The sequence below is a fragment of the Agelaius tricolor genome, unplaced genomic scaffold (genome assembly GCF_023055355.1).
Source record: "Agelaius tricolor isolate 1412-34295 unplaced genomic scaffold, bAgeTri1.0.p SCAF_2, whole genome shotgun sequence".
Classification (NCBI taxonomy): Eukaryota; Metazoa; Chordata; class Aves; order Passeriformes; family Icteridae; genus Agelaius; species Agelaius tricolor.
In genome coordinates this window covers 55,969,963-56,042,051 of record NW_027269262.1, presented here as the reverse complement: position 1 = coordinate 56,042,051, position 72,089 = coordinate 55,969,963, and the positions used below count along the sequence as shown (strand labels likewise).

At 38.2% G+C, this 72,089-nt stretch overlaps 1 protein-coding gene across 2 annotated transcripts; it reads left to right on the top strand.

The window, feature by feature from the left end:
* The first annotated feature begins 13,246 nt into the window (after positions 1 to 13,246).
* OPRK1 (opioid receptor kappa 1) lies at positions 13,247 to 45,107 on the top strand. 2 transcript variants are annotated; one of them, XM_071419444.1, is made up of 4 exons: positions 13,247 to 13,541; positions 14,040 to 14,350; positions 27,466 to 27,818; positions 32,471 to 45,107. In XM_071419444.1, exons 2-4 carry the CDS (start codon positions 14,091 to 14,093, stop codon positions 32,896 to 32,898), a joined length of 1,041 nt encoding a protein of 346 aa, XP_071275545.1. In that variant the 5' UTR covers positions 13,247 to 13,541; positions 14,040 to 14,090; the 3' UTR covers positions 32,899 to 45,107. The 2 variants fall into 2 exon arrangements, with proteins under 2 accessions (XP_071275545.1, XP_071275538.1); XM_071419437.1 differs by having other exon boundaries at positions 13,248 to 13,541; positions 32,366 to 45,107.
* The last annotated feature ends 26,982 nt before the right edge of the window (positions 45,108 to 72,089 follow it).

Here is a 72,089-nt window from a genome sequence, read left to right as displayed (position 1 = left end):
GAGTCTGCTTTTGTGTCTCTAGAAGGTTTTCCATATCAGACTACAGAACAGCAGATAATAAAAGAGTCTAACAAAAGGGGCACAAGAATGACCTCACCACATGCAGACATCAAGCAGTGAAATCACAGAACTCCAGAGGATCTGTTTTTTTTTTTCCAAGTCTAAATTCAATTTATTTGGGTGATTTACTTCAAAGCATTTTTTAAAATAAACTTAATGAATGTGATTTTAAAGGAGGTTAATTTTCACATCCACCTTGCAATGATGTGGAAAATAAGTAATTTTATGGTATTTCCTAGGGACTTCTGAAGCAAAAAGGCAACATGGAGGAACACATGAACATAGTGATTGAATGCTGGAGGCTTGGAAGATGCCCTGCTGAACATGGCTTGTAGAAGAAAAGGATGAGCAGTAAAATAAACTGTAAAATGATAGTAGTAGTGATTTCCTGCACTGGTAATTCCTCTTAGTCTGACTTGGAGAGCCTTGAGTCTTGTGCTTGCTGCAGGCCAGAAGAATCAAAGCTTCTGGATGTTACTGTTCTGTGGCTCTGTTTTGGAAAAATATGCAGAGATATCACTCTAATCCTTGTATTTTCAGCTGCTTTTATTATCTGTCATTCAAAGATTTGTGTGTTGATAGGAAATGCTATGAAAAAAATGTTAATGTGGAACAGGTAGAAAAAACTATTCAAGTGCTCAGAATTACGTTTACTGTCTCTGTTCAGAAACTAAAAAATAATCACAGACTATTTTCTTAGACTGGACTCTCTCTACAGACCTTATAAAAAATATTTTTTTCCAGTAGTTTCTACAGTTATTATGTTTTAGTCTAAAGGCAGAAGGCAAACAGCCCTCTGCTTTTGTTTGCCTCTGCCTCTTTCTTTGTCCTGTCTCCCCAGCCTTATAATATTCCTCTTTGTCCTTTCCCTCTGTGTATCCTTTTCTTTTCTTCTTTACCAATTTGTCTCAAAATCAATAAAGTAAAGGCTGAAAATTAGCATGAAGAAAAAAATTCAAGCAGATCCAGTATTAAAAGTTTGCCTAAAAACTGAAAAGCAGTGTCTCAGAGAGGGCAACATTTGAGCATCCTCCTGCTGCAGCAGTAACTCAAAGGCTGATTTTCAACCCTCTGGGAAAAGCCCTCCACTGGGGAATATGAGAAGGGGCAGGGGGAAACTTTCTTTCCTTATTGTAGATGGAGATCACTCATTTTTCTCCAGGGATTGCTGATGATGCTTTTCTCTTGGCTGCTGTGGGGCCACAATCTTGTGCTTGTGTTGCTGAACTTGGTGATTTGACAAAGTGGCTTAATCCCAACTACTTGTAGCCATCTAAGCCATTAGGAACATTTTTCAAAGAAAGCATATTTTCTTAATGTTTATTCTGGTTTTCCAGTTTTCAGTGGAGATGTATTTAGGACGGGGTAGGTTAAGCAAGCTTTTAAAATATCATTCTGGAAGTGTTTTCCTTGTTAGTCAGCCATAACCTGTCTTTTTAGAGTTTGATGATTTTTGACTACTGACAATTTGACTTTACATGAAGAGGGGAATGATAGTATTGGTAAAACTACATAAGTCTCAGAACATGTTCAATACCATCTACCATTTTCTTTCTTTTCATATAACAGTCTTTATGCTGTTTAAATGAAATTCTTGATGAGTGTAGAACAATTTTTTTTCTAATTGAGGAAGAGTCACTAAGCTCATCAGGATAGAACAAATTTGGTACTTCAGAAGATAAAAAAAATCTAAATTTGAACCAGGGAGGCTGTCCTATTTTATCTCACATTGCCTCTTCTAAACATATATATGTCTGTCTCTCAAAATGCAAATATGTATGTAGTGGAAATTAAGTTTGGATCTCACAGTGAAGAGATCAGTAGTTATATATTCAGAATGTAGTTGCAGCAGATTAGATTGTAAATGAAATATTTCTTTCCTTTTGAGGGAAAACTTCTGAAAGACAAAAGAAAAAATATGGTTAAAAATAATAATGGGAAACGTTTAATACCTTAATTGTTTTTCTAGGGGGATGTCCATGTATAGTATTTTAGAAGCAAAAATACATGCATCTTCTATGGCAGAAGAATAGTGTGGAATCAAGTATTTAGTGGAATAAAATACTTTGGAGCCATTTCTGAAATCTGTTTTAATATTTAGTAGAATTTTAAAGCCTCCAAAATTGAGTGCTCCCCAAGAGGAGAAAATTATAACTTGGCAGATATATTTCATATTTATGGTGGTTGCACCTATAGATAAATTCATGTCAGAATTAAATTAATCATTGGAACAGGCTGCCAAGGAAGTGGTAGAATCACCAGCCTGGGAAGTGTTTTAAAAATGAGCAGATGTGGTTCTTAGGGATATGGTTTAATGGTTGATCTTGTAGTGTTAGGTTAATGGTTGGATTTAAAGATCTCAGAGGTCTTTTGCAGCCTTAATGATACTATGTTCTATGACTTTCCACCCTTTCTTATTTTTTCTTTTTCTTATTTCTTGTTTGTAACAATGCTTCACCACTTTAAAGAACCATGTATAAATTCTTACTTCTTAACAGATACTTTTCAAATCTCAGAGATGTACAAAGCTTACCAAAATTATAAGATCATGTGCAATTCATTTACCTTCTGGATACATAATTGTAATGCAAACTCAAGTGGAGTGTACCCCAAAAATCCATTTGTACAATTATCTAAAGCAACACAGGGCAATCACAGAGAGAAAAAGCAGTAGCTGTGAATATATATGGTACATAGGTTAAAAAATGCTGAACCTGGATCCTTTCTCAGAAGCACTTTCTCTCCAGGAGGAATTATTAATCTGGAAATGGTGAAGTCTAACTTAGCCTTTCAAGTGACAGAATCTGTAAAAGAACAATATTCATGGATATAGTCTGCAAAATAATAAATAAAACTTGTGTTCAATTTGTTGAAATAAGCTGCTGCAGAAATGATGTCTGTAGAAAGCTCATGTGATTTAGACAAGATTACTATTTCACATGATTAACACCATCTTAAGAATAATTGGGTTGCAAATAATGAAATACTTACTCTATTTCTTTATGATTTTTTCCTAATACATTTTGGTAAAATATACTAATCCATGGAGTAAACAAGCAGCTATGGAGTAGGAATTGCAGGGACAATGGGTGGCCAGGAAAACCAGTGGTTTGAAAGGAGGGCTAACAAGTCAAGGCAAACCCCAGGTTCATCATTCCAGTGTCAGCTCAAGCACACCACGGGTCTCAGATTAATCACAGTGCCAAGGGAGTGGAGGTTCTCTGAGCCAAGCCACCAGCTGGTAATTGCACAGCAAAGGCTTATCAGAGCTGAGTTACTAAGAAGGTTCCATGGCAACACCCCTGAAAGAGGACCTTCACATAAAACCTGGTGTGCCTGCATGAAGCACTTCCAGGAGCAGTGGGACTGATTTTTTTCATGGGGTTTGGCTCAGCAGCAGGGATGCCCGTGAACTCTGAAGAGACCTCATTACTTTATTGCCACGGACATTCAAAATAAGAGAAAATCTAATTATAGGGAGATATTATCTGCTTTCCCCCTATGGCACCTATAGAAAGCCAGGAATGTAACTCTTTGCAGCAGCCTTAGGATCATTCATTTATTTTTTTTTTTTCAGAGGCAACAAAGGTACAAGAGCAGGGGACTCTAATGGTTCATTCTTCTGTTGTCCAGGCTACATATAAAATTCAGCGTGTCGCTTCTCCTGTAGAATAGCTCTTGTCTCTTTTATTCTCTTCAGTACCTAGAAGCTGGTCCTATTTTTCAGTATTCCTGATAATGGAGGGAAAGTTAATTGCCAGAGGTATCCTTGATTGTTATGAAAAGTATAAAGAAGAACACCTCATCATGATCCTTTGCACTCAGTGGACCTGTCTATATGAGCCAGAGCCTCATTTTCTTGGAATGAGGATTCATCCCTGAAAATGTCTAAGGTGATCTCTGAAACTCTGAGATGACATGTGCTCTGTGGTTTGTGAAACAGTACTGTGTGGGTCATTGAAAGGCAACATGAGAAGGATTCAGCATTCCTTTGAATTTATTGCTGACTAGCTGAGAAAATAAATCTTGTCTGAATAGTTTTTGACATTTTCCTAACTCTTCATTAATTTAAGAGGTGTATCAAGCATTCTACGGGTACCATGTGACTTTAAAGTATACAATGCCCTTTAAACACTTGGTAAAATCAAGGTAAAAATAAAGAAAAATCAACAGTCCAAAGTTCAGATTTGAATTACCTCAGTAAGACACTCAGATTCACACTTTAAAATATAGTGAGATGATTTTATCATTTACATTGAAATATGTAAGTTTTATTACTAGAATTTACAGGTTAAATTGCTATTGGGAATTTAAATATTAATATTCTGGATGAAATGAAATCCATTACTGGTGGAGCAGGCTCATTTGGTCAGCATATGGGAGATTAAGGCAGTTATAGTATCTGGTTTGGTGCAAGGAGGTGAGTCTGGGCTTTCCACATGTCTAGCAAGAGTTTTGGTTGATAGACAAGAGCAGCAATCTGTCTTTCTCTGAACACTTGTTTATCTATCATGGGCTGGCTCCAAGAGAAAAGGCTCAAGCCTAAAAATGCCATTTTCCTGCCTCAGCAGCTGGAGCTCCCTCTCTGTCAATCTCCCTGTAAACGTGAATGCATCCATTTTCCACCCTTGGTAGCAAAGAGGTGCTGTTGCAATAAATGGCTATTTTGTTCAGGAATGAGTTATTTGCAGATCTTAGAACCACAGAATACTTTGATTTCAAGAGACTTTTAAAGGCCATCTAGTCCAACCCCCTGCAATGAGCAAGGACATTCTGAACTAGATCAAAGTACTTGGAGCCTTGTCCAGCCTGACCTTGAATGTTTTCAGGGATGGAGAATTCATCATCTCTCTGGGCAACCTGTTTTTTTCTGGCTTGATGAAAACCTGCTGTACAAGACAGAGTTTTGCCAGCTGATCACAGAACAGTCTCAGGGAATTTGTCTGTTTTTTGTGCAAAATTGCATAGTGGTGCACCTTACAGAAAGTGTTTACATTTTGATAAACTTTAGATGTAACACTGGTTTTAATTATGAAGGAGATTTTCTTGGAAACTGTATATCTGCATTAGAAACTGGCAGCCGGATTCAGTTCTGTTAAGTATTTTCTAGGAGCATTTCTATCTGTAGTATGAAAATAAAACCATAGGTTACATGCCAGGAGCACGACCAGCTCTATGCATGTCTTGTATTTTCTAAAGCTCATCAGTGAAATTTTTTTTTTTTTTGTCATAGGAATTAAGCATTTTCATTAAGCATGTTTAATGCATTGTCCTTCAATAGTCTTCATGGATGAGCCCCAGATTATTTCACTTTCTTTAACAGCCATCTGTGTAAGATGCCTGACTGCCCAACTCTCCCTACTGGTGGAAAGCAGCAGTTTCTGCCAGTGTGTGGCAGAGCAAGTATGAACTCCCAGGCAGTAAAGATACACTTATGTCTTCACTTAAGTCATACTGTTAAATAAGGGGAAATAAAGCCATTGGGCAATAAAATACTTTATATTTTTGAGATTTCAAAGGATCTTTGCATTTACCAAAAATATCCTTTGGCACGTAGAGCAATTACCAACCTAAAGCATTTCATAATCTTCTTTCACCACAATTGAAAAGTGCTTTGGAAATTTAGCTGGTATGAGATTCTAGTTTATTAAAATAAAAAGGGACTGCCTCAGTCCCATTTACTTTATGGATATGCTGACAATTTGTAATAATGGGCTCTTGTAGTAACAGCAAAAGAGGTGAAATCAGAAAAAAAGGTCAAGACAACACAGCCACAGGGCATACTTCACTGTAATGATTAAGTCTTTGATGATTTTCTTTGTTCTTCTTCCAATTTGTTATTTCTCACATGATATTTCTTCTTGATGCCACTTGGTTGCACTAGTCAACACTTTCTCCTTCTGTAGGTTTTGTTCAGCTTGTGTTGCTTTTCTAATTTTCTCTAATACTTCTATTGATTTTCTTTTCCTTCCCCTCCTCCTTGTCTCTTAGAAATAAAATTTTTAGCCTAGTATTTTTATTCCATGAGCAGTATCACTGAATTTAATCATGCTACACACAGCAAGTAATGACAACAAAATTTGACTCAATATTTTATGCATCCCACTAAGTACCTTTCTAAGTGGAGCCTGAATTTTCCAGCTTTACACACAGCTCGGGTTTAAGCAATTGACAAATTGATCCCAGGCTGATTTTCTGCTTGCATCACTTATTGAAACAAATGTCTCAAAAGGAGCACTTCCATATGCTGCCAATATTGGCAAGAGTTTTCAGATTCATTTTCACACTTTTTAATCTGCAGTTTATTAACAACATCAAACAAGACAGTGTAAAATGGCCATTTATCGTCTTTGTGACATGTATACATGAGCTTAAATGTTGTTTTTTACTTTATCAAACATGTTGATAAGGGTTGACTGCAAAAGGCTTAAAATTACCTTGCTTGACACTGCTAAATAATTGTGAGCATGGCTGCTCACAGCTTGGATTAATCTACTCATTGCTGAGTAAAATCTGGTCAGGCCCAGAGGGTGGTGGTGAATGGAGTTACATCCACCTGGTGCCCAGTCACAAGTGGTGCTCCCTAGGGCTTATTTTTGGGAACATTCCTGTTCAATACCTTTATCAGTGATCTGGAAGAAGGGATTGTGTCCACCCTCTGTCAGTTTGCAGCTCACACCAAAGTGGACAGGAGTGTTGATCTGCTGGAGGGCAGGAAGGCTCTGCAGAAGGATCCAGACAGGCTGGATCCATGAGCTGAAGCCCATTGCCTGAGGTTCAAAAAAGTGAAATGCTGGATTCTGCACTTGGGTCACAACAACCTCAGGCAGTGCTAAAGGCTTGGAGACAAGTGCCTGGGAAGCTGCCTAGCAGAAAATGACCTGGGGATGCTGGTTGACAGCTGGCTGAACATGAGCCAGACTGTGCCCAGGTGGCCAAGGAGGCCAATGGCATCCTTGGCTTGGCTCAGCAATGGTGTGGCCAACAGGACCAGGGCAGGGATTGTCCCTCGGTACTTGGCACTGGTAAAGCCACACTTGGAATCCTGCATCCAGTTTTGGGCCCCTCACTACAAGAAAGACTCTGAGTGGCTGGAGAATGTCCAGAGAAAGGCAGTGGGGGTGATGAAATGACTGAGGGAGATGGAGTTAAGCCTGGAGAACAGAAGGCTCACAGGAGAGGTTATGACTTCCTACCACTACCCAGAATAAGGCTGTAGCCAGGTGGGAGTCAGTATCTTCTTCCAGGTAACAAACCCAGAACCCGAAGAAATTGTCCTCAAGCTGCACAAGGGGAGGTTTAGATTGGATATTAGGAAAAATTTCTAAAGGGTTATCAAACACTGGAGCAGACTGCACAAAGAATTGGTGGAGTCACTATCCCTGGAAGTATTTATAAAACCATGTGGATGTGGCACCTGGGGACATGGTTTAATGGTAGGCTTGGCAAAGCTGGGTTAACTGTTGGAATGCATGATCTTACAGGTCTTTCCCATCCTTGATGAGGACCTTTGTGATTCTGTGAAATAGAACCAGGCAGAGTAGGGGGGAAGATGGCCACCTTCACCTCAGGTGAAGGGCCACCTCAGCCCCACTGCTGGAAGCCTCACTGGGGCTCATCCCCCCTCACGTACAGGCCACATGAGTTCTTTCTGGGTGTGCTCTGGCTAAATGGGCTTTCTGGGCAGTTTGACAACTTCTGGGCTTCACCCCAACCCTTGACTTATAGTTTGAGCTTGCCAGTTTTTAGCCCTTTGTTCAGTGTGACTTAAATAAACCCAAATAACTTCAAGGAACTGAGGGTTTGTTTTGTGAGCTTTACTGGTACATGTTTAAGTAAGGTCACTGCTCCTGCACCGAGGAAAACTGTGGCATCCACACCTTGTTTTACCTGATACTCCCCACTCTTAGCATCACTATTACTGCACTGTTCTGCAGCTCCAGGTTCTCTGCAGTGTTCAGTGAGTGACTAATAGGACTTGATTAGCTGCCAAAAGGGAAGGGAGAACAACTAACTGGGGTTTAGCCTTCTCCACTTCATCTTGGAGTCAGCAGCCACTCTGTCCCAGAGTCAGCAGGGAATGGTTTAGTCAGCTGGTGCAGTCACAACCCTTATTCAGAGAGCTAAATTCACCCATCTTTCATCACAACACTTGTCTTTAAGCCATTAATTATGTATGAATGAAGGTGCCAAAAAGAGGAGGTAGAGGAGGTGGGAGGGGCAAGGTTTAGGGGCCGTATGAAAAATTCCCTTTTCTCTACTTTCAGCTACATCATTTTTCACTCTCCCTTCTTCCAGGCACTAGAACAAGTCAACAAACAGTTCTAAGTACAAAGCAAAGAAGATTAAGATTTAGGTATCATTGGCACATAATTAAGAGAGTTCTTATCCTTCCTGGAAATGAATCATCTGTCTTTTCTTGTTAAAAACATGAAGAGAAGACGCTGCAGGATCTTAAACTCTTTGGGGAAAAGTCAGTACTTACCCACACAATCCACTGGGATCATCCTCAAAAGAAACGACTGGGCTAATCTTAAAGTGGCTTTTATGGATTCCCACAAAATTTTGAATGTCATTATCATCTCCTGTCTCAGAGCCAAAGTTGGGGGGAAGTTCAAGTTGTGTTAGCTGATTCCCATTCTGGGGAATGAATGGGGTTACACAGGAACGGTGTAATCACTTACCAGCAGAGCTGTGCTTCCATATCCTCGGAAGCCAACATGCTGTGATGTTAATGCCCAGAGGAGAAATAGTTGTAAATGACAAAATGATAATTAGAGAAACATAATTGTTTTGCTTTGTCATTGTTTCTTTTTGTTTGATTGGTTTGTGTGATTTTTTTTGTTTGTTTAGTTAGGTGTTTTTTTGTTAAAATAATCTATATCAGATGAGCTGGTCTGTAGATCAGATATCTGTATCCTTATATAGATATCTGAAGAATACCACAATTTTCTCTTTTAAGGAGAAGTCTTAAAGGTTGTTCTGTAGCTCACATTTACCTGTTTAAGTATCCTTTTTTTTCCTCTGGACTCACAACTCTAGCCTGCTCCAGAAAAGTGAGAAATTATAGAACTTCCAGCTGAGGATCTTGATGAAATGAAATGCAGGGCAGATGGCAAAGTGGTGACCTGTTTTGACAATTCTGCCTCTGCTCCAGGGACCTGGCAAGCGTGCCATGGCCAGCTGTGGACAGAAATGCTGCTGGGGGAGGCAGAGTGACAGCAGAGCAAGGCAGATGGCTTCCTGCTGGGATCTTCTCAATTCCTTAAACCCAGTCAGACCTCCTCACTGCCAGTTAGCTCTTCTCTGTAGAACTCCTCTCATTTTTAAAGTCCCAGAGTCAGAAAGCTTTCAATGCCTGCCCCAGTCCCTCCCTGCAGCTGGCAGTTTGAGGGTGGCTGGTCTCTTCATAATCACCCAGGGGCTTTTCTGTAGAAGGAGGACATGCCTTGGGACAGAAGCTATCCCAGCATGTTATTGGGCTGGTTTATGAAGGTCACAATGAAGGTCTGCACCAGTAATTTTTTTTCAGTATGTAACTTCTGTTATTGACAAGTAAAAGCAAAGCACAAGTCTTATGATGGATGTTTAGTCTGCTGTGAGTAAAAGATGTGTGCAAAAGCTGTTGAGTAGCATTGCATATACTTTCTTATCTCTCTTTTTGCCCCTTCCTCTCCTTTGCAGGTCTTTTGAAGAGCACAGAACACACCATTTCCTGAGAGCTGTGTTCACACACAGAGAGCTAACATTTCTGGATGCAGAGAGACAAGAGAACTTTGTTTCCTTGGCAACTGGAGACACCAGAAAGTGTTTCCAGCATCGCCTACCTTTACACAGGCTCACTATCATTGTAGCCTTTGGTTAATCATGTAATAAAAACAAATATTAGCTGAAGAAGCATCTTGATAGTGTGCTCCACTTAACTCATGTGGTCTCTTTCCCAACCTCTAGAATAGAAAGTGATCTCTGGAAATGATCCTGTTCTAAAGTGTCCAGTGTTACAGTTCATGACTGAACATTAAGGTCTGTCTTATCCTGCACATTTGACTGAAACCCATAAATTGTCATGGTTTTCTAGAAATCAATGTCAGGAACTAAACAGCTTTCAGTCAAAGCCTGAGTGTGCTGAGGTGATGGAGCTGGGTCTGTGCTGCAGCACAGTGAGCAGATGGTACCGTGCTGCAGACTCATGCCTGTGATTCAAAGTGGTTCATTCTTACCTCTGAGTCAGGGCTGAATTAATGTCCCACTACATCTTTAAGGTTTTAAACCCCTGTGCTGATAGGAGCACAGAAAGTCTTTAGCTTTTGATAAGAAAAAAGACAGTGCTGAAGCCCTTCCTACCTGCTATTGTTAAATATCACATATTTCCCCCCTCCCAGGTTTCTTATTCATTCAAAGAATTTCACTAGGATTGTAAAAGAAAATACTTCACAGATGCAAAATTCCCAGTTTATGTTTGCCCTTCCACTTATATTTAGCAATATTGTATAGTTGACTTTTAATTGAGGAAGAGAGCCTGGAGAAAGTAAAAATTTGTGTAAAAGCACATGTTGTAGTTCCTAGGTTTCAGGCAGCTGAATGTGATATTTTTTTCAGTTTTTAGAGCTGGAATTTATAACTTAAACAATTTTCTACAATTATGAAATTTGATATATAGCTTTATATATAATTATAATTATATAAAAATTATAATTATAATAATTATATATATAGCTTTATATATCATTATACTCTTAATTTAAAAAGTCCAAGTGGTTTCTGTTGTGTTTCCCAAAGTCCAGTGAGGTGAACACTATTGGGTCTAAAGTATTACAGCAAAAACCCGGGGGGCATGCAAGCCACGTGTTTGTAAGAACATTACTGGAGGAAAATGGCAGCTGAGAGGTGAGACAATGTTTTTTTTGTGCTGTCTTTCTTCTCTAAATATTTCCTTACTTTCCTTTGAAAGCAGGGCCTTCTGTCTGATGTAAGCCCTTAGAGGGAACAGGGGTTTCCAGCACTGGTGTGCAGGCAGTCTGGGTTAGGTCACCCTGCCTTTCTCTGCCCTGTGGCTCCAGGAGACTCTGCCCTTTTCCACAGGACTGTTGGCAAGGGCACAGAGACGCTGGTTCTCCCTCTGCCTTTGGTTTTCCTTTTGATATCATGGCAGTTGTTCCCGGTACCTGCAGCGAGACCAGTTGCTGCTGATAATCCTGAAATTCAGGTTTTCATTTGCAAAGCCAACACAAGAAAAGAAAAGATTATTTTTTAACAGTGCATATGATTTTGATTTGGCTTTCAGAAGACAAACCATTTCTCTTAGCCAAGTACTTTCTTTCTACTGTATCACAAGGTACCTTCAGCAACCAAGAGCCAAACATTGAACACACATAAACAAAAAGCATCTCACAACTTAAATATCGCCTCTGGCTCAGCCTGTGATTTGCAGAGTTGTGGTCAAACTCCACCTTATTCCTGTCCCATATAGTTACATTGCAAACTCCATGAAGGGCCAGTGACTACAACTGTGAGCACATATTTTTTGTGCTAATTCTAAAATCTGTGGAGAGTTTCAGCATGGAATTCAGCTAGAGAATGAGCAGCTTACTGTCCAACCATTGAACATTCAAAAAGCTGTTAGTCTGCTATTTATCTTACTTTTTTGTATCATCTGTGCTGTAGATTTACTCAGAGCAATAATAAGTTTCCTTCCCCATATAGAAGTTTTGGACCCACCTGTAGCAATTGCAGAGTGACAAAATGATTGCTCATAAGTGCTAAATTATCAATGAGTGCTAAAACACTCATTTGCTATCTTAAATCTGTCCTGTATATTTTAGTTGCAGAATGTGGAAAATTCTGGGGAAGATAGTAATAAGAAGTTGAAAATCGCCAGTATAATTATTTATGAGAAGATACAGCAACAGTAGTTCCCTTCAGTACATGGGCAGGAGACCATGGATTGCAGAGGATAAAACCAGAATTGGAGTACAATTTATCTTAGGATCTACTTCATCTTCAAAAAAATGACTTCTTCTTAGGTTTGTGTCCCTGTCTCAGGGACATTTCTGTGACACATTTGTTATTTTGGATTTTTATCCATTGTCATTAAAAGTGTAACTTTAGACAGCTCTATACACAGGATCATGAGCAGTTACTGAAGTTATGGAGAAAACAGTGACCGCAGTAAAAACCATTATCACATTGGAACAAGCTTTTTCTTCTAAGAGAGGGGATTCTGTACCTTTTAAGCCTCCTACATGATTTCTCACTCAGCTGACATAATTTAGTCTCTTGATTATAGGTTTAGAAAAAAAAATTGGTTTAGAATAGAAAACTCAGTCATATCACAGACATTCAACAAGAGGAGCATGAAGTAAAGTTTCAAGATTGGAAAAGCTTGAAGGAAACCCACAGCCTCTCTCTTTCTCCAGAGTCTGGTTTTCCTGCTGCACACTTTGAGATGCAGCCAGTCTGGCTGTTTCCAGCCTCTTCCGAAGGAGTAGGAGTAACTCAGGCTCTGCCTCTTCTCTTCCAATTTGCCATTTAGAGAGAGTTCTGGTGGGGATTTCAAGGTCTGTATGCAAGTTAAAAGATACTTGGACACATATATTGGCGCCTTGCCAACTCCTGCTTGAGGGAGTATAATAGGGATAAGCTCTGAGGGATGTGATTTCTGTGCACACCACCTCCCTGTTTCTGGCTGCAGCTGGGAGAATAAAGTGCTACAGGGAATTCTGGGCTTCTCACATGGTGTGGGACAGCTTGAAAAAATCTGTACAGTAATTAGGGTGCCCCTCTTTTCTATGGTAGCCAGCTTCTGACTTAGGAGTTGCAGGTGCAAAGGATCAGGGGCACAGTTAACCAGTGAGAAATGTTTTGGACACACAGTTGTGAAGTCAAGGCATGAAAGAGCTGATGGACCAGGCAAGGCATCTAAACTTAAAATTCCCCTTTTATTCAGTGTCTACTAGTCTGAAATCCTGTGGGATTCAATAAGGCAAAGAGGATTATTTCTTGAGGCCTGGGAGTGCAAGGGAATTGAGGAAAGAAAACTTGGAAAAGTGTATTAAAATAAGCATTCATTCACAACAGAACTTATTTCTTGCTTTTCTTTTAATTTATCTGCATCTCAGTGTTTAGAAAGAAGTCATGTGAGCTTGTGAGCTGCGGGGACAGAGGCAGTGGAGAACGTGTGCATCAGTGCAGAGTGCTGCTGGAGCCCTGGCAGAGCGAGAGGGAGGCAGAGGGAGCCTGAGAGAGAAAAGGCGAAGTGGTGGGAGCTGGAACAGCAGCATCTGCTGCTGCTGCACGCTGCAGCTCATGCCTGGGAGCCGGCTCTGCTGCCAGCACGCCTCTCTGAGGGCGCAGGTGCCTCACATCCAAAAGTCCTAGGTGGTCAGTGGCACTTCCAGGAGCCAAGCAAGGCGGCTTTATTCTTTTCTTTTCCTGCCAAGAGCGCCTGTGTGAGGACTCCGCTTCTTTTCCTGGACTGAAAGGTATTTGTTGTCATTAATGTGGCTTTTCTATGAAAGCAGGTATGGGATCAGGAAAAAATAACTCAGGGCAGGGTGTTAAAGCAGATGTGCAGAGAGGTGGTGGGTTTCTCTGTCTCCTTCCCCTTTATAGCAGAGCTTAGGCAATGAGGAGCCCTTGTTAGGACAGAGTTTGACTTAAAATATGAAAGATGGGAAAGACAGGGTTAAAGTGTGGGGGTGGATCTGAGCTGTTCCCATCTGGCTTGCTTCACTATGCAACCTTTGAAAGTGGAGGAAAACTTTCCTTGTGCACTTGGAGAAGCAGCATTACATAGCAAGATGTAAAACTTGAAATAATTTAATATGGATGTGATTTGCTTAAATCTCTGCTTGGCAAATTACAGTTCCCATCACAGCGGAGCTCCCCTTAACACATACAAGTTTCAGAGGTCTTAATGTTCTGTGTCTGTAAAAATACTTCTCTTTCTTTCTTTCTTTCTCTCTCTTCCCTCTTTCCAGCACACTTGCCTCCTGTTGTGTGCACTCCTCGTGCTCTCGGACTGTGCCCCTATGGATGCCCCCATACAGATTTTCCGTGAGGAGCCAGACTCCACCTGCTCCCCAGGGCCCTGCCGGCCCCGCAGCACCAGCAGCAGCTGGCTCCCGGGCTGGGCAGACTATGACACCAATGCCACTGGGGGCTTTGGGGACGGCCAGCACAACCACACCAGCATCTCCCCCGCCATTCCCATCATCATCACTGCTGTCTACTCGGTGGTCTTCGTTGTGGGCTTGGTGGGAAACTCCCTGGTCATGTTTGTCATCATAAGGTAAGAGGTTTTGGGTACCGGTTGGAAGAGGCGCAAAAGACCGTCCCTAAGTTTGGCAGGGTGGGGGAGAGGGTGGATTGTGGAAGCCCTACGGTGAGGAACTGGAAAAAAAGCAACTGAAATGACCCAAAACTTGTCAGTCACAGTGGTTTGCCTGCACTTGTGTGTTAGAGAGAGAAAGGACGAGCTGGTTAAATGTGATAAGTCCTGCAGCCTGAGGGAAAGCGCTTTGTGCCTGGAGCTGTGTTCATTGGCTGCCCTCTAGGGATGAGATGCTGCTGGCATCCGAGGGAAAAAAGCTCGAGTGAAAGAAGGAAACTTGTACAACGCAGCTTTTATTTCCACTGTTAGGAGACCCTGAAGGACAGCTTATGTGTCCAGTCATGTGGACAATGATCCATCATTGCCTTGGCACTTAATGTTTTCCTTAACAAGGAGGGAAAGCCAGGAAATTATAAAAGATAAGCTTAATGTAAAGCAAGGGATGTTTTTTCTCTGTTTAGCAGTGTTTAACTCCAATTGTTGGTGTTGAATTGAAGAAAGTAGAGGAAGTGCTGAAATACCTTTTCCATTGTTTTCCAGGACAGAGGAGAAAGCTCTGTGTCTGTGTTAGTGAAGGTTTCAAACTAAACCACTTGGTGAAATGCACTGATATTTATGCTTGCACTTACACTTGTGTATTGGTGAATATTTTAGTTTGCACTGGGCTTCCTCTCTCTTTTTGTCATTTGCAATCTGTAGGCATGCTTGGACAGTGCTGTTTAGCAGGGTGATAATGAGCAGTACAGGGCACTGAAATCATGCAACTTCTTGGACTCTTTCTCCACAGCCTGTTTGAATTCTGATAAAGTTTCTAGGAAAAAATAATCCCAGAACTGTGGAGGTGCCATTGCTCCAATGAAATCAGCTTATAAATGGAAAAAAAAAAATTGAGGTATTGGAAGGGATTCTCTTTTGTAAGGGTCAAGCAATTGCAGAATGATGAAGTAACTGTCAGACTTGATACAAGGGGAAATTATGAGAACCAGTGAAGTTGTTGATAAAGTACTTCAAAAGATGAGTTATAATCAGGTGCATACTCTTGAATAATGAAAGTAAAATTCCATTTGCTAGTCAGTGCAATGAAAAGAGTTGCCTATGGTCAGTTTAGAAAAAGTGGTTGGCTCCAGTTTTGTGATGTTGTGATTTTTATACCCCTGTATGCCCTTTTGACCTTCATTCAGAGTAGAGATTTAATTTATTTTTGTATTTCTTCTTCAAGAAAAGAGACTCCATACTTGACAGTCACACAGCTGCAAAGGCGGAGATTTTCTAAGCCATCAGTCAGTAACAAAGACAGCTGATTAATTGGCCTGGGCACTGGAAATATCCCAAACTTAGTCCTAGAAGTTAGCATGTATGGATTATACTGGTGCACATATACTTGCTTTTTTCTCTCCTTCTGCTACCCTCTTAAGACTATTTTTGTAGGGCTCTAGATAGCTATTACTCTCTTTAATTCTAGTTCCTACATTAGCCTTTCCTTGAATTTTCTCTTGGCCCATCTCTCAATTACGAGGTAAAAAAATAAACAAATTTGACATAAAATAAAATAATGAAATAATAAAAAAATAAACAAATATCTGGGTTTGTTTTTTTTGGGGGGTGTTGTTTTTTTTTTCTTTGTTAGATTTCTCTCCTAGGTTTTCTGTGTGGCAAATGCTTTAAAGAATCATTAGCTGAAGTGCAGGCAAATACAAGCCAGCAGTTTTGAATTTTCTTATGGTCTTGAAATATTTCAAACATTTGTGCAAGAGGTTTATTTTCTTCATTTTTGTCCAAACCTCCCATGTCCCTCCATTTTTTCCTCACATATACTCTCTACATGAGTATATGTGAAGTATCTCAGGATGGATTTTAATGACCCATGAACAATGTACCCTGCAGTGATGTCCTTTTGTGAGGAAAGACAAGGTCTGTGGGAAGTTTGGGAAATAAGATGGTAAGGGAGAGGCAGATTCTGTCCCCCAGCCATCCCACAATAGCCCCCCTCCAGCTGCCACAAATCTAAAGTGGGATGGGGATACACTGAGGCTCTTTTTTACCTTCCAGCTGAGTACAGGCTTTGTCTGAGGCCCTTTGCTGCTGTTTCTCAACTCTGAATTCCAGGTCTGCTCTTCTCCTAACCCCCTCTAGACAGGCAGGCAAGGCAGGCACGACTCCTCTCCCTTTGCTCATTTAAATGTCTAACATTGTTAGAATAGTTCAGTTGGAGTTATTATAATAATCATCTAGCCCAACTGCCTGACACTCCAGGCCTGACACTGGGTCACGTTTTGGGTGACAAAAAAAAAAGTTCCTCCCTCTGTTCTGAGATTTTCAGTCAAAGTGTTGAAGTGTCGATGCTGTGGTAGATTTAGGAGACTCCAGAATGTTGAGATGCCTCAGAAACAGGCTCAAATTCAGCCACAGCCTGTGGTATAGGCAGGCCTTGGGCAATTCCTTGCTTTAATACCACTACAGGAGTGGTTTTGCTACTCCTGCATAAGGGCTGCTAAAGAAGCTCACGGACACCAGTGAGTCAGCATCTCAGCAGCTTGTGCATGGAGTGCTGGGTGAATGAAATCTCTTACAGGTCTGGTGGAGTGTTTTTCTGCTGAGAGGGAAAACTCAGAGTTTCCTCAGAGGAAAAAATAACAGGAGAATGCCACTTCAGTCACATGTACAAACTCCTGACAGAAAAGTAGGTGAGTTTGATACAGCTCCTGTGAGAAGACATTTGTGCTGAAGTCTGACTGAGAATGGTCCTTTAGTACAGTCTCAACACCATGGCCACTTAAAGCATTTCTCAGGAGACCTGGATTCTTCTCTTGGTTTTACTATCAAGTTTCAACACTTTTTCCTGTCATGATGAGTTCACTTCATGGTTTCCTCACATGTAAAATGGAAATGCTGACATTCACTGTCTTTAAACACACAGCAAAAGCCAAAGTCTAATCACTAAAGCTTATAACAGGGCAAGACCAGGTCTATTGTAAACACCCTGGGCTCCTCAGACACACAAAGAGTGATCATTTTTGATGTGCAGAAAAAGCTCTGTGCTGAGCAGACAGGGGACTGGCACTCTGTTCCTGCCCATGGCACTTGGCTCTCCCAGTGTGGGTGGTTTGCAGGATCTCTCCCCATGTCTGGATCAGCTGTGCACTGTCCCAGGGGGCTCTGCTCTCAGCTGGGTGGATGGACACTCCGTGCAAGCCACGGCACGTGGGGTGTAATGCTCTCCTGGGGCTGCTGCCTGTCCTGGGGAGAGAGTAAGAGAAAAAGAAGGCGTCACATTGCCTCTTGTACTGGTGGGAAACGTAGGCACTGTGTGAGAAGCACAGTCCTCCCCTATGGAGGAGGAGGGGAAGCATGAAATGGGTTTGCAGATACCTGGTAAAGTCATCTGACCTCACCTGAGGAAAGTCCTACAGCTGTGTGGTTCTTGGCATTAGCAGAACCTACCTCTACCCCAAACCTTTTCTTTTGAGATTAGCTTTTCCTCTGAAATGATATTTTTGGAAGCAAGTTGGCTGAAGGGGATAAAAAAACCTATTTGTATTTAGAAGCAAAAAGGCTTTTTTCTCCATTCTTCTTACCTCGTGACTTTTTTTCTTTAAAATTTAGGGCTGGCTGTAAGCAAAATCATAGTTTATTGTGACAGCTGCAGGGAAGAAAATCTCCTGACTAAAGTTACAGCTTTAACTAGGATTTGCACTTATCAAAACCATAAACATACTCTGAAAAAACCCTGGGAGATGCTCTCTCTTACCCTCTCCAGATACACCTTTTCTATGTATTTATCTTACCCTCATTGTTCCTGAAGTAATTTACTGAGACCAGCTGATATCAACAGGATCCCAAAGAGCCAATCCTGTATTCTTTTAAAATTATCTTTCGAGCTTCCAGTGAACTGAATAATTTTCTACATTCAAGAATTTTTAAGAAGAGGCTGTGTTACAGATATGTAGATTGATTCCTAAGGGAAAAGAGAAACCTTATCATTCTCTGCTTAGTCTAATGTTGAAGAAAATGTTTTACCACTGATATATTTTTGTTCTTATATTCATTGAACTGAACAGTATTTTACATAACGGGAAGAGTGTATTAAGAAATGTCATATAAAATTGACTCCTTTCCAGATTGTTTTTAAAATTTCTTCATCATTCATTCCAAACAAGAATGAAAATATTTTTTTTAAAAGTACACAACAATGAAATGGATTCAATACATTGGTTTAAATTAATAATAGATTTTGATACCATCAAAAGATCATTTGTTAAATTGCTTTAAATTATTGTCCTAATTTTATTAAATTATGTTTGGAAAGAATATTGTTCTGAAATGAAAATTTAAGCTCCAGAAGAGTTAACCTAAGTGAATTAGCTGTTCCCTATTGCTGGCAGCTTGCATGATTTCGTTCTTTTATGAAATCAAGACTTTGGCTGCTAAAGGCAGAGGGTGAACTGTACTATGTGAAGTTTAGGATTTTTAACCTTTCCTTTGCTAATCAAAAATCTGACAGCTTACTACTACCAGCAGAGAAGCATCAAATGGATTGATAGCAATTCATCACGGATTTCAAAGAGCATCTAGCCGTCCCTCACTGAATGGAGGTAATTTTGATCAGTTCTGCAGCGTTAGTTCAAACGTGACATAATTTCCATCACAACTTTGAAGAGTGATCATTACCAAAAGCTTTTACAGATGGCACAAAGAACAAGGCAACAGGAAACATGAAAGAGGACAGGCTTATAGAAGAGTATCGATAGTTTGAAAACACAGACCATTTAAACAAAATGTTACTATTTCTAATACTTTTAAAACCCAGCTAGACAGTGACCAAGTGAGACCTGGGATTTATAAGCTGACAACTTATAAGTCCAACTCATGGTCATGCTGTGATAACAAGAGCTGATACTGAAAATCTGCAGGGAGAGAGGAAAGTTTGAAAGGAATATTTACCACAGACAGTATTAAAGAGAGGCTATAGCTTATAGTGAATAATGTGTTTGGCTTCTGAAAAGTAATTTGGTATCCATCCAGACATTTCCGCTGGGCTAACAGCCAGGTAATCATTTAGTTCAGCGAAAGGCATAACTGGAATCAGTGTCTGGTAGCAAGATGAATTACAGAGAACCTTTTTCAACTGGAAGAAAGTGAAAACTTAGAAGAACTTTCCAGTTTGGCTGCTGGCAAGGCAGAAACCTTGAGATGACTTTCCTCTTGTCAGAGGGGAGAGCAGTGGGTAGGTAATTCGTGATCCTGGAGGAAGCACGGGGAGGGTGCACAGTGATGAGATGGTGTTGTGGGGCACAGACTGGCTTAGCCCTTCTGGTGAAATGGAAGAAGTGAGGGAAGAATGGGGACATTTCAGTTAGTTTTTTTTCTGAGAAAGGATTTTGAATTTGTTGTAAAAGGAAATTCTTAACTGGTTGATTTGGATTCCTGGGACACATTAAGGAGAAGGGAAGATAATCCTCCTGCCTTGCCTACTCTCACTGTCTAAACTGTGATTACTTTGTCCCTTTAAGTTAAATTCTCTGGAACAGATGGGTTCCCAAGAAGAGTTTTGATTCCAGTTATGTATTTCTTTCTGAAGAAAAAGCATCCAGCTATACTTAACTTCCAGGAAGTATACTTCATGTCTCCATTTTGGTCCCCTCATCTCTAAATATCTGATAATTCTCTCAAAGGGAGGAATCTGTGCTCTTCTCCTCAAGGAAGACTTTGTTCTTTGCTTATTGCTATCTTCTTTTGTGAATTTAGAGAGATATGAGGAAAAGGCATTAGGAATATAATTTTGTCTACAGACAGGCATGAGTGCACAAACTGGATTAGTTGTGGGGAAAGGGTGTATGCAGATGCAACAAGGATAATGGAAGAGGGATGTCTGACCATGCTGGCATTCCACAAAATGTTAAAATGATATAAATAAAGAATATGTAAAGGTGCACAGCACTTAAAACAAAAAGTACACAAAAATTAAATTGATTTAACATATTGGTTGAAATTAATACTAGATTTTGATAACACCAAAATATTACTTTTTTATTTGCTTTAAATTAGCATGGTTCTATTAGGAAGTTGTCATGCCAGGCTGTGAATTACCGTTGAAATATTTATTTCTCCCAAAGCCAGAGGGTTCAGCTCTCATTAAATTCACCTTCTAATTTCATGAAAGTTAAAATTAGTTTTAGGCAGTTTCCTGTTTTCAGTTTTGAGACATTATTTTTTGTGAAATCTCTGTGTTCTTTTCATGAGTATGATTATGAGAAGACAGTTTTCTTCAGTGTATGAATTTCTGCAAATTCATGGTAAGAAAGTGAGCCTTTGGGTCTTCTCTATTTCTTATACCAATCCACCTTGGTAACATGCAGCTGCTCATCTCTGCTCCAGAAGTCAGCAATGCATTAAGAGTGAATGTCTAGAGTTTCCAAATTTAGCTGTGCTGCATGTGAAGCCAAGAGGATTTTGCATTTCCTAAATGTATTGTTGGTAGTCCAGCCACTGTGGCTACTGTTGGGCAAAAGCCTCCTTGAGTAGTGACAGATGAGAAACTGCATGGTAGGATTAGTTCAGAAAATCTAGTCAATGCTCATTTAATGTTCACACTCAGAAAAGTTTTGTTTTACCATGCTGCTGGATGATGGACTGCATCAGGACTTGCTGTTAGACTCACCTTTCAGAATGGTTGGTTTATCAAAGTGGGCAGGAGAAGAATATTTTCACCATGGAAGCTATAAGCTCTGCTCTTCTGTTTACTGTAACTTAAAGTTTTCTGCATTTCACTTGAATCATCTCCTTCAGGAATGTGTGTATTCAGCTGGTCTGTGCTGTGGGATTCCCTGAGGCAGGTGAGGAAAACAGATACATGGGAGGAGTCCAGAGAAAGCCTCCCAGATGCCTCCTAAGAGGGACTGATGACCTCTCCCTGAGCTGGTTCATTACTGATATGTGCATTTGCTGTCTTACCACACAATCCTGTACTTGTTATAGAGCAAAGTCCCTTGTCTCCCATTAAACCTTATTATGGCAGTGTTGACCAGAGATTTGGGTCTCCACACCTTGGGGTGTGTAGTTGTCCTATAAAACACTCCCAGCTGTGTCAGTTGTTATTCATCCCTGTGGGAAAATGGAGACCAGGTGCATTGCTTTGGGAAGAAGAGAGATACCCATACCCCAAGACCCCTGAGTAAGTGGTTTCTGAGCTCTTTCCTTTTTTTCTGTCCTGCAGAAACATCTAGTAGAAGTAAACATTCAACAAACTGTTGTCTGCTTCCAACAAGGAAAGAAAGACCCTGAGAAAGAAATCTTTTCCTGGGGCTATTATCCCTGTGTCCTTGAGCAATTAGATTTGTTCTCCTTGCCAGGCAATCTCTGTCCTACTCAATTCCATTTCCCATAAAATCACGGGAAGCACTTTGCTAAAGGAGTTCAAGCCCTTAATTTAAAAAAAAAAAATTCTTCCAAGAAAAAAGAATAACAGGAAAGGTGGATGTTACCAGAGACAGAGATCCAATGTTCACTAGAGCAATGTATTTGTGACAAGTAAAAAGAATTAGAATGGTCTGTGTAACACCCTGGGAACCCCCCATGGCAGGACTGGTCACTGGGAAACATCTGCAGCAGCATGAAGTTTTTCAAGAGATAGAATCAGTTGCCTTACAAGGTCAGTATTCACCTCTACTTACCAATAGAGAGCAAAAAAATCTGTTACATAGTCTAAGCTAATTGTCCAGGCTCTTTCATAATGTTATTAGACATAATGGTTTTAGATAAAGTACCAATTTAGTGAAATTCTGCATTCTCACTGATTCATTTTGAGCTGCAGTGATTCACAGCACCTTGACCTCTGACCTCTCCTATCAAAGTCATGGAAGCAGAAATTTCACAGTATTTTTTTCCTACCATTTTACAGTTTCTTGCAAAAGAGGCTTTTGAGCTCACATAAAAATATTAAAAGCCTTTATCATAGAAGGAAAAAGATGAGTTCATTTTTGTTAAGTAGTGTGAATTTTCTTCCACATTGACCACTATATACATGGACTTGAACTAATTCAGAGCCTGGTTCTTTAGCTCAGGAAGAAAACCTTCCACATCCAATCTAAATCCACAAGATTAAATCTTGTTCAGGCTCTGTTTAGGGCTAGTGCAGGAAAGAAATGGTAGTGGAAAATTGTAAGCATTTTAACTATACCCTTTATCATTCACATAGATTATGCTGTCTGGGGGAAGAATAAAAGACAAATTTATGTTTTTCTTTTTTGAGCTGCTTTAAAATTGGTATCTTTAGATGTTTATTAGTAAAGAGAATTCCACTTTATGGTGTAATTTTGTAGACAACAATTTTATGTCCTAAAAGATTTGATTAAGACAGGCAACCATTAAATATGTGCAGTAACAAGGTTTTCCTTTATTTAAAGTGTCATCTGAGATCCTCTACTGCTAAAATGTGGCAAATTAAAATATGATAATGTCATATAACCCAATACAAACATGACAACTACAGCATGTTAATTTTTATATTCTTTAAATGACCTTAGCCTTCATTTCATATTGGCATAAGATTTTATATTGGATTATGAATATCCAAGAGAGAGCTGAGCCATCCTTATGACATGGTATGGGTTTGGAATAGATCCTCCTGGATTGTTTTCTGGTTTTTTCTTCCTGTTCTGACGCAGTATTACACTGACTATACTCAGAATATAGCCTTGAGATTTAGAGCTTTCCTGACTAAGCTTTTCAGCTGCTTGCTCTCCATATACTTCATTCAGAAGAACCTAGTGGAACAGAGCCTGCATCCTGCTGATAGGTGTTTTTGCAATTTGCTTTAGATGTGCTTTAGCTTTAATTTTCATTCTCTTACCCAGGTATCTGTGAAAAACCTGTGTTTGTTATTCCTTATTATTTTATGCTTTTGTACTTTCCCTCTGCAACTGAAGAAGTATATTTGCAGTATATTTGTTGTAGGATATTTGCTAGTTTTGCTCCCTTCCCCATCCCTCATTTCACACTGCAGGGAATATTTCATTACTTCATCCTATTACAGTTACATGAAAAAAGTTTGACCAGAGCCTCTTTCTCACCTTTTGTCAGCTTTTCTAATGTTATAGTGTGCTTTAGAATCACAATCCTCTCCTCTCTTTGAGATAATAACTTTAAGGGGCACCACTAGCAGATTTTTTTCTGAAAGCACACCAGATCCTTAGTAGCATGTTTCCCTCTTCTGTTAGCACAATTTCATTGATAGCGTAGGCTGAAGGTGTGATTTCTTCTTATTTATTGTCTTAAAAGCTTGTCTTAAAAGCATGTTCTATTCCAGAGGGAAAAGAACAGTAATGATGAGTTGACTGAGAAACACAGGGAAAATTTCTAGGGGTCAGTCTATATTCAGTCTCAAAGAACTTTCTGGTTTTGGAAAGTGAATAATGCCTGATAGCTTTGAGAATTTTACTTTTGATATGTAAGTAGACATAATTTAGACATTTGCTCCTTAAAAATTTCATCACATACCCATAAAAAAAAAGCATCCATATGAAGGTGTTGTGTTTCATTTTGACTGTTTTTCTGCTGTTTGATATATCTTCTAGTTTTAAGTTTACAGAGGCTTGAGGCCTGCTTATAGCTTTACAAGCAGTCTTGAGATCCACCAGCTTAAGTGATCAGAGTTTTTATCTGCTGCTTGATATTAGATTCTAGCACCTGGTTTAAAAGAGGGACTTTCCACTCCTATGTAGTATTAGAAATGTTGCCATTCTCTTAAGAAGTCCTTGTATCTAACAAACCATTTTTTAGACATGGGATTTCCCATGAGCAGTTTATACAGCCATGGTTTATAAATATTGTAATAGTCTTTGAAACTTGTACCTCAGACACTAAGAAAATGCCATTAATTGCTACTGAGGCACTTATGCTGTAATTATGTTCAGATTTACCCTATCTGTCCTGCTAAACTAACTAAAGCAGATAGAAATATTTTTGCTTAAATGAATTTAGATATTTGATCAAGAATTTTAATTCTGCAAAGGAAGACAAGATTCCCTTACACAATCACTGTTTTGACCTTGTTCAACTGAGTGGAGAGTATGGTGAGATTACTCCAGACCACAAAATATTATTTCCTTCTATGTTTTGGTGCAATAGAATGAGTTGCAGGAAAGCAGGCAAATCCCTTATCTTATGAACTTTATCAGGGTCTGCTTGAAAGGGTCTGACAGCAACAGCAGTCACTCTGTTACCTAATCTGGACATTTGATTAAACCTGCAAGCACATATCTTCAGAGGCATGTAGGCATTTAATAATTTTCAGGTGTTTAATTAAAAACATTCAAGGAGTTTGGATGATTGAGTCCAGATTCTCAAATGCATTTCTGAATTTTCTAAGCTTCTAAATGAATGTATGACTTTATCTATAGCGCCTAATAATTTTAAAGGCCAATACCACATTTATACACAGGCCAATGTTTCCAGGCAAAAGTAATCAAGCTCTTTACTAGCCCAGTTTTACAGCACTTTGCTTTTTTCCACTTAGTCTAGGGAGGAGAAAAAGGGTAAAGGGTACTGGGAAAATATGGCATATAGAGTTGTAATGGCACACACATAAAATAATTAAATTAAGGTTGCAAGGAACGGGAAATATGAGATATAAAGACTTTGAGATATTTGCTTTTCCAAGGCTAATAAAATCTTAGATATTTTCTCCCAGTTTTCTGATTTTCTTAAAGAAAAGAAAGGTCAAGCTAATTCCTCTATACTTTTTGAATGCAAACTTTCCCTATCCAAACCCTTGGCGAAGTTTTTAAAGATCTACAGATAAAATGATTCAGGAGAATGATTACTTGTGTCACCTCTGCTTATCAAAGGTCATTGCATTTCTTATGAATGTTCCTGTGTTAAGTATAGTAACTTATATTTGACTGAAGCAAACTCTGTGTAAACTCAGCAGACCTTGATTTGCAGGCATCAGTGGATGGAAAAATTACTCCTTTCTTTTTCCCCATAATAATCACCTTAGCTGTTAAGAAACAGCTGTCGTTGTTTCTAAGCTGAATTTGTCTCTCTTAAGAGTTTTATGTATTTTTTCTTGTTATGCTTTTCTGTGTAGTCTGAAAAAACTCTTCAGTACCTGCTATTTTCTCCCTGTGAAGTTCTTCAGACACTGTAATCAAGTCACCTCTTGGTGTTCTTTTTGATAAACTAAATGTGCTCAGATTTTAAGTCAGTCAAAGAATTTTCTCCAGTCCCTCCAGTCCCATTATGCAACCATTCCAGCTTTCCACAGTCTCTTTATTGCAATATGAACAAGACAGCAATTCCAAATATCATTAGGGATGTCCGTAGAAGTAAAATTGTCCTTCTACTATTCTATTTAATTTAATGGAAATTAGTCCATTTAAGCAGAGAGTTTTGAGTGTTTAGTGAACTTTTTTTGGTCTTTCAGCTGAGATACACTTGAAGATAATGTTTTTCTTTTCTTCTTTTTTTTTTTTTTAACCAGGAGGGAAGTTATTTGTCTGATAATATGTCCTGTATTTGCTTTTCTCTAGTTGTAAGGACTCATATTTTTGTTTGAACAATGCCTTAAGTGCTATAATGTGACCTACAGGACAAAATTCCTCCTCTCCTGGAGGGTCTGTTGAGGAGATTGATCTAGTGGGAGAAGCCCATCTCTGACTGATGGTTCAGTATGTGGGTGAGAATCTTCCCTTGCAGATTTTTTCCCCTTTGTTTCAAACCACCATTTGTCTTTATTTCCTCAATAAGTCTTGATTAGAATGTTTTAGAAGAACCAATGCTATTTCTAACATTTCATATTGGTCCTAAAATGAAATTCCTGCCCATATTTTTTGGACAGCTAATTTACATACTGGGCACAATTTGACAGCACTGCCTAATTTCTTTTTAAAATAGTTTTTTATTTGACACATCAAAGTTTTGAAGGCAAATAGACACATTGTGCTATGCGTTTGTTGACTAAAGTGGTTAAATCTTATATTTCCACAGTAAATTATTTGTGACATATAGCAAAATGTGGCTATGTGTGTTTCTATGTGTGTTTCTATGTGTGTTACATGTGCACTTCTAGTTTGGACACACACCCAAAATATGGGACTGAAGCAGTTTTGAGAAAGAAAATCTCATTAAATCCAATGGTAAATTAACAGCAAGGAGCAAACACAACTATTGAGGAGAAGCACAGGAGTGATAAGTAAATTTCCATGTCAGTAGGCTCTCCATCATCCTTTGTACCCATCACAGAGAAGGAAGCAGTCTTCCACAGGCTGTCTCCCAAAACTGTCATTGGGGTCAAACAAAGCAGGGTGTCATCTCAAAAAACAGATGCTATTATTCTATGTAGGCTGAGGTTCCTACCAAGGGCTTACTTTTGGTGAAATTAAAGAATGCAGGAAAAAATACTGCTATGACAGTTTTTTTCCCACTGTGGTATCCTACCTAAACAATAGTCATCTTTTACATTATCAGTCATAAAAGAGAGGCCTGGGAAAAGCTGGTGATGAGAAAGGAGAAGAAATTGGCAAGGAAGGAACAAGGAAGGTAAATGACTAAAATTGTATCAGCTGGCATTGTATTCATTGAATTCAAGCAAGACAAACTATCATACAAGAAGCAAACTGGCTCAGCAAACATAGCAATTAACTTGTTTTCTTACTGGAGAATGGCATAACAGTTTATTCCACAAACCAAACCCAGAAATCTCACAGTCACTGACGGATAGCTATAAGAAAAGGAAATAAAAACCATTTTGATCACTTCCAAATTTAACAGAGATTTTTTCTTGCAGCGGGATTTGAGGAAATAGAATTGAAATTTGTCTGATTAGATTAAATGTATTCATATACCTGTTTTGCATGTGGTAAACAGCTCTAACTGCTAACATGGGTGTTGTGAGATTGAATAAAATGTGTTCACTTTTATCCCAAGGGTCTTGCATTTGTGTGCATTTCTATCACAGATGAGAAAAGACTGAAAAAAACCCAACTATGGCAAAGCCTGACTGATGAACTGTTACATATCTGAATGGAAATAATCCTATCTTATAGTAATAAAGCCTTACTTTTTTTGTTCTGCAGGTACACAAAGATGAAGACAGCGACCAACATCTACATCTTCAACCTGGCTATGGCAGATGCACTTGTTACCACAACCATGCCTTTCCAAAGCACCGAGTACCTGATGAACTCCTGGCCCTTTGGTGATGTGCTGTGTAAAATAGTGATTTCTATTGACTATTACAACATGTTTACCAGCATTTTCACACTCACCATGATGAGTGTTGATCGATACATTGCTGTGTGTCACCCTGTGAAGGCTCTGGACTTTCGTACACCTCTCAAAGCAAAGATAATCAACATCTGTATCTGGCTGCTGTCCTCATCTGTTGGAATATCAGCAATAGTTCTTGGAGGCACCAAAGTCAGGGAAGGTGAGTGCAAGCATTCAAAATTCAGTCTTTTTATTTCTCAACTGACAATAAATTGTAGGTTCAAATATTGATCAAACCTTACTTATTCCTTCTTCAAAATTACACCTAAATTCCTGACATCTTGAAATATATAGTAGAACATCACAGTAAAACATATAAATCATTTAAGCTCAGATGCCCACACCAAATAAAAGAACAAAATGCACTTTGAAGCACTGCCTGTACTGGAATGAGACCATCAAAAACTATAAGCAGACATCAGGGGAAAATTATCAGGAGTTTAATTACAATGGGCAAATCTAGAATCAGTTTAGGTTGAAACTTGAAACGTGGGCTTAAGGTTCATTTTGTAGATGTTGTGAGAGTAGTTCTGATAAGTCCCAAGAGCAGAAACTAGAATTCTTGGGAATTTATTATCACCAGCCATTTCACAGAATTTGAGGGCAAAGAAAGAAAAAGAAAGTAGGAAAGGAAAAGTCAGTTGCAGGAGAGAGAAAATTAAGGTAAATTATATATGACAATATCTCAAGATCATATTTAAAAAAGGATGGGAATTTATATGGAATCCTGGAAAAGCTGAGAACAAGGATTGTCACAGGAAATGGAAATTCAAGCTATGGTAGGGAAACAGCCACAAGAACACAAAGTCAATGAAAACTGTATGCAGACCATGTATAGGCTTTGCTTGAAATGCCTGTTCCATGAATGATTGTGGATTTAGCCCCTATAGCTCCTGACTCATTACCCTGCTATGGGGTTAGTCTGATTTCGGGATCTTCCTTGAGCAGGAAGGGAGAGAAGCATTTTCTCACACATGTGCTCCATACCCACCGGTGTAAGTGCAGTGCAGGGGCATCTCGGGGTCTTCATAAACATGGAGACTTCTAACGGTGTCCTTGGTTTGGGGTCATCCCATTACTGGATGGCTGGATAAAATACAGGCATTTATTTGGTAGGAGCCTTGTTTGAGATGTAAACAACCTTTTGAAAAATTATTCATAATTTCCTGCACTGTCAACCTTTTCTATTTAGAAAGGTTTCATTCCTCTTGAGACAAATGCTTACCTAAGGGCACTGTTTCATCTGGCAGACAATAAATGCAGGATGTTAAGCTGTTTGACATAGACCAACGTGAAAAATCATTTCAGTAACAGCTGCTCAAGGGCTGATAGATTTGGCTGAAGACATATAGATTTTGTTCTTGCTGTTAGTCTTCTGTTACAGAGGTGACAGAGAAGTCCTCTGGAAGCTCTTCTTTCAGTGCTTTTGGGGATCACGTGTCTTGGTCTGCAGTGCTGTAGCTCTTCTCCCCAGTAAAGTTTTGACAAGCTCTATAAAACAAGGTCTGCCTGGGGAAACATTAACTTCAGGCGTGTTTGGAAGAATGTCTTGCTACATATGAGATCTTGGAAGGCCATGGGACACTGGCTCAGGCAGGTGTTTTGTTGGAGCCTGCTCAACTAACAGAATATTCCTGTCATTCAGTGTCAGCAGCAGGTTTAGATCAAGGGGCTCCTCTGAGGCCAGTAATGATTTAATGCCTTTTCCACGCCGTGTAGAAGGCAGCCCTTTTTTATAACTTATGAAGCAGAGGCTGGTAATACAGAACACAGCTGGGCTAAATGAGGTTGGAAATATTGGCAGCTGCTTGTCAGCTGCTACTGTTCCTCCCTGCTTGTCTGATCTAAGGTCTCTCTTGAGCATTTAGTGTCAATTACCTTGTCTGGTGTGCTCATGAATTGCTCTGATAAATGCTGAAGTGGAAAAGCGAGGATGCTCCCCGTGCCTGACAGCTGGAGCTCGGGCCTGAAACTTTATGTCATGTTGGTTAAAACAGTTGTTGTTTACATGCTTCAGGGCCTCTGTTGAGTTCACATTTAAGCAACAACTGAACAGCAAATGGAAAATGATTATACTTGAGGTTCCCTCACCGTGCTCAGTTAATCCATTTTGTTATCACAGCTCAGAATTGCTCCCAGGTGTGTCCTTTAGATACATTTTTCCTGCAAAATAAATTTTACATCTGTGTAAATTTTCCTGCTCTGGCTGTAATGGAGGTTTTCTTGCTGAAGAATTGTTCAGCTATCAAAAAAATAAAGGTATAAAATTAACTCTTCATATTGCCAGTAAGGATATGAAGGGTATGAAAATTACACAATCAATATTATATATATAATATGTATGTTTCCTAGACCAATATTAAGATTAATCTTAAATGATAGTTTATCAAGCACATTATAAAATATATTCACACCAACTACCATATGGAATTCAGTTTTTCCTTAAATATATCAATATATTTGGAATAGTTGTGTTTCCAAGTGGAAAATGTCAGTATGAAATCTGAAGATTGTGACACTATTCATAACTTCTGCAACTTTTCAGGCAGTAAAAATAGAATATAAATTGGATTTTATTATGTTCCTCTTCCAAAGTTCCAGAAAATTAATATAGTGTTGTGCATTATGATCAGATTTTCTATTGACTGTTTCCTACTTATGAACTGGGAAAATGTAAATGGATTCCATAAAGTACTATGCTATGGTATTACATATATCAAGTGCAATATGTTAATAATAATGATTCAGAATAAGATTTTCTGTAGAAAGTAAACTGCAGTGAGACACAAGATAATAATTAAGTTCGTATTCAATAATTTGGAATTCTAAAATAACATTGCCAACCAAAAATTATAGCAAAATACCATGAGGATGACTTAATTATTTTGATAAATATGTGAAATTATGTCAATAGATCTGAAGAGGCCATTTCTTCTGGGAGTGAATTTCAGTGAGTAGCTGGATGTGGTCTGGAGCAGCCATCTTTGACCACACTTCATTTTCATCCCAAGCATCTGGAGGCAGCTTCACTAATTTAGATAACACAGCTGCATCCTGATTTTATGTCATGGCTGCTAAGCCATGCTCTATTACAAATAACAGTAATAATTGACAGGAAAACTTTCAAGATGATTGTTGGCATTGCTAGAATGAAATTAAGTGAAAGCAAGTATGCTTATGAAAACCTACATCACAAAGGATTTAGATAAATTCACTGAGTGTCAAGTCACACTTGTGCTGTCATCTGAGTATCCTGCATCAACCTAGAAAAATATGTCTTTTCCATGTTCAGCTTTCAGAATCATACATATTATTTAAAATAAACCCCAAAAATATTTAGCATTTTTAGCTGTAAATGTTTTCTATTAAAATGTTTCTGTATTCATTATTGCCCAGTAACAGCTTTCTGATATCTAACCATGGAAATGTGTGTATGGCACTATAATGATAACTTCCTCTCCTAATTGTTTTTCCAAACAAATTCTCTGCAATATCTTTTTGATTTGGAAAGCATTTTTATAGCAGGGAAGTATGGCCTGATTTTTTTTCTGATGTGTCCTGATGGAGACAGATATGAAAAAGTGATGTGCAGGAGTATACTGAATCATTCCACTCTTGGATCTGAATCAATGAAAAACAATACATAATAACTTGTAGAGGAATGACAAACTCAGTAGGGAAAATGATAAAAAATCCAAAGAACTTTATAGGATAAAATTTAAGCTACAATTCAGAGTGAAAAATCTATGTGTTACCCTGACTTATTTTCAGTAGAGTTAAACTACTGACAATAGTTGTAAATTTACCCCTTCTCTTTCCTTTTTATTTATCTTATTACTTATTTTTCCATATATTTTATATGTTGGAAGGCTCTAATGAGTTCAGCAAATTAAACCTCAAATATTTCCTTCTTTAGCTGCCTCCTGTCAGATGAAATATTTCTGCTGAATACATTCAAGTGACAGCCTGTGGCTCTGAATCCTGGCATGGGCAATGGGAGAGGGAGTGGGCTGATCTCTGTGGCCCAGATCCTGCAGTCTCTGCACAGGCTGCATTTCCAATGACATGATCTGCAAAAAGAGTAGCTGCCATTTGACTCCATGCACACATGTATTTTATTTGCTTCTATTTAACAGAAGAGAAGATGTTTCCATGGGTTTTTCTGAATATAAGCATTTGTGTGTACCTTAATTGTGCTGTAAAAGGCACATGGGAAAAGATTATTACTCAATTATTATATATTGGCAAAATCTTATCAATATCAAAACCTCCTTCAGCTTCTACCATTCATGATATCAAAAATCTTTCTCCACCCACAGACAAAAACATATGTAGTTTGATAATAATGCTGAGATTTCTACTCTGAACATGGTGCTCAGTCTGGTTTTAAATCTCAGTGAGATTCAAATAGAAACAACTTTACAGATTTTGGTTTTGTGCTCTGCTTTTTTTGATCCTCCCATGGGAAAGAAATTTCATACAATATTTTGCTTTTGAAAAAGCTCAAAACTCAGTAATTTCTAGACTCAGCTGCATAAAACCAATTTCAATGGTAACTGAAAGCTTCCTTAGAGTGATTTAATGATAACTCCATTTACTAATATCTCAGTACATGCTAATCACTTTTCCTAGGTTACGCTCTGATAATGACATTGTTTAGAATATCTAATAACAAAGCAATTTTCTTCTTGCTTCCTTCATTTTTAGATACTGCTAGCACTGAATGCTCCTTGCAGTTTCCAGACAGAGATTATGTGTGGTGGGACATCTTCATGAAAATCTGTGTCTTTGTCTTTGCATTTGTTATTCCAGTTCTCATTATAATTGTTTGCTATACTCTGATGATTCTGCGCCTGAAAAGCGTGCGGCTTCTCTCTGGGTCTCGAGAGAAAGATCGAAACCTGCGCCGCATCACCAGGTTGGTGCTTGTGGTTGTGGCAGTCTTTATCATCTGCTGGACTCCAATTCACATTTTCGTGCTGGTGGAGGCCTTGGGGGACGTGTCCCACAGCACTGCTGCCATATCCAGCTATTACTTCTGCATTGCTCTGGGTTACACCAACAGCAGCCTCAACCCAATCCTTTATGCCTTTTTGGATGAAAACTTCAAGAGATGCTTCAAGGACTTCTGCTTCCCCTTCAAGATGAGGATGGACAGGCAGAGCACCAGCAGAGTCAGAAACACTGTGCAAGACCCAGCTTACATGAGGGAAGCAGGTGGGGCAAACAAACCTGTATGACTAGTCGTGGAAATGTCCTCCTACTGTCCTCAGGAGAGAGAGGAGTCCAACGACTTAGGACTGACACAGATTACCACTGCAGTTTGAAATCGACTCACCCAGACAAACATTACTGGAATATTTCAGAAATCCCAGCAGTTTGAACTAAAGCAAACTTATTATCAATAAACAAGAATCTCCTGAAAATTGGCTCAAATGAAAAGGACCTGAATGATGGTCAGGTTTTGGCACCATATCTGCTGAACTTGAGCCAGCACTAAAACACAGTTTTTCAGAGTGAAGAGATAGTGTTGCACCAGGTGATTCTGGATAAGAATAGTTCTTGCTCTTCTCTTTGCAATATATAACTTTGTAAGAGGCAATATTCGGTCATAAAATTGAACTATACCAGAAACTTCTGCCCCAACAGTGATTGCTTCTAAAGTACAGAGTTTGACAACTTGATCCTCTTTAACAGTGAAGAGTGTTAGGTTTCTGTAGACAATGCCACAGCTATAATCAATATTGTCCTCAATTAATATATCTGTAACCCTTGTTTGTGCTGTGAAAATCGAGGTTGAGCATGATCTACCCACACACCAAAGTGATTTTATTGTGTCTGTGTATGGTAAAGCCTTTTGGCACTCAAAAATACTGGAATTTAATGAGAATTGTTATCACATGTTTAATCATCTCTGTGTAATGTTTTGTAAGTGTGATTTTCCAAGATGGTTGTTTCTTTATTGAGTCTGAATAATATAATATGCATTTTCAGAGTGTATATTGAACAAGAGGCTAGAAAACTTCAAATGCTTCACTTGTTCCAAAATTAATGAAAAGTCGTGTTAGATTCATTACATGGAGAAAACACTCTCATGTGTAATTTGTTTTCCTAAACAATATCTAAGCAGACTGAAATAAATATTTGACAAATTAGAAACAAGGGAATTAGCACATGAACTAACTGAATTTATACAACGGAAATTAAATATTTCTGGATGCTTTAGTGGCATTTGATGGAAAAAGATCCTGGTTTATTGATGCTGATATATTTTCTTTGATACAGTCCTATAACTTCAGAAATTTTCTCTGTTTTCCTGTGAAGATGGTGGTGTCAAGGCACAGATAAATAAGTTACTAGCTTGCTGAAGGTAAGTTTAGGGTAAAATGGAGCCTAACTTCCAGTCTGTAGATTTTTGTCTTCCTGATGTTATATATTACGACTCCCACTACTGCTGTTGCTGAAATTTGGCTCTCATTATCTTCACCCTGAACACATACACCATACATCTTCTTGTTAATTTTGTTCTCTATACAAAAGAAAGAATAATGTGGGTGCCTTCATTTCATGGAAAATTTTTTCAGAAACACAATCTGATTTGGTCCTATCAGGCCAAAAATGCCTTATGCACACCAGTAAAAATAATGAGTTTTTTCTTGGACTAGCTGGCAGTCCAGTTCCTGTGGAAGTGCTGTAGAAATTCAGCCTTCTGCAGGACTTCATGTACTTTATTGTTAATACAGTCATGTATGTCAATTTTTTTTATATTAGTTTGATAAATATTGTTGAAATATTCAAGACAACTCTTTCTGGATAAGTCTAGCACCTTCTGATTGTTTCTACATGAAGAATGATTAGCTGACCTCAGGATGCCTGCTTTACCTGGGGAAGTGAATGATGCTTACACAACTGCTGAGTCTCACCTCCTATTCTGTCATTCATTCATTTTTTTAACATGCATCCATCTTTCTAAACTAAGTCCTCACCTTTAAATGGCCACAAAAAGAGAGTGTTTAAGGTAAAAGTTGAAAATCCAAAGTATTTATCAAGTTAGGAGCAAGTGAAATGGGAAAGAACTAGAATCTAATGAACTATTTTCATTCAAAATAACCTATGTTCCTGTTCATGACTTACCATTTGCATATGTAAGTCTGTGCTTGAATAGGGTTTTTGTTCTACACATTATGTGCAATGCTTTGCATTGTAATGAAAAATCAATGTTCTTAATTTTCAAAAAGGAGGCTTCTAATAATATTTTTGAGGTTTATGTTTTTAAGAAGGAGATCATAATTTCTATCACAGTGGGAGGAAATTATAACTTCCTAACAATTAAGCTTCCAAAATGTTATAGGAATGTGTCCTTAAGGTTTATTTCTACAATTGAACATTAACAGCCAAATTAGTCTGAATGCAGTAGAAAGGTGTCTTGGAAGTTTTCTTGTCAAATTGAGCAGCTTACTGAACTTCACTGAAAAACAGCAGAGAACTGGCCTCGATATCTTTCACACCTGAGAAAGTACATAAAAAATGATACTATGGTTTTTCTCACAGAATTTGCTTCTAGGTGGTTGAATTCCCATTGCAAAGCTCTTCACTTTCTTTGCAACTCCAAGCCAATGATTTTCTCTCTCTCTTGTGTTGGCTCCAGGATGGAGCAAGAGGCGAAGGCAGGGTAGGAGCTGCCTGGCCCAGGAGCAGGTCTGGGTGGGGAATGGGACAGTAGGGACAGACTGTGCTGTCCCATGGGCCCTGGAGCATGACAACTTGGGGCAGACATAGGCAGGCAGCTTGGGAATTGGTTGTACTTGCTGAAACCACTCTTATCTCCCTTTGTTTTTGGAGGTTCCAAAAATTCGATACTGCAAAAGCATGGTCATGGACCTGCTTGTGGGGCTAAATTCCAATCAATCAACTAGTGGGGATAGCTAATATGTCACTTTCTGTGTTTCTGCTTCTTTTAGCTGAGAAATCTTTTATTTGGAAGATATACTTGGTGTTCTGGTTCAGGACAGACTAACACATGGCAGAGAAAGGATGCTTAGATGCTGAGAAACCCCAAGTGTAGTTAATGAACAATATCTCAGCATCATGAGAAATTCAGAGGAAAACTGAAAATGAAATTTTTGTCCTGTGAAAGGCAAAGGGAAAACACACCATTTTGATCCAGAATTCCTCTTGGTTCTGGTAAATTAATGTAGTCTTTGCAAAGAAGACAGGGAGATTGTGCTGGGATTTTATTTTCCTTAATTGCTTATCAATTCTTAAACATAACCATTGTAAATATGGCTGTTTTCTTCCCAATGAAGTTTTTTCTTCAGAAGAAAATGTGGATTCAGCATAATTGATTGAGTTTGTGATAACTTATGTAATCTGTCAAATAAAAAAAGTAATTGTGCCTGAATATTTTTAACTGGATCTTACAGGTGTCCAATACAACATAGTGAGCACATCTATTCAATGCCAGAGTGATAGATTGGAAGATATTTCAACTGATTGAATCAAAGTATTTTGGCTCGGGCTTTGCTTTTTGCTGGACTACATGTGGCTTGGGAACTGTTGCTGCATAAAGCCCTGACATGCAAGGTGGAATGATCTTAGACTGCAGATTTTGATCACTTAGTTAAAAGTGTTTTGATGTCCAGCTGTGTGGCTAATGCAAGAGAGTGTGCAAGCACTGGGAGCTGCTTCCTGGAGGGAAGCAGCTGAGAGCAGGAGCTGCTTTTCCTGCTGTGTTGGGTAAAACCTGTCACACGGTGTGCAAGGGCTGCTCAGCTTTGGGTTACACCGCTGTGATTTAACCCCAGCTGGCAACAAAGAGCAATGGAGTCACTTTCTCACTGCCCATTCCTGCCCCTCCAAAAAACCTGTGGCTTGGGATAAAACCAGTTTAAAAATGGAAACAAAGTAAAATGTACTGATATTGATACTAATGTTAATAATATTAGTAATAAAAAGGTGACAGAAAAATAAAACCCAGGACAGACACCTGATGCCCAATACAATCACTCACCACCCACTGGCCAATGCCCAGCCCATCCCACACAGGGCCTGGCTCCTCTTGGCCAGCTCCTCCCAGTTTATACACTGAGCATGAAATCCTGTGGCATGGAATTCTCTTTTGGCAAGATTGGGTCAGCTGTTTTGGCTGTGCTCCCTCCTGTCCTCTGGTGCACCTGCCTGCTGGCAGAGCATGGGAAACTGGAAAGTCCTTGACTCAGGGTAAGTGCTGCTTAGCCACAGCTAAACCATCAGTGTGTTATCAACATATTCTCCTACTAAATCCAAACCACAGCACTGTACTGGCTGCTCGGAAGAAAATTAACGATAACCCAGCTGGAATCAGGACAACCCTTTCTGGAAAATAATCATGGAAGTTACCAGCCTGTTCAGTCTGCTTTCCCTCCAATGTTGATTTTTAGTTGGCAGCAAATACAAGTTCTCTTCTTCAGTTTTCAATTCTGTTAATACCAATGGCACATCTCAGGTGGGCTTAGGGATCTACAGAATAGAAATACCTACCTCCTTCATCAACAAACAAGCCCTGGGGCAGACTGATGGCTGTAGGAATCTAGGTTGCTACTTCCCCTCTGAAAGGAATACCAAAAATACCTACAGCTTTGTACTCCACTGCAAATTTGTAGCAAACCCTGTAGTAAGCCTCCTGGGGGTATTATTGTCTATTAGTGCTTTAAAGGTGTGAAGACTTGATAGTGGGTACATAGTATGAGAGAAAACTGTATTGACAGTGACAGCAGTTGCTTAGGAAAAGTGTATAGAAGCTAGGAGACATGAAAAATAGAGGTTGTGAGCACTTGTGTACCTATGTATGGGTGTACAAGATTTCTTTGTGCTTTTAATTTATATACTCTGATTTTATATATTTTACTTCTATATATTATAAAGCAACCAATTTCTCTTAAAATTAGCTGAAATGAGTTTTAGAAGCTTTGAAAACCCAAACAATTTAGAGTGTCTTGATGTATGGAGATAAAGTAAACAACCCTGGTGCTGAAAAACAAAACATTTGGCAGAGTGGGAGAACGGTGCAAGGTAAAAGAAGAGTTTGGAAACTAGTGTGAAATACTGCAGACTTTCTTGGTAGAGGCCATAATGTCCTGGAAGAAAAGTACTTATTACTGCTGATGCATGTCCTCCCAAACTGTCTCTCATTAAAGCAAATACTTAGCTGTCTGTCCCCAGAACAGCCCCTATAATTTTTTAAATACTTTCCTGTACAAGAAGCTTTTCAGAAAGCAACACCAGGAAGCAGACATGAAGGCAGCCTAATGATAGACCTGCAACTAAATCTTGCTCTTCAGTAAATGCTTACTATAGGAAAAAAAAAAACAGTTGACAATATTTATCTTCTATTTCCAGATATCTGAAAGACAGCCTTGAAAGTCTGCATCTGTTGGACAAATATTTGATTGATCAGTGAAAATACCCTTGTACTGTGAAGTTGTAATGTACTTGGCAAAACCACTCTTAATTATCCCTGGGAATGGCAGGATGCATTTTAGGGATGTGTACCTCCTTCTGTCTTCCCTGAAGAAGATTTTTTATGGCCAAAACTGCCCTAATTGAAAAATTCAGCAGAAAACTAGCATTAATATGCTGCCATTTGTAGCAGATAAGCTGGTATTTTGTGCTATTGCAGCACTTTTTTCCTCAGTCTGATGTTTCTTATCTCTGTTTTGTGTCATGGTACAACAAGTGTCTGGAGTGGACAGCATAGAAGTTAGGTTTACCTAGTGTATCCTTCCCTCTCTTCTTTCAACTCCTGCTTGAGTTCCAGTCTTCTTTTTTGGTGAAAAAACAAATTTAAAAAAAGACATAGAATTATGTAGGCATAAAACTGTTATCTGTAAATCCATAATATGTTTTTTCTTCTTTGTTTTTCTTCCATTCTGTTAATTCCTATATATGCCTAAAACTCAGAGATTACCTCCAGCTGTATGAATCACATTAAAATATGGTGGTTTTGCCCATGGGAGCTGTCAGGTGTTACAATTCTGCCCCATATGTAAGTATGCATATACAGTGCTTCCTGGAATGGAGTTTCTCTTTTCTTGTCTGACAGGGCAAAGTGACATTTAGCCACTCTACTGCACTTTGCAGTTGGTTCTTAATTGTGTTTGTGCATTTTAAAAGTGCTTTGTTGCTGATAGTGCCATAACCCAGATGTACATACAAATTTGTTCCTCAGAGTGGCAGCCATAAAAGTGAGAAGTAATTATAATGATAATAATAGGATCACATAGAATGTTATGAAAATAATATTTTTCTTCACAAAATAAGACTTTAGTGTCATTTCATTCACTTAACGAAAATAAAAGCATGTACTGTCTCTGGGATCAGGGGGAGAACAGAAGCCTTCTCATCTCATGAGAACACTTCAGTTACAGCCATAGGCTTTATTTGGTTTTATACGGTGAAAACCAAAAACCTTTCCATTTAAAACTGCAATTTCCATATTCAGCAAACCTTCTGCAACACAGAGAGTTTTCCATGTGCATTTTCACAGTGCTTTCAGCTGAGCAATCCATACAAATTTGAACCTTATGTGGTAGGACTCAATCAGGATTCCAGCATGGTTTATGTGCCCTGTGTCCCCAAGTTAATGCTTTTGCTCCAATGCTATTTTCATCTGCTTGAGCACCAAATGGTAGCAGCTGCAACTGCTCTTGATGTTGAAGCCCAAGAAGCTTGTGGGAGAGAATCAATGCTGGATGACCCCCAGCCAGGGAATAAAATGCAATGACTCCTGTGATTTCAGAAGGCTGAACAATTGCTCTATTAAGTTATACTACATTATATTACAATCTACACTAATCCTATACTAAAGAAAAACTCGTGGCCCTCACAGATAGCCATGACACAGCTTTGACCTAATTGGCCAATCAATCCAAACAACCATCACCAGAGCCCAATTAACAAATTACTTTTGGTAAAGTCTCCATAACACATTCCACAGGTGCCAAACAACAGGAGCAGCGAATAGAGATAAGAATTGTTTTCTCTTCTTTCTCTGAGCTTTCCCACTGCCTTCCCCAGGAGAAATCCTGGGCTGGTTGTGCCTGCTGCTCTCTGTAAAGAGAGCTGTGGCCACAGGAGAGGATTCCAGACCACAACTCTCAGGCAAAGGAATGAGCTAAGCAAGGAGTTGTTTGGGTTTGGCACAGGCTTGTCATTGAAAAAAGCAAAAAACTTGGACATGTATAAGCCTATAGGTTTCTATAGTACTAAATGGCAGCTGGGCAAAACACAGAAAGTGTGCTACTGCTGTAAAAGCTTCTGTTAAATTCTGCCTATTCTTTAAAGAACAGCAGACCTTTCTCTCCACAGGCTTTGTACTAAGGGTAATTGCTCTATATGTGACAGAAGCCACATTTCTGATTTCACTCTGATAGATGAATTTTAAACAGAGAATAAAATACAGTTAAGTCACATTGGCCTAATGACAACCCCATGAAGATCACAGCTGCAACTCAAATCCCATTAGCATCAGATGAGTAATATAGAGCTCTTTTCATGACCTCACTTGCTTAACTCTTCATATCAGTTCTGGACAGAAGCAAACAAATTTGGAATCCTACACATGACATATACGTGATATAACGAAGTAGGTTCACTCATACAACCATTGTACAACATGTATAACATTTTTGTTTGTTTGTTTTTTAATTTGTATAGGAAAAGGTAGTGTGGTTTTATAGTGTGATATTTCTCATTTATGGGGCTTAAAAAATTGGACAAGTATTATGTTGTTCTGTAGCAAGTATTTAATATTATCTTACTGGCATTTGATTAGCAATGTAATTAATTCCCCTGAGTCAAATCTGTTTTGCCCATGCCAATAATTGCTGAGTGTTCTTTCCCTGTCCTTATCTTGACCCATAAGGCTTTTGTTATATTTTGTCTGCCCTGCCCAGTTAGAGGAGAATGATAGAGCAGCTGTGGTGGGCACCTGGTGTCCTGCCAGGGTCAACACACCACAGGAGACAGCTTGCTTTTGTTTGGGAGCATATGCCATGCCAGAAGATGTGATAGGAAAGTTTGGAACAGGCAATGGACTTTGCATATCTTTTCTGTTGATGCATATCCAGTATTTGCTAGACTTTTTTTTTTAATAAGAAAACACAAAATATGTTTTATTTTAGCTCCACCACCTACTTTTATTGCTCTTAAAAGCTTGGAAAAACCTCAGGCAGGGCCTGGAGAGCAATTTTTTTAAAGTGATTGCTTGGGGAAAGAGGTCTTAATGAGATGGAATTAATTTCCTCTCCCTTACAAACAGGAACATGGGTCAAAATCTGTCAGAGAGAAAAGTATTGATGGATTATTATGATATTAGCATCTCTTTGTGAATTAGCAAGCTGTCTTGTGTCTTGATTTGGTATGAACATTTCACACATCCTGGGTATTTCAGCCTTGGAAGAGCCCTCTGAGTCATTGCTTTAACAAATGGAGGAAGGAATGGAAATTTGCTGTTTAGCAGGAAAGGAGTAGGGAGCTGGGGAAAGATGTCTTGTTTATTAATAGAGCTGACCTGAATATGGATTTCCTTCCAGAAAAAACATTATGATGGATGGAGTGGAAAAAAGAGGATAGGAAAAGGAAAGTGGAAAAAAATAGGATAGGTCTTTTTCTTTTATTTTTTGGAGGAAAGTGGCATCTTGCTCGTGGCCTGACATACTCAGCCTCTGAGATGAGGAATCCATCCTTGCTGTGCCTTTGGAAACCTCAATATTATCTGTCTCTTAAAAGATATATTTGAAACCCATTCAATCTAGCCTCTGAGGAATCACAATATTATTTGTGAGGACAGAGAATAGCACATATATTAGCAGGGTGATATAACCAGTCTTCTCCCTGTTGGTGTTTTTCACAAATAGCACCCAAACTGCAAACTGAATGCACTACTCAGGAAATTTCTGCTTTATGGTGTCAGTCTGGCATGAATTTGCCAGATGGTTCCCTCCTCACCTTCTGGCTGTACTTGCACCCCAGAAAGCCAACTGTATCCAGGGCTGTATCAGAAAAAGAGGGGTCAGGAGGTTGAGGGAGGTGTTTCTTCTCCTCTGGAGAGTGATTCTAACCCCTCTCCCCCACCTGAAGTGCTGCATCCTGCCCTAGGGTCCCAGCAGGAGAAGGATGTGGACCTGTTGGAGTGACTCCAGAGCAGGGTCATGACTATGATGAGAGGCTGGAGCACCTCTCCTATGAGGACAGGCTGGGAGAGTTGGGGCTGCTCAGCCTGGGGAAAAGAGTGCTCTGGGGCAGCTTTCCAGTACCTAAAGTAAGCCTGCTAGAGAGCTGAGGAGGGACTTCTTACAAGGACATGGGGAATGGCTCCTGAAAAGGAGTCAGTTTATATTAGGTATTGGGAAGAAGTTCTCTGTGGGGTTGGTGAAGCATTGGAACATGTTGTCCAGAGAATCTGTGGATGCTCCATCCCTGGGTGTGTTCAAGGCCAGGTTGGATGGGGCTCTGAGCAACCTGGTGTAGGGGAGTGTGTCCCTGCCCATGGCAGAAGGGTTGGATCTAGTTGATTTTTAAGGTTCCTTCCAACCCAAACCATTCTAAGATGCTGTGTTTCTATGGCATTAAAGAAGGATTCATATAGGAATAGATGAATTTTTCTTTAAATGGTCCTTTCATCTGGATTGTCATTTGTAAACCTTGCATATATTCCTAACATGTCCCGTGCTCTCAGTGTGAGGGCCCTTTATATCTATTTTCCTCTGTACATGTTCCTGCTAGTTACCAATTCTAGAAAACTATTATCTGATGTCATGCTTCAAAATGCACCTGGTGCTGAAAGTCAGTGAGAAATTAGGAGGTTAAATGTGCTGTTTGATATGTATGATGGGTTCAGAAGTGTGGTGATTTTATGCAGAGTCACTGCCTCTATGGTAGAAAGATGATTTTGCTAAAGCAACACTCCAATTTGACATGATACATACTACAAACTTTTGTGGGTTTTGATGAAATATTTTCCAGTTCAAAATTCTTCATCGTTCTCAGTGGAGACAAATACACTTGTGTAGCAAGTGTAAAGTGAATTTCCTTGTAGATATGCAAAAAAGGCAGATAAAAAAGGGCTTTGACTGAGAGCTATATCCAGAATTTCCCAACTTAATAAACAAGTTAAACTGGATGCATTAAACCTTCCTGCAAATTCCCTCAGCACTTTCCCCCTTGTCAGCTAATCTCTTCCCTTCCTTCTCTCCCAAGCAGATCCAAGTTTCTGTTTGTTTCCCCTCCACAGAGATGAGCTGTGTGCAGTGAAACCAAGCCTTCCATTAAGCATGTGCTTAAATGCTACACTTGTTTTTCACGTCTGATAAATGTTCTCTTTCTGATTTTCAATTTTCTGGTTGACAGCTTGCCAGAAACTTTCTTCACTGAAAACTAGCTTATTGCTAATTTTGACATCTGTCAGAAAAAGTTCCTGCCTGTGCTTTTATTTTTGTAAACAGCAAACAGAGCTCACCACATCCCAGTAACTAGGATACAATGATGCCCTAGGATGCCGCCGTGAGAGTTGTAGTCATGACTAGGAAGTATTGTTTTGTCAAAACTGAAATTCTTTTTCAATGACTTTGCTTTAATAAAACTTTTCCAGGGGAGGTTTCTTAGCATGAATTTTTAGTGAAAACAAACACAACAACCTCCAGAAGGGCTGCAGTTTAGGTGCTTACCAGGGATGGGTAAGAGGAGGAGGGGAGAGAGTTTAGTATGGCTGAGAAGGGGTGTTCACAGACTGTAATGTGGATCTTCCACATCCTAGACAGTGGTTGAAACAAAACATTTTGGCACTCATTTTGAGTTGTACAGACCTCACTTCTGGGTAGATGTGAGACCCAGGAATGGTTTGTGCCTTGGTAGAGATGAGCTGCATGGAGGGCTTGAGACAAGATGTGTTCTTGCAAGAGGCTGTGAAGGCAGGACAGCCTCTTAGCTGGGTCCCCTGCCCAGGCAGCATCAGAGCTGCTGTGTTAGACCCAACACCAAGGCCACGAGTGGTGTGAAGCAGGAGAGAGGCCATGACGGCACCGCCAAAAAGTGTCCTGCAGCTCTGCTGGAGGAGGCACTCAAGTAGGGAACCGGCTGGATGAGTGTCTCTCCAAGCATGGGAGGCTTTTCAGGTTTGCATTTGAAGATTTTTCCTTTCCTCCCTCAACATTTTCAAGTGGTCTCAGTTTTGTTGTTACAAATTGAATTGTTTTTCAGGCAGCCTGAGCAGCTGCTTTCAGCTGAAAAGAGCTATCCTCTTTTTACAGTTCTTAATTTCCTTACCCTCTGCTTTGTTAATATGAGTTCATGTAGGCAATATTTTGATTGATCTGAGGCTTGGTGTGAGAGTTAATGTTTCAAGGTATCATATGCCAAACCTCAGGGTGCTGGGCACAAGAGAATGTGTAGATGCTAGCTCTATTCCACACCATATTGTTAATTTGCTTTAATAAATATAAGTGAAGATAAATAGTATCCATGGGAAACTTGCATTGGTGGAAACTGGCTGTGAAAATAATAAAAAGCTGGTAAATTTTTGCCCCCTTACAAAGCTTATGGTATAACTCTTCAATTAACAGCTCCAAGAGTGAAAGATGGTCCTGCAGGTGCCCTGAACCAGCATTTGGAAAACTGGAGCTTGCTCCCAGAAACTGTCCCGGGTATTCGTTTTGAGGTCAAAGAGATCAGGTGGGCAAAATTTGCAAGGTAGTTTCAAGCAAGATTAATGTGGAATTGCTAAGGGAGCTGACTCCCTGAAAGAGTTGGGTGACAGTATGTTTTAAAAGCAGCACTTAAGGCATATCTGCTTCTTCAGATGCCTTTACCAAGATGGCCTATAGGACTTTCACAGCTGTAATTGTGGCTGGAGAAACTGCCTTAGTACAGGTCTGAGCAGGTTGGAGCAGGAACTCTCTGCCTATATGGTTAATGGTCAGAAGTGTGAACCAGGACCTAATATGAGAGACATGTAGAGAAAAAGTGTATTAAAGCCCCTTTCTACACATGACAGTTGTGTGTGACTTAGGTACTGCAGTGGTGGGATGCAGGTGGGCTCCTAGAACACAGATCTGATGATTTAAAGTCTGATGGTTGTTTTCTAAGCAATCCAAGTAAGTACTTTTGTTAGAACTAGAAGTGAGTATAAGGATATATCTATCATATGATGGGAGAAAATATGGTGAATGAAGTGTTTGCATAACCTTAATTCTGCTGAGAAAGCATAGGGAGCATATATTCTGTGTGTTGGACTATGGTACAAAAACATTTGAAAAAACAACTGAAATTCACCTCCGTAATTCATGTTTGAGACAGAAATGGTGCTAGAAAATAGCATGGCAACTTATGCAATTTTGGTAATTGAGATAAACAAATATGGATTTCTTAATTTAACAAATTATTGAAATAAAATTGCAGTGTGTTTATCATGCAAGTTACCTACCTTGATATTTGTTTAAAATGCAGTAAGACACATCTCCTTCAGGGCTCCTTCTGGTGTTTATGCTTCCAAATGCTGATGAGTTATTTACTTTGCCATACTCCTTTTTTTTTAAAGACCTTCAAAACCACATAATTTTGTTGAAATTGTTGGCTCCTCGGCAGGCATTTCTGCCACACATTGTAGGTGCTTGCAACAGTTCAGAAGGGCCATATATGTGAACTTTAACTTTTCTGAACATTGAGGTGGCTGGAGAAATATGTTGGGTAACCCTGAAGTCTTCTGTTGGCATGCTGTGGACCTTCATTGTTCAGTTTGATATCATCTCTCACATGTGGCTTACCCTTGACCCAGTATATGAGAATTCTAAGGGAAGAATTAGAAGGTAGCCATTAGAAATTGGATAGTTTTTTGAGAGAACTTCCTTAGGAATGCAGGACTTAAAACACATCTTGTATTCCTTACCTCACAGTCAGATGGGCAGATGCAAATGTGGAGATAAAGATATAAGTAAGCTGATGGAAATCATGGTTTTGATGTATTGTAGATAATTGAAAAATCACAAAAACACTTCTATTTGCAGTTGAATATAAATATTCTTCTTTCTTTTAGAAGAATATTCTCTGTAGGCTCTGTAGACTCTACTGAAATTTCACTAAGAAGATAGGGATGAATGCTTTTTAAAAATGGGGAATGCATTTGAACCAGGATACTGAGACTACACTGAAAATACTGAGGTTTATAATGAGCAGTTCCAAGTACCTCAGACTGAGGTTACTCTGCCATCTTTTATACTGATCTCTTTGCTCTCATGACCAGTGACAGGATTCAGGGAAGTGGTGTGAAGCTGAGTCAGGGGAGGTTTAGGCTGGATATCAGGGAAAGGATTTTCACCCAGAGGGTGGCTGGGAACAGGCTCTCCAGGGAAGTGGTCAGAGCACCAAACTGAACAGAGTTCAAGAAGCATTTGGACACTGCTCTCAGGCACATGGTGTGACTCTTGGGGATGTCCTGGGCAGGACAGAGAGTTGGACTCAATGATCCTATTGGGTCCCTTCCAACTCAGCATATTCTATGATTATTTGCTCTTAAAATATTTACTTGATTGGGGAACCAAAAGATTATCAAAGAATGACTGGCAAACTCTCAGGAGCTTAATGTAGCAAAAACAAGAGCTAGTAAGAAACAGCTGCTAAGAAACACCTTAAACACAAACCTGTAGTTCAGTACCAGAACAGAGATCTTGAGATTGAGAATCTTCAATTTTTCTGTACCCACCTAAACCATCATGAATCTCCTGTCATGAAACTATGTTAAAGTAGTATATGACATGTTAATAAACGAATTCAAAACCACTTTTAACCTGCTTCACTTTTTTTGTGCTGGTTTTTCTAGATTTCTGAGATGTAACAAATTAGAGTCACCTCAAAAGTGACCTCCAGATAGTGACAAAATGACTGTTTATTGTATTAGTTTTGCCACCCAGATTTTACATTTGCCAATAACTTATCCAGAACACTAGAAAAAAATTTATCCTGGTATTTTTTTCCCCAGGCTTATATCTTTCAAATTATATTTCATGCTGAATTATAGGTATTATAACTGTAATGACATTGACTCATTTCTTTATACAGCTTCTATGCCAGAACAGTTTTTTTTTTTTTCATTTTTATCCATTATGGTAATTTCTATCTCCTGACAAGTATCTTTTGCTCAAACAGTTATTTATGCTTTGATGTAGCACTTTTTTCTGCTAATGCTTGGCACTGCTAGCTACAACCTTTTCTGCCTATTCCTTGTTCCTTACTTGGGCACTTAGTACATCCATGATCCACACCATCGGTGTTCCTGGGATACTGGTTTGATGGAGGCAATAGTTAAGTTTCTCTTAACCCTTTCATGCTTTTTGATTATAAACTTCCAACTCTACTCAAGGATAAATGTAAAACCCCACCAAAGCCAAAATGAGGCCTCGAAATAGGCAAAGAGAGTGGAATATAAGAGAGCACTATGATTAACATATTTCAAAATCCTGGACTGAAAAGAAATTCACAGACTTGTGAGAACATTTCCAATATAATTCAACTTCTAAAATTTTTCTTCAGGATTTGAAAACTTTGCTGGTTTTTTTTCCTAAATAGAATATGGAATCTAGATGAATTTATGATTTCTCAAGAATAGTTGATTTTAATCTCTGTTCCACTGAGTAGTTCATCCTAGATTGCTGTAATTTGGTACTGTAAGTTGCTAATTTGGATTTATGTTGAATTTATCTCTACTGTTGGCAGTGAATGCTAAAGACAAACATAACTACTTATACTGGAGTTTGTTTTCCATACTTATCTCTTGCTTTTTTTTTAATATCACACTGAAAATATTAGGATGCTACTTTTTCTTCTGGAAAAATTCTAAATACACAAATGTCCTACATTTCTACTGAAAAATGGTTGTAACTGTGCAACTCAAAGGCAAGGGACTTTTAAATTCAATGCCACACTGAAGACCAAGATGTTTTGTAGTTAAAATTGGTACCAAAGTGTGGTAAATCAGCCACTGTTCAAATCTGCCTCCACCTGACCACACATTTGTGGTCTTTAATTCAACTGGACTCAGCTTGCTTGGGCGGCTATTTGTTTTGGTCACCCTCATGATTATCTACTTTATGTAGAAAGTGGATTTACTTTTGGAGTAGAATTTAAAATTTTGTTAGAAATGAGATGAAAACAAATCAAGTTGACTTGTTGGTGCTTACATATAGGGCTAAAAATCAGCAGACTATTACTTGTCAGCTAACTAATCAATATGAAAAATATTGCATCATGATACTGTCAGTTTTCAGAAAGAAACATGTAGCTTAAGGTTATACGAACAAACTTGCCAGTTGGTTTTCTTACCAGCAGTTTCCCCTCAGAATGGATCTGGGGAAGGGCTTAATCTGGAAAGGAAAACTTCCAAATGATTTCCCCCTATTGAGCAAGCCATTGAAGTAAGAGACACATATGGCGGGCTCATCGTAATTTCTTAGAGTGGAAGCTGGGGCATCTTCAGTCTGTTTGGGATCACTGGCTCAGGTTTCCTCTGGGGGAAACAGAGGCAGAGCCACTCTCACCTATCTGTGGGAGGCTTGCATATCCCACCTCTGCCTGCTAGAGCAGTCTGAAAAGTCACAGCTCCTAAGGCCAGCATCAGCCTTGTGTACTGAAGGTGAAGTGAGGGCAGGGTACCACTGGAATGCAAGCATCTCTGCTGCTCATGCCTAAAGAAGGAAGGGATTATGTGCAAACTGTCAGAGGCAGAAGACTTCTCTTGTCTTGCATAGTTATGCAGGTTGCCTAGGCAATTTGCAATTATTACATATGTAAGAACAGCTAGCACTTCAATGAAATAAAATGTTTCAGTTTAAATTTTGTGGTTCCTTTTATTAATAGCATGAAATCATGGGTGAGAAAGCATGCATTTATGAAAGGTTTAAGTAAAAATATCACGTTATGAAAAAATTAAACATGAGAGGGAAAAATCTGAATGCACCTTTTTCAGCCAAATGATTTAGCAATATGTTTTTGTGGGTTTTGCAATGAAGAACTTGCAAGAAGAGAGCGTAACAAGTGAAAATGCTTTCCTTTCTTATGATAAGACAGACTGAGTACCTGATAATTCTGAAAACTTCCAGCTGCCAGGCTGTGAAAATACCATGGTTTAACTTCTAGGGCTGACACATGCTACAGCAGATATGTCAAGAGAAGAATATGATTAAAAGGCCTTTAATAGAAGTGCTAATGATTTTTTGATCCCTCTCATAGCATCAATGTTTCTGTGACTGAATTGCTGAAATACTGCTTCACTGCTCATGACAGAATGCAGTGAAACCCGGAAAAATTGACTTTCACATTAGAAATTTGCTTACCAAAATCCAACAGACATTAATGCAGTGTGTTTTGCTGGGAGGAAATATTGAATTTTTCAATTTTACAATTGTCTCCTATGAAGACAGGCTGAGAGAGTTGGGGTTGTTCTGCTTGGAGAAGAAAAGGCTTCTGGAAGAACTTAGAAGGGGACTTACAGGAGGGTGCAGAGAGGGCTTTTGATGAGGGCACTATAGCATATAACAGGAGGGAATGGCTTTAAACTCAAAGAAAGTAGGTTTAGGTTAGATATTAGGAAGGAATTCTATACTGTGGGGGTGGTGAGGCACTTGAACAGGTTGCTCAGAGCTGGAAATGCTCAAGACCAGATTGGATGGGGCTCTGAGAACCTGTAGTGGAAGCCACGTCCCTGTGACAAGGAGATTGGAACTAGATGGTCTTGAAGATCCTTTTCAACCCAAATTATTCTATGATTCTATGACTCTACATCTATCTTTTCTGTTGTATTAGAAATTATTTTTCCTGTGACAGTGAGGATATAAATAAGCTCATATTTTTCCTGCAAAAAAAATTGCATTTTCAGAACCATTGTAATTTTATTCAAAAAATATTAAAATATGAAGAGACTTTAAACAAGTAAAAAAGGGCATACTTTAAACAGATTTTTTTGAGCTTGTGTACTGAAATGAAACACTTACATACATAAGCATTTTCTATATACAAAAGCACATGATTAATGAAATGTAGACAGGAAAACAACTCCTTAAGCAATTTCTCTGAAGAAAGTTCTAGAGCTACAACAAAGCACTCACTCCATTTCACTGAGTGATGTGAGAAAATCCAGGGAATATTTATTAGCAGAAGTTCTGCAAAATAAATTTATTGAATTAATTTGGTTTCCCCACATTAAAGAAGAAACATTGGGAAATTCAGAAGTCATTATTTGTGTGAGTGCCCTTCAAAGAGAAAATGGAAAATGGTATGTGAATTTTATAACTGTAAAGGGAGTTTAGAAGCTGCTGTGGGATGCCTGAGGGGGACATGGTGGAGTTTTTAAACTATTTCTCTGCATGTTGAATTCACTGAAGGGCTGCAAGTATCTGTAGCTTTTAAAAATGGATGTACATTAGAGTTGTAAAGAATTCCATGAGGAAATTACCTAAGGAATTTTGCTTTAAAAATATGAATTACTTTTTAATGTAACTATTTTTGATAGGAAATTGATTGAGTAGGGAGAGACTAGACTAGATCATGAATTTGCAATGTTAGGCTGTGAGGCTCTCTGCTCTGTTCACTACTTATTTATGACACACAAAGGAAATGTAAGTGATAAATTTATTTACAAGTTTGAAAGTTCTCTCAAGTCCCATTTGAGAGACACATTTGTATGTTTGTTCATTCAAAACTTTTGACTTGCAACAGCTCTGCTTCTTTATTTACAAGTAATTCTGATTCTGATCTCACTTGAACTGCTATAAACAGCATTTTAGTTGTGCAATAATGTAAGAGAAATAAAAATTGATCTTCCTTAAAGAGATCAATTGTATAGTTTTGTGTATTGGATGACCCTATTAAAGAGCTCTAATTGAAAGAAAGCAGTAAATAAAAGGAAGATAAAGTTCTCTAGGGAAAGAAAGTAATCTGATTTTTTTACAAGGAATTGCAAAGCAAAAAAATGTGTAGCTGATATGAAGTAAAAGATACTTTAATCTCCAAGCATAATAGCATAGAGCAAATTCAGATGAAAGATCAGTGTAGAACATGTCATAATACAAAAAATGGGTGTGTCCCACCTGCTTTTAATTGATAATGTATAAACAGATATTTGCCAGAACTGCTGCATAAACTTAAAGCTTCTGTTTTTAACTAAGTACATTTCTTTGTTAGTTAATAACCTTTCTTTTATTTGTTAATCTGAGGCATAGCTGTAGCTAACTTGTTATCCTCTGGAATCATAAGTCAAGTATTCCTTGTGATTTATTAAGCTTCTGGGAGTTTGCCCTGTATAAAGAATATTGGATCTGACTTGAGATTTTTCATGCATTATTAAAATTCTTTCTGGGTTAATTCAAAGAGGCCCAGAGAACAAACTACATACCATTAAGAAAGGAATGTGTGAAAATGACTGTTTAGATTAGATGGAATGCCTACAGGGATTTCATTTTCTTAGGGCTAAGACAGCCTTAATTTGGATTTGCTTAATTGACTTTGAAAATTATGTCATACTATATTGATATCACTTTAATTTTGAATGAAACTGAACAGTTAGAGATTTAATTCTGTTTAATAAATGTATTTAAATTTATAACTAATTTATCTGATTCCAACTTAATTTCCTTACTAGTAATATGTAGTTCAGTTCTTTTCAAAAGCTGATTGTGGAAAGTTAGCATTAGTTTCTGCTGAAATTACTATGTAAAATGCATATTCATAGAAGTTACTAGATGACTTTGGAAATGCTTTTATATCTCTGATACATACTGTGATATTTGCAAACTGCAGTTTGTCAGCTTTCGTCCTTTTCCCTACTATGAATGTAATTAGTCTTGACATGAATGTGAAATGGGAACTTTATTGCCAATATATTATGTTATTATAAAGTGTAACAAGGCATTTTTTGTAGCCCTTAACCTCCTCTGTAGAGACAATGACTTGTAACAAAATCAGCATGCATCCAATTCTAGGGCCTGTTGGTCTTCTATACACTTATTTCAGTTACCTTCATTGTAAGTTCCTGCAGGCACTTTTTTCCTGATGCTCATTGTTTAATCTTGAGCTAAGCAGAATATCATGCACTCGGATCTCCAGCTTTATTCTGTGCCCTACCCCGTGCCAACTCCAGATCCATCCATAGGCCTCATACCTCCACAATGCCCTCTGCATAATCTAATCAGATTATGCAGAGGGTAACTTCCATCTTGACTTTTTTATGTTTACATTGTTATGGATGTAAAGAGAACGGGTTAGCACTGGAACAGCTCTGTCAGAATTGTTATCTGTTCATGAGTTCGCCTTTTTTTATATTTTCAAATTACAGACAAACTTCAGTGCTTGCACATGAGCTTGTCCTAAATATCACCTGTTTCTTTTCCTCCATGATCCCCAGAAGTCTTCAATATTTTCAGAACGTTTTGGCATCTCTAAAACTTGGCACTCAGGTCTCCCTGCCTGCCCTGGGCAGGGAGGTTTTCTTTGGGCTTGCATTCACCACTTTAAGATGAGGAAGGGGTGAGAGAGAACAGACCTTATGCTCTCCCTCTATCACATTTCCCATCAGGTAGAGCACAACAGAGAGGCTCTGTGATTCTCTCTCAGCACTCCATACTGAGCTAAAAAGGTGTTAAACTATTTGTGGCATTCATTTATAAGCTTATTCAGTACAGATATTTTAAAGAATAATAATGTAAACTCAGGAAAAGTATAATTTTCAGGGTAGAAAAAATTATTTGTCGTGAGTATACAAAAATATTATAATGATAAGCTGGAGTCCAGAAGGGTTAAAAGTTTTCTTTTAGTAGAAGAGCTATTCTTCTCTCAGGTAATTTACATTTTTGTTATTGATAGATCTGGCATGACTATAAATTGCTTGATTAAATTAGAGTGAAGTCCAAAATATGCATATACTAAAGCATGAAAATTTAGTTCCAAAATGGCACTTAGTTTAGTTCAAAACTCTTTCTGGAAAATGATTTTTCTCATTGAAAAATTGACTCTTCTTTCTTTTTGAGTTATGAAATTATTACCATATTTGATTTCAAATTTTTAAAGGTAAAATAAATTTTTAATGGCTTTTTATTATGAAATATGCACATTGGTTCATCTTTCCTGGTTGTATTTATTTAAACATAACTTTTCAAATTCAAATGGTACTTCCAAGATTCTTCAGTAAACATGGAGTAGACCTTCAGGGAGGTATTTATTCTAGCCTGCAACCAGTTCTGAGAACTGTGGCATAAGTCACTTGCTCAAGCATGAGTTTCTGAAAGCAATCTATCTTTTATATGGTTAAAAAATGATCTAAGACTGGGTTGCTATTTCTAACACATAGAAAAAAACCCCACAGTCTCCTACAGAAAAATCCTTACCCAAACCCAACATAAAACATTTTATTTAGACAATTTCAAATGTAAATAGAAATTCAGTCAATATATTTTAAAGTACCTAAAGAGCATTGTTGATTTATGTGTTTTACATCCCACACTGTTGGCTGCATGGGGAATTAAGGACACTGTAATTATGGTTCCAGATATATAGATTTCTTTATTCTTGCCATTGTTGTTGAAAAGAGCAAAATCACAGGAAATGGAAAAAATTTGACCAGCTGAGAAGGGATGTGCAGGTCTGTGAAAGTCCTTCCAAAGATGCCAGCAACCACATCTTATTGCATATAAATCTCTGTAAAGTGCAATTCATTAGCCCTCCCTTTTCAAAACTGGGTCCATCTCACGTTTCTATGGCAAAGGCAAGTGATAAAATTGTTAGTTTTTAGAAACAGATTGGGGTGTGTTCTTATGGGATGTAAAACTGCATGCAATGATTGACAGAGAATGGACTCTGAAAAGATATCAGATTCTCATTTTGGGAAAAGAGATTTGATTTTACCTGGATTGTGAAGCGTGAGAGTGAGGGAGCTGTTAGATCTCATTTCTAATTCCAGTAGTCAGCTTTACTGTGAAATCTTGTTTTCACCACCTCTGTGTTCACCACTGACTGGTTTCAAGGGGAGTTTCTCAGTGCACAAGAAGCCCTCTCAACTCATCTGTTCCTCAGCTTCTCCATTTGCAGAACGGGAATAAAAACTCTTTGAGACTCTGGATCTTTTTTTAAGATATCTGAATGCTCTGAAATTGGCAAACTTTCCTTTCTACTTTGCTGTGAATGTTCCAAATGTAGGAGGTAAACTAATTCAGCAAATTAAACCACTACACTTTGCAAAATCTTGGAAAAAACTTTGCTTCACAACAGAAGAAAGATGCCTGTGTGTTTGCTATTCAGCCATCTGTCAAGTCTCTTGGCTACCAAGTTCTCAAAGATCTGGATGATGTTCAGTTGATTTGTTGATTTGTCATGCTGTGTTATGACTATGGTTTGGGACCGTGGGCTTCTTCTTGTAAAAATTTAGTTTTAGTGATTTTTAGCATTATCCTTGCATTAATTCAATTTAATTCGAATTAATTCATTTTCTACCTTCCTTTGATACAAGTTACTTGCTTTGTTTTAGTTTTTATCATCAGCCTTCAAAGAAGCATGAATTTGCAAGCACAGATTTGTTCTTTTTAATTTTTCCTAGCCTTTCTCCTGCTGAGTAAAGTTTCTGATGTTTTTAAAATGATTTATTAATTTTAGCTTACTTTATATGGATAAATTTTAGGTTTCTGTAATAGTAAAATTGCAATTTTCTCAGAATATGCTTTAAAAACTAACAGAACAACATATGAAGGATTATATTTCAAAACTTTTAAAATCAGTAGGAGTCTTCCCATAGGTTTAGTGGGTTTCATATCAGACTCCTTGTTGATCCCTTATCCAAGTCCATATTGATTTTCCAAGTGCATCTCTGGAACAAAAATCTAAGTATAGCAGCTGGTTGGTCAGTCCTGACTATCTGCATTTACAGACATACATGCAGTTTTTCACTACAATTTAAAATGATCTGTTATCATATAGAAAATTAGGCTTGATCATTCCCTCAGTTTAAAATAACTGTAAAGTACAAAACAAAAGTACAATAGTGAGGTGAGAGAACAAGATGGTGAAACAAGAAATATTCTAGTGATTTTGCAGATCAGCCTCAGCAGTGGAGAGAAAGCAGGGCTTGTGGAAGGGCTTGTGGATGAAGATAGACAGGCAAAATGGAGCAGAGGTATAATAGAGTAATGCATGAAAATTATAAAAAGGCTTGCCAAAGACAGGAGTGAAGTAAATATGCAGCAACATGTCAAAAAAATGGATATGGGCAATTGTACGCTATTGTGACTCAGTGTATACAGATTCATGTCTTATTTTCTTTTTTTATATTGCTAAGATTGTAACATTTCATTAGAGACCTGCAGCTACTGTGTGTACACATTGATGTTTGCTGTATGGTGTGATTTCTTCCTACTTAGTTATTAAAGCTGTCAGAAGGTTGTAGATTTTATAGGATTTGTTGAACACTGAATCTGTGGTAAGAAACAAGTATTTCTTCACTGTTTTCTTCCTAAGGAAAACATATCTTGAAAGTCCAAGTGAAAAAACATCTTGCATTTCCCTCCTGGAAGATCTGTTGGAAAAACAAAGTGTACTTTTGCTTCAAGCTCTGTGAGCATCATTACTTGTTTCTGTGGGAGCTGTAGAGGGCAACTCAGACTGAAGGACTTTTGGGAGTTACTTTTGGTTGTGAAAACCCAGCATTGGCCCTGCAGCACTGGTTCTGAGGCACACAGGGTGCTGAGCTGGAGAGGCTGCTGCTGACAGCTGGGGCATCCAGCTGTTCACTCACGTTGCCTGAAACCCTGTAAGTGCACTAGTGCTATAAAAACCCATTATGAACAATTCTGATTTAAAAAAAACACAAGAAAACCCCAAGCTCTCTTCTTTACATCAAGTGTTTAGTACACTGTGTTCTCAACAGTTAAAAGCTTACTGTCATTCACAAGGACTGTTCTTTCTTTAATACTGGAACAAAAGCTGAGATCTTAAACAGTTGACCATGATGGTTTTTTCTCAGATGATACAGGCGTAATTGTGGTGTGCTAAAAAATTGAATTCAAAGCCTATGAGGGCTGCTATGAGCAGATTTAAGACATTGGTCCCAAAGAAGGATATATTTCTATTTCTGTGTGTATTTACATCCATTGTCTGCTCTCTGTGATATCTAATGTCATATGATTTGATATATTAATTTAAAACAGCATCTGGACAGTGCTCATTATGGCTCTTCATTAGGCTTTATTCTGGATTGAAGTCATGCAGCACCTTTGCAATACCATGAAAGTCCACCTCAGCAAGCCTAAATCATGGTCTCACTTGTAAAGCTGACATTGGGAAAGGTTTAGCACATACTTACTAAGTCTTTCTAGGAGAAGGTCCTTTAGTTAGAGTTACTGCAGGAGACCTTTGTTCATTCTTAGGAAAAGGCAGCACAGACCTTTCACAAAGTGAAATCTAAATCCTATAGTGAGTACTTACACAGTATGTTGGATGTGAAAAGTAGAGTAGGGAAAACCAGACATGAGAAAATCCTTTGATGCTGGGAATAAGTAGGTGAACCTTGGCACCATGGATTTGTATCCTCCTTCAGTAAACCTTTGGTGAAAGTCCACATCAATTCATTTTAAGGAAAGACTTGAAATATTTTTATCCCACTTCTACATAGAATGTGGGATACTCCATTTTTATTTTTGCCATTGCCTGAGAGGTCTGAAACTCTCAAGTCCAAGGCAAGAAGCAGTAAACTATTAATTGGAGGTGCTTTAGGTGTGTTACTCCAGGGACTGCATCCTCAGCTAATGACTGAGTGACACAAGGCCAGAAACAGACTTTGAAAGGATAGAAAATAGGGCTTGCCTTTTCCCACGAGAGCTGCCTAATCACTGATAACAGTCATGTTGCTATTCCTTTATTCTTACAGGTTCTTCCTGACTGAGCATTTAAAAGATTTGATTTCTTTAAGGGTGAAAAGAAGTCCAAGTGCATCTTTGAGGTCTCTGATCAGAAGGTATTGAAGAAAAATTGTGAGGAGGGTTATTTTGCGTGAAAACAGGTATTTCTACTCTCCTAGAAGACAATGGTCATAATCCAGTTTTCAGACATTTGATCACCAAGTTTAAGAGCCACTATGAAGAAATTACATTCAGAGGCACATGTACATACACAATAATTTCATCCCTTTTCCTGAAACATATTGGCCCCTGGCATGCCATGGAGTTGAGCAAAGTTACCAAAAGTCTTTCAACAGCAGGTGCAAAGCTGATGTTAGGAAGTTTCCATCATAAATATGGAAGGTGCTTTGCAAAGATATCCATGACCATTAAATGTGACTTTCTTCAGAGTCAGTGTTTTTGTTACAAAAAAAAAAAGAAAAAAAGAAAATTAAGATATTTCAGCTAAATGCACTTAAATCTTTCAGTTGAGGTACCCTGTGACTAGTTCTATTAATTATTGCATTTAAGACCATCTAGGCTCCATATAAAATAGGATGATTGGCAGCTATTGAAGGGGAGAAGGCAGGAAGATAAGAGTCTATACACGAAGGATAATGGAGGACTGAAATGAGCAATGCGTGACAGTAATAAAAAAGTAATGTTCCTCTCTTAATACAGGCACAAAAGAGTGACTTCAGATCTGGAAGAAATTATTTCAGCTGCCTTCTGAACCTGGCCTCATATCTTTTGTTTGGAAAATGTCTTCATGTAAGAATGGATTTGATAGCAAGGAGAAAGGCTCCAGGCAGGGAGAAAATAGCTGCTTCTACATTAATGAATAGACAAAATTACAGCTAATAACTAAAAACATAGAGCTCTTAAATTTAATAAAAATCATCACCTTGCAAGTTTCTAAGGTTTGGTCTCACTCAAAATACCAGTTGTGTTTCTGCTGTGATTTAAAAAAAAATTACAATTTTATATAGATGACTCCTGTTGAAATGACTTATTTGTCTGTAACTACTTCACAGTTTGCATAAAGAAAAGACAGAACATGATTATCAAGAACTTTTTCAAAGCTGTTAACAAATTATGCTGTCATTTAGAGAAGCGCACACAATAGAGAAATGTAAAAAAAAAAAGATGATTTTATATTGAAGGAGATTATTACTCTGTTGCACAAAACTTAATTAAAATAATGCTAATGGTTGTTTCAGTTGTTATTTACTGTTGTGAATGTGTACTATTGTGATTTGTACATAAAGATTGCACTATCCCAGTCAGAAATGACTTCAACTGGATGAATGTCTAAGCTACACACTGGAGAACAATACCCTTTCCAGCTTACCACAATTTTGCATATACCTTTGATGCTTTGTGAAGGCTGACCTAGAACAGAGACTAGACAGAGCTAAAGAATAAAGCAGGTATTTATTAAAAGGCTTTAATGGTTACACCTTGAGCAGTACAAGAGCCCAGCCAGGGCTACACCCAAGATGAACCCAAAATGGTCACAAAATGGATGACCAGCCACGGGGTCTCACACATTTAATAAGTTCTGGTCTATTAGCATATTGGAGTTAATTGTCCAATTATAGATTTAGATTATGAAGTCCCATCTATCTTGTTTTTTTTTTTTTTCTTTTCTTCAGTCTACCATTGTTTATCCTCCTCTTGGGCCTGAAATTTGAATCGTTTGTCCTTGGTACCCAGCTAGAAAGGGAATTGTTTTGTCTTCCTACTCTATGTAAAGAGCTTACTATCCCCTAATAAGAAACTCAGAAGTATACACTAAAGAAGTACAGAATGTGAAAAATATAAAAGCTAAAAGGTGAGGCATCACCTTTACATTATATTCTTTCTATTATGCAATCTAGTTGGCTTCAAGATCCTTTCCTTCCTCAAAACAAGCTGATGGCGAAGTCGCTGAGGTTGGAGCAGATCTAGGAACATGGGATTGTGTGGACACCAATATTGTATTTATGAGGTGACCCCAACGTCTGGGAAGAATGATGCGCAGAACTCCATGACATCAGAAGGCTAATTAATTACTTTATTATACTATACTATATTATAACTATTTTACACTGTATTATACTAACAAGAACTATACTAAACTGAGGACTCGTGACTGTTAGCTGACAGTCCCAACACACACACATGTGGATTCAATTGGGCAATGAATCAAAACACCTTCACCAGAATCCAATCAAGCGATCACCTTGGGTAAACAATCTTCCAACATATTCCACGTGTTCAAAAACACAGGAGCAGCAAATGAGGTAAGAATTGTTTTGATCATTTTTTTCTCTGCTTCTCTCTGTTCAGAGGGCATGTGGATACCAAATACCAACCTGCATGTGCGCTACTTGTGGCAGTGGGAATAAACGTGGCAGGTCCCTGGAAGCATGCCCCAGAGCTTTTGGGCTTTAAAGGCATTAACATATTTGCTAAAGCTTCATCTTCTAAAGTCTGCTTATTAAATTTTCACAATGAAACAAATCTTGCTTTATGGCCGTATTTTGATTTTTTTTGCTTCACAGTTTAATAACATCAGGGACAAAACACAGTGCTTGTGTCAGGATGCACTTGATCAGCAGAAAGCAACTACAGCTGGCTCTTTGTCTCTCTTGGGGTTGGAGTGAGGAGCAGATGATCAGGGTCACACCAGCTCCAGGAGATAGCTGTAAAGAGGGCAAGGAAGCCCAGAGGCAACTTTGTGGCTCAGTATTGATCCCACAGGTTTTGTCAGTGCCATTTCTGCCTTCCTACTCGGAGCTGTTGGGGCCAACCCACACACCGTCGGCTACAATTAAATATAGACACCAGGCATGACAAAGAGACAGGGCTTGTCACACACTGGGAGAAACAGATTTTGTGTACCCTCTCCAAATGACTGAATTACTGGAGGCACAATAAGACGTGTAATACTGTAGTCTGATGTCAATAAATAAAAAAGTCTCATGCAAAGCAATAAAGATGGGGGAAAATTTTACATCTGCGAATCTCACAGCCTCTAATACATGGAGTCCTGATGTGCAAGGTGTGATGGATTGAACTGAATTTCTGATGTGTTTCATAAAAATCAAGATTTTCCAAGTTTTCAGGCTTAAGCCAGCCTCAAAATACAGTTGAGTATCAGCTGAGCAGCTGAGGAGGTTGGAAATTGCAGGATTTTATCACATGGATGAAACAGGCTGTTAAGAAAAATCAGTGACATCCTTTTCATTTAATGCCAGCTTGGTGAAATCATGTTAAGAAATCAAATTTAGACTACATCTTTTCATAAGTCATGCTGAATATAACAAAAAACCCAAAAGAAACCTCAAAGCAGTCCAGATAGAATTTGTTTCTATAACTCTCTATTTTGGAGTGATATATGTAGAGGTCCTAAAACTCCAAAGAAGCCAAACAGTTAACTGAGCTCTGACGTAAGTGAATAATTTAGTCTCAAGGCCCTAAGGTTGTGTTTTATTGTCTGAGGTGAACCCAGAAGTGATGCAGAAGCAGAGACAAGTGTTTTTCAAAAACCCATTCAAAGGTGTCAAGCTCTTGTTTTTGGAATGAGACTGAAAGAAGTATCTTGTAGCAGAAATTATGGCCAAGAAAAAATGATCTGCATCAAAAGGACATGAAGGATAAGAAGCTACATCCTTTCATTTATTATTTATTCAGTAAGATTATTAAAAAAAATAAAAATGAAACTATCTGGAATTAAACATGAACTGAGTGAATTTTATATAAAGAGCATTTAATAAAAATGGTTGCATGTGAATATTTTCTGTAAAGGAAAACTATATAGATTCACTTGGAATGACAAGCTTTGCACAGAAAGTTGTCCCAGTAATATGAAGAGATGTAGATGATTTGATATTCTACCAAGTGCCTCAACTGAAAAAAAATCTTCCCCACAGATGTTGTATTTTTCTTTTGGCAAATAAGTTCTGCAATGAGAAATCCTACCTTCACATACCTTCTGTTTCCAATGATTTAAAGAGGGTCTAACAAAAGCATATTTTCCTGTGAATTATAATTATCCTGCAATTTATATAATCCAACAATTAACAGATCTCAACTTGTAGATTAAAGCCAATTTCCAAGTTAAAGCTGTGGCAATGTGGAATAAGAACAGAACAGGACAATCTTGCAAAAGCTGAAAAGCTGGGTGGTGTGTACTCACAGCAGGTCTTATTCTCTTCTCCTTGAGGACAAACATTGTGTTAACTTTAGAGTTAGCAAGATTTTTTCTTTTGTTTTGTTTTGGTTGGGTTGGGTTTTTTGGTGGTTTTTTATGGGTGGGGTTTTTTGTGTTTGTTTTTTGGGTTTTTTGTTTTGTTTTTTTGGTTTTTGGGGTTTTTGTGATGATCATACACCACAATATTATTTGTATTAGTCTGACTGAAATGTGACCAAACCAGAAGAATCTCTGAGTAATCCTGGATTTAACAGGAAAAAACTACTTACCTGTAATGGAGAAAATACCTGTTGATGTGGTCTGTCTTTTAATTTTTCTTGGTGTCCTTTAAGTTGCTGATATTAGTAAAGTGTTATTGTTTTATATACCAATAACATGATTTTGTTTTCTCTAATTGGATCTCCATTCACAAACTCATCTCACCCACAAAATTGATAGAATATCATGTTCTTAAACTCTGAGGCAAGACAAATATACTGAAATCAAAACAATAAATCTGCCTTAGGCTTAGGCAGAGTGAAATATTTTAATTTCTCACTTATTATTTATGTGCTTTTCAAAAGAGAGTGGGACTTAATGGTTGGCCTGAAAGCTGTGGGAGAAAAAACCCTCAAAAAACAAACAAACCCAAACTAAAGTTTTAAAATAGAATTGCCAGGAAAAAAAGGAAGATGAGCAGAAGTGGAATGTTTTGGTATGTTTTACAAATACAAATTAAATACTGCAAAAATGAAAAAAAAGCCAAACAGCCGTGACGCCATTACATGACATTGAGATACCTTTTTACTGAAATATGAAAACACATTTTTGCATGAATCACAGAAGGAAAATACTTAGAAGAGAATCCTTAACTCTCTGCATGGGAAATTATCAAAGGAATTTTACTGATAGTGAAGGGAGACCCAATGGGCCATTGAATTATTAGTGGAAATTTATTAATAAAGGGAATATTTGTGATTCATATCAGTAGAATTCTTCTGGGTTTCTTCTTTCTTTGTATTCTGTTATTACGTAGAAATTCTTCATTTTCTTTTATTCCATTGTAAAGAGTGCTTTATACAACTTATCTACTTCTAATAAAAAATATTCATCTGTAGAAATATCCTTTGTATTTAGTATTTGAGAACAGATCTTTTGATTTTCCATCTCAAAATCCAGCAGATTTTTGGTGCCTGGAAGCAGTCAGCAAGTTCTGTCCAAGGTCCATCTTCTACAATTGTAGAAAATAATGTTTTGCTGAAGTTCCTGAAAGCTTTTTAGGATAAAACTATATCACTGCAAGAGGCAGAGGAACCATATGCCTTACATCCATTCCATTAATTCTTATTCTGTCCTACTTCTCACTTACTTTAGGAAAAAACTCAACTCCTACTGTGTTTTAAACCTGGCTATCTTGTTTCCCTTTTAGAAGTTCCTCTTCCTTGCTCTCTCTTATATTTTTCTCAACCCATTTTGACTTCCACTGGTCTCTCTCTGAATTGGGTAGATGGTTCAGTTGACATTAATGGCAAGCTTTACTTTCCCAAAAGGAATATTTCCTCCTGAGCATAATATGTGTCTCTTCCCTTCAGGACCTCCATGTCCTGTGGGTGTTTGAGTATTCTTTTATAATTATTGCTCTCCATGTCTCAGGTAAGGAAGAAGAATTGCAACTCTTTTGGGTAATTAAAACTTGTCATTATATAACCCCCTTCCATGTTGTAATCCCAGATTCTTACACAAAAGGCATTTGCTGCAATGAAAACTTTCCATGACTGACTAAAACTGCTGAGTAGGGAGTGGAGCAATGTAAGTGTACTGCAGATCTCTTCAAAAAGCAAAACAAAATTTTGTTCAAATGCAGAGAGAATGTCCATGCCTATTCCTAACAGACAGTTATTTTAAAACCTGTGTTCCTCTGATTTGGAATAGTACTTCCATTTTTAAAAAACCTTAATATGTTCTCTGCTTCATTTTTATTGCAAGGGCAGCTGAGATAAACTGAAGGTAGTACAGATGATATAGGAGATAGGTTTACCTAGTATTGCTGGTATAAAAATCCATTCAGAATTTTCAAGATCACAGTTTATTAACCTAGCTTTTGGCAAGCTGAGATGACTCACTGCAATATACCATTCATTTCACAAGAAACAAGTTGAATATATGATTTGTTGAAGTCTGGAAAGTCATTGCTTATCAGAGCGAGGATTTTTTTTTTTTTTTTTTGGTGAGGAAGTATTTATGATTATATCACTTACCAGGAGTTGAGAAATAATTATCAAAATCACATTATTAGGCCATATATATCTTCAGTGTAATTTTGCAACACCGGTGGAAGAATATCTGAAACACATTTGGCTATAATGTTCCATATTTCAAAACATTTGCAGAAAAATGTAGTTGCACACATTTTTAAAGTGTGTATTTTAAATATTTTTAAAATATTTTAAATATTTTAAAATAAATATTTTGCTTAGTTTCTTCTAAAATTATAAATTATATAATTAATTATAAAATGCAGTCTAAATTCGATGGAACCTGGGGGGTTTATTTATGGAGAGGTAGATTTGAGCTCTGTATTGAGACACCCTGAATCAACTTTGGAGCCTTATTGACCATATTAAATCAGCTACTGAAATTAGCTTGCCTGATAGTCTACTCCTTCCTTCTTATTCTCCTTTTCCTGCTGTTGCATAATAATGCCTTTATCTTCTTTTAAGCCTTTGTTCTTACCCTTTACGCTTAGTATAATTCACCTATTCCACCAAAGCTCCTTTCTTTATAAGCTTTTTAAATAAAGGTAGGTAACGATTAAAGAGGCTAACCTTTTTTAATGCACATCTTTTGCTTTGCATTCATCTCCCTGAAGAGAAAGCTGTTTTGGTCCCCTTGGTTAATTTTGCAGTTGCACCTTGTGGGCAGGAAGAAGAATAAAAGAACACAATGTTTAGAAGCAGTTAGTAAACCACTAATTTCAATTTTTATCAGCATCTGTCAAACTGTTATTCATTTTTTGACGCTTTTGGAGGTCATAGTTGCTTTCAGACAAGGTGGTGACTGTTTGAGAAGATGTGTTGATATCTTCTGGGAGGGTTGATATCCATCCAATTTCAGATTGTCTGTAACAAGGTCTTCCTCACTAGCTAAGAAAAGAGAACACAAATAAGATTTTCTGCTCAGGATATTTATTTTAGGAAAAAAGAAGGACCAGTGCACGATAGTGTAAAAATAAGCTTGTTCTATTTGTGTAAGAAAAGACACAGTGTTAAAAAGATACAGACAAAAAAGAGGCCTTATGTAGCAAATACAAAAGTATTATGGCTTTTTTATTGTTGTTGAGAAGATGAAGGGAAAATAAAAAAATTATAGTCAACAGAAGGTGGCAATGGATACTGAAGATTGGAAATGTCATAGAAGAGCAGCTGCAGTTTGTTGGAAGTTCATATAGGTGATACTGGTTAGGATCAGTAACACAGGGATACAGTAACTTACATCTGGATCTGTGGGAGGTGTTATGAATCCAATTCTCATTTAAATTCACTTGGAAAGGGTTATGTAACATTCGTGTTCTCTTTTTTAACACAGATCCTTTTAATCTTTGTAGCAAAGTCATGGAATTTATTTTCATTTTGTGAAAACAACCTGGTGCTCAAGAAAAGACCCAGCGTTTATTACAATAAGCACTTAGAAAGAAATTGTAAATAAGGACTTCTAGGAGCTATGTGAAATTATCCCAGCTGTGGAAATATTGCTTCTATTAACTTCAAGTGATTATTATCATCACTGTGCAAAACACAGTAATCCTGAATGACTGGGGTTTCTAAACATTTTGTTCTCTTTTCCTTTGTTGCCTCTGCTGAGGAAACATTTTAAGAATGGGCAGATGTATGGCTTACAGAAAGGACGGGACATGAAATTGAATCATGTCAAGTAGGCATTAAAAGAAACTGTATGTTCTAAATGAGAATAACTTTGTGATGATTAATATTGAGCAACTTCAACAGTTCATGTGAGATAGTATTTTCTGAGAGCAAAAAATAGAATACTGATACAGGGAAATGCCCAGTCTCTGAGATTTAAAAACACATAAAAACCAATTTCAAAGTAGTACCCCCAAATAAAAAGCTAAAATGACACAAGCAATCTGTATGTGTTACTGGGTTGGAGCACCTGGCTGATGCAGTAACTGAGCTGAAGTCTATTCCCAAGCCCCTCTCCTGAGTTCCTGTGCTTGTGGAAGGTCTCCACTCCCTGTAGTGGCTGTGGCTCAGGAGCTGTGTCACCCTTCCTGCCACCAAGGTACCTTGGGCTGGTCTTGCTTTCCCCCTGACAACATCACCCAGGTAACAGAACTGTGCTGTAAGGGATATTTGCAGTTTTTGCTGCCAGGGTGGAAGAAGTAAGGAATTTTAATGCACTTTAGATTACTGTCATGAGCATCTATTTATGATGAGGGACTTTGAAACATCAGCAGGGGTGGCTGAGTCAGTGGCTTCCAATTAGAAACTGTTATTCACTGAATGAATAAACCCCTCCAAAAGACCAAAGCCCTTGCTTTGTTTCTCCCTAACTCTCTCTGAACAAATAGTGAGAAGGCAGGGCACCAACACACTCAGGCTGTATTTATGCAGGAGTAGTAATGATGGCAGAGGTCAGAGAACAGAAAGTCCCAAGCCACAGCAGACTGCTTGTTTCTGTTGTGTAGTTTAAAATAGAAAAAAAATGATCCAGGGGCTCAGTTTTGCAGTGGTTCCTGATTCAATAATAAGAAGAGATGATTCCAGCAGTTTTGCTAATAGACTTCAGCAGTGTCCAGCCTCAAAAGAAAAATAAAAGGAATGGATGGATTCACCTGGGGAGAAGAAAAATTAGGGCCTTTAGGCTCCTCTGCCAGTTAACAGGAGTGGCCATGCCTTGTCACTAGCCCTAAAAGATATTTTTCTTGCAGTCAGGTAAAAACAGCATCTTCCCCCGAGAAGGAAGATAGGGTTTTGTTAAAGGAGAGAGCTTCTCTCAGCTAAATAAGTTAAAATAATTGTTAAGCTTTTGTCTTCTAAACCCATCAGTTTGAGATAATGAATCAGCTACAAAGTAAAAAATAGTGGAAAGGAAGCATCACAAAAGAATATTACCTTAAAGGAAGAAAAAGCCAACAGTGTTATTCAAGATTCATATTGTCAAAAACTGAATTCAGTCTGCAATGAACTGTGAATTGTAAATGTAATAACTTCAGTTCAGTTATAGTTTATAATCACCCCTAACGATGACTCTTCTTGGAAAAATTACAGAAAAGGGGGAATATAGTTTAGTTTAGTTGTTAACAAGCTGATTTATCTGGTGATTACAATGATTTCTGCTTTTTAGTTTCTCTTATCAAATATTTACTGATTGGAATTATACAAAAATGTCAAATTTCATGGTGTTTCATAGCTGAAGAGGAGAAAAATAAGTGGGCTAAATATATTGCCCAAACTGAAAATAAATATGATAAAAATTCTGACTGAATAGATGCTGCCAGTTTTTTTAAAAATATTGATATTTATGTTTATGTTGACACTATTTGGAATTTGATATTTTTTCTCTTTTCTAAATCAGCTGAAATTTTAGGATACTGGCTGAGAAAGTCCCTTGTGAGGCTATCTTGAAGACCAAAACAGTCCAGGAAGGTCAGGTGCCCTTTAGGAAGGGAAATCTCAGAGGCACATAAACAGACTGTTGCCATGTGCCAAGAGATGAGCCGGTGGGGTTGAAGGCCAACCTGACAGAACAGAAAGCTTTGTCTGCAACTCAGGGAGAAAAAGAGAGATTTTAACCTTTATAAAAATAGGCAGATAACTTAGGAGGGCTACAAGGATGTTGTAGAGGAAAAGATCGAGGTACTTAGTGCCTTCTTTGTCTCCGGCTTTAGCAGTAAGAGCAGTTGTGTTATTGGTACCCAGCCTCTTGAGCTGGGAGGCAGAGACAGGGGGCAGAATGAAGGCCTCATAATCCAGGAGGGAACAGTCAGTGACCTGCTACACCACTTAGACCCTCACACATCCATGGAGTTGGATAGGATCCATGCAAGGGCACTGAAGGAGATTGTGGAAGAGCTCACTAAACCACATCCCATCATTATCAGTAATCCTGGTTAACTGAGGAGGTTCCAGGTGACTGGAAGTTGGCTGAGGGAGCTGGGGCTGTTTAAGCCAAGTGAAAAGAAGCCTCAGAAGGGACCTTATTGCTCTTTACAACAGCCTGAGAGGAGTGCATAGCCAGGTGGGAGCTGGTGTCTTCTCAGTAACAAATGACAAGACAAGAGGAAACAACATCAACATGCACCAGGGTAGGTTTAGATAAGTTATTGGAAAAAAATTAATAATGAAAGGGTTGTTGAGCACTGGAATTGTTCAAATAATATGTGGATATGGCACTTGAGGACAAGGTTTTGTGGTGAGCATGGTGGTGATGTTGGTTTGAGGGTTGGACTTGGCGATCTTAGAGGTCTTTTCCTTCGTTAAAGATTCTATGAGTTTTTTTGATTAAGGCAGTGTGAATTTTTTATAATTTCTAGTCATTAGAATAAACACTGTTGGTGATTGTTTTTTCTTAGCAATAATTTTATATCAGTAAAAGACCCATTATATAAAATGTTAAAGGAAAATTGAAAGTGTCTCTTACCAGAAAGGTTGAATATCCTCAAAAACACTGCAAAAGTAGTTTGACAGAGTAGTTTTTCAAAGGTAGTTTTTCATCTGGAGGAGGAGGATGGAAAAGCCTAAACAACTCTGTCTGTGTATTCCTGATAGAGTCAAACAAAAAAATCAATGGATAAAATCTGAGATGTGAATTTACCTCAGTGTACTCCAGATTCTCACCATAGATATAGAGGCGTGTGACAAATCCTGGCCTAAAAGTACAAGCTATGCCCTCACAGCGTGGAAGAGATGAGGAGCACATTGAAAAACTCAGTAGGAAAATGTGTGAGTGCTGACAAGGTTGGAGAGAAACAACGTGAAGCAGAGGGAAGAGAGCACAGAAGGATAAAATTGTCATTACACCTTCCTTCAGTCACCAGTGATCTTCTCTGAGTCCCTGCTGTCGCATGGCACAGCCAGCTACTTCTTCAAAGTGGGGATTTCACAGGTAGCAGGAGCTTCTAGGCATGGGGAAAGAAGAGATGCTCTTGCCCAAGAAAAGGGAATAGTGTTTTTCTGCCAAAATACAGTCAGTTTTGGAATGAAGCTACGGCAGAGATGAAAGAAAAATGTGTGTTTTACCATTGGCCAACACTTCCAACAGATGCTTTAGCAATAGGCCAGAATATGTGAAGGATTATGTAGAAAGATTAATTTCTAAAACTTTTTTTTTCACTGAAATGGGGTTCAAAAAGTTGAGTGAGAAAAAAAAGTAGAATTAAAGAAGCACTGATGGGCTTTTATATAGATAGGAACCTATCAATCTATCAGCATTGAGCCAGGAAATACAGTCTGTACAGGACCTCTCAATATAACCTCCGAGTGCTAACATTAACTACTGACATACATCTGTCTAGGACATAAGGTATAGCTGAATTTTGAATGGACAGATGATGGTATGCTCATGTGGATTATTGAGAATTTTATCCTGAAAGGACTTAGACTGATATTAATGATATTTGTTCTCCAGAGCAGATGAAAGCTGCATTTTCATCTACATTAACAGAATTATTTTATATTATGATACTGGAAAGTAACAATGTAGTTGCAATATGGGTAAAATTGCAGTCAACTTCAATTTTAATTAAATCAATATTTATTGAAATTAATCTGAATATTAACGCTTTTAATAGCAAACAAGCAATAAAGTTAGTGCTTTTGTTGAGGTAACTATGTCATTTCTAAATCAAAAATTAGACTTCATTAGATTATACCTTTCAAGAATCTACCTTAAATTAGAAGACAACTTGAGAAAGGAGTTTTGCTCCTGGTCTTATGTCTAGTCTTGAAGGTCATTAATGATTTGGGGGTTTTTATTAAGCTTTACTTAAAAATTTACCAAATATCTTTCTAGTATGCTGGGAGGTGTAACTATTCCTTTTTGGTCTAGGTAAGTTGCATGATTTTGCCATAGGGACTAACCAGGTAGAAATATGCATGTGGTGGGGAAATAAACTTCATTCCTTCTTCCTTTTCCCATCTTCCTTTCCCATACAACAACCTTAAAAAGCCTGTTTTCTTAGCAAATTTTCTTTTACTTCTGCTTATAGCTATTCACTGCATTAAGTTTGTTATTGGTCAAATGAGGAATGATTTACCCTCAGGTATTTTTCACTGTGCTTTGAGGAATAGATGTAAATTGATGAAATGTCTTTTAGACTGCACCAGCTGGTAGATGTTGGTTTCACTACCAAACAACTCTCTTCCCAGTCAGGAATAGAGTCTATTCCCTATGAGGGCATAGACTTTTCCATAGCATCTGCTTTATTTGGGATCCACTTTCCTATTCCTACCATACCAAGAAGAAATATATGTGTAAAAATAACGTGAGACAAGATCATACTTGTGCTTTGTTAACATATTCATTCTTCTTTGTGAAAGGGAAAAATTCTTCCTTCTCTTGTAAAGAGTTGACAGAGAAATGTTTTCCTGGTTAAAAAAAGAAAAAACAAGCTACAAGAATTTGAAGTAATTTAGATTAAATTTTAAACTATTTTGGGGCATTCCTGTAGTGTATGGCTAAGTCCCATAATTAAATCAAAATAAAACCAAAAGCTTTGTCAGGAACAACTTTTAATCCCCAGATTGGGAGGTTTGGTCCACCTGGTCACTATTTCAGGTGCAAAATTCTCGTGTCACCTACATGAAAGCAAGTGTGTAATTGTAGTTCGCCCTTTGGCATGAGAAAAATATCTCAAAGGCATTCATGATGCCTGGTGGGTTTTGAAGTGTTTGGCCACTAATTATGCAGAGAAAAGATCTTTTTCAGAGAGCAATACTTGTAAATACATGGCTTCACAGTTTTTTAAATATACTGAGGTAATATACTGAGGTAAAATGAAATTTTGGGGGTCCAACTTGTTACTGTTCTTTTTAAAAAGTTAGAAATGTTACATAGTTTTGGAACAAAAATAAGAGAGAGAACAAAAATTATTCATTAATGATTAATTAAACTTATAAGCAGGGAAAGAAACCTTCATATGCCAAATGTTTATTTATATGTCAAATTCTGCAGTTCTTTGGACAAACCCCCAGCTGAAATTGAAAACCTCATGGAAGGATGCTCAGAATTTGCTGGCAAAAGACTCACTTGTTGAGTACTGTGGGCAGTGTTGAAACCTGTCAAGCTTTTATGGCATGCCATAAACTGAACATACAGTAGTGGATAGCTTTGCTATTTTAGTCCCAGAAAATCTGTTTTTCATTGCCATAAACTTGCAAAAAATGCTGAAGCTGTGGAAAAATTTCTTTAAAGCTCAGTGAAACTTCTAAGTCATAGGTGAGAGTTTTGAGCCTGAATTTTCTGTGCAGGTGACCAATAGAAAAATTTAATTATATTTATTGTGAAATTTCAGCATGTAAAATTGTGGGGGTTTTGTGGGTTTTTTTTGGTTTTTTTTTTTTTTTTTTTTTTTGTTTTTTGTTTTGTTTTGTTTTGTTTGGTTTTTTGTTTTTCTTGTTGTTGTTGTTTTTGTTTTTTGGTTGGTTTTTTTTTTTTTTTTTAATGCCAGGGATAGTTTTCCAAAAGAATGTAGCAGTTCACCATATGATAATCTATCACTTCTGCTGTCTCATGTTGCTGTCAAACTTTGCTGGTGTGAAAAAGGCCTTATAGTTACATATTTTGCTCTGTTAAATTTAATTTCTTTTCTTTACTGATGTCTTTTGGTAGTTCATAGTTGAAAACAGATCAGTGAGTAGAAATACCAGCTGTCTGTAACTCTGTCATGTTGCTTCTCTAACAGTATTTTGTGGTATCAACACAGTAAGTGAGATTTTATTTGGGGTCAAAGCAGAGGTGACTTTGAGGTACTTGCAGAGAAAGATTTAAAATGTGACGCTTTAGAATATTAAATTAGCTTTGCAACATAAAATTAGCTTTAAAGCATTAAGTTCCAACACTTCACATTGTGATTCTTGGTAGTCTATGAGGAACTCCTGTGAAGGCAGAAGACCTAATTGCTCTCATATCAGGTTCAGAGTTTTTGCCTTACACATTGTGACAGAAGTCCTTGCTGCTTGCCAGGGAAGGCAGTTGAGGCCAGCCTCATGGATTTCCTTGGTGATGAGCAGGTGGGGAATCAAGCTGCCAGGACATAAACCCTGAAGTGGTGGCACTGCCAGTCTTACACTTTCAGAGAGGGATAAATCTAAACCACAGCTGAACAGTGCATTATACTGGGAATCCCATTGATGGACATGAAGCTCAGGAGTGACCATCTACCCTACTAAAGGTGGACTGTTTCCTTTCCAGCTTGGTCATCAATAATCATTGTTAATGTTTTCACCTTTCCTCACTTTTCTCCCAGCTGGAGAACTCAGAGCTTGTATGAGCTGGGATGAAAGTTGCCAGCACATATGGAGCACATCCAGGGTGTAAGGGGACTCAGTGTGGGACACAGGTGGTCTACACAATGCCACAAAGACTCCCATGGGCAACTTGTGCAGAACAATAACTCAAGCTGAGCAAATTCTAGGGTTTTGGTTTTTTTTTGGAGATAGCATGATGTTATCTACCTCCACAGCAGAATGGTTTCGATGTGTGTGGAGTTCCTAGGAGGAACCTGAGAAAATGTGGAGTTCCTGGGTGCTGGAGGGCTTCTTGTTTTGGAAATGTGTGAAAGAACTGTAGGTAGAAACATTTTCCTAGAACCCATTTCAATCTGACAATATGTGTCTCGTTTCTTTGCTCCTTCAGAAAAGGGTTGTGCAAATGGCTGTTAGAGGAGAAGCTTGCCTTTGAATAGCATGTGTTCATGTATAACAATGAATTTACATATATCTGTCATGCAATGGGGTTGCACTAGCAAAATCCAGAAATTCTAAAACCATCTTTCATGAAATGGAGACTTGAAAACAAGCAATCAAAAATTCTCCAACCTCCTGTCTCTGACAAGGAGGTGTCTGTCCCTACTCTACAGTGAGACTGACCTACTGGCTTTTCAGCAAGGATGATATCAAGGTTTTGGGCTTAGTAGTGATTTTCTGGGAGGTTTTTTTTTCCCTCTGTGTGGAGGAGAGATTTGCTTTTACACTAGAACAAAGAGGGAAGGATGCGGAGAACAAACACAGGGAGCAGATCCTTTTGGAATGACTTTGTACAGAATCATCCAATGGTGAGATGTGGTATTGGGGTG

What these genes read in the sequence shown, in the direction of transcription:
- OPRK1 (XM_071419437.1), top strand. Translation starts at nt 14,091, where the DNA reads ATGGATGCCCCCATACAGATTTTCCGTGAGGAGCCAGACTCCACCTGC. An exon ending in GTCATGTTTGTCATCATAAG is followed by an intron (nt 14,351 to 27,465) that starts GTAAGAGGTTTT and finishes TTTGTTCTGCAG; the next exon opens with GTACACAAAGATGAAGACAG. An exon ending in AGGCACCAAAGTCAGGGAAG is followed by an intron (nt 27,819 to 32,365) that starts GTGAGTGCAAGC and finishes CTTCATTTTTAG; the next exon opens with ATACTGCTAGCACTGAATGC.